Source organism: Ptychodera flava, chromosome 5 (assembly GCF_041260155.1).
Source record: "Ptychodera flava strain L36383 chromosome 5, AS_Pfla_20210202, whole genome shotgun sequence".
NCBI lineage: Eukaryota > Metazoa > Hemichordata > Enteropneusta > Ptychoderidae > Ptychodera > Ptychodera flava.
This window is the reverse complement of record NC_091932.1, coordinates 37,065,882-37,137,970: the sequence shown is the minus strand read 5'-3', so window position 1 is coordinate 37,137,970 and position 72,089 is coordinate 37,065,882. Positions and strand designations below refer to the sequence as shown.

General features: G+C 37.2%; 3 protein-coding genes and 3 long non-coding RNA genes across 8 annotated transcripts; 3 read left to right on the top strand and 3 right to left on the bottom strand.

Annotated features, from left to right (window-relative positions):
- The first annotated feature begins 15,013 nt into the window (after nt 1-15,013).
- Nucleotides 15,014-20,037, top strand: LOC139133827 (uncharacterized). Of its 2 annotated transcripts, none has more exons than XM_070700591.1 (3): nt 15,014-15,771; nt 16,168-16,307; nt 17,511-20,037. In XM_070700591.1, exon 3 carries the CDS (start codon nt 17,601-17,603, stop codon nt 19,920-19,922), a length of 2,322 nt encoding a protein of 773 aa, XP_070556692.1. In that variant the 5' UTR covers nt 15,014-15,771; nt 16,168-16,307; nt 17,511-17,600; the 3' UTR covers nt 19,923-20,037. The 2 variants fall into 2 exon arrangements, with proteins under 2 accessions (XP_070556692.1, XP_070556691.1); XM_070700590.1 differs by having other exon boundaries at nt 15,027-15,771; nt 16,168-16,302.
- A 16,590-nt stretch (nt 20,038-36,627) lies between these two features.
- On the bottom strand, nt 36,628-43,327 carry LOC139133825 (uncharacterized). The gene is made up of 4 exons (XR_011552653.1): nt 43,118-43,327; nt 41,452-41,522; nt 39,194-39,277; nt 36,628-38,124 (listed from the first exon to the last, which is right to left on the bottom strand). It is a non-coding gene; the product is annotated as an uncharacterized lncRNA (long non-coding RNA).
- On the top strand, nt 39,486-46,292 carry LOC139133826 (uncharacterized). The gene is made up of 6 exons (XR_011552654.1): nt 39,486-39,539; nt 39,985-40,065; nt 41,486-41,601; nt 43,099-43,325; nt 44,535-44,865; nt 45,542-46,292. It is a non-coding gene; the product is annotated as an uncharacterized lncRNA (long non-coding RNA).
- On the bottom strand, nt 44,708-48,894 carry LOC139133824 (uncharacterized). Of its 2 annotated transcripts, XR_011552651.1 has the most exons (5): nt 48,811-48,854; nt 48,476-48,593; nt 47,373-47,445; nt 45,386-45,477; nt 44,708-44,843 (listed from the first exon to the last, which is right to left on the bottom strand). It is a non-coding gene; the product is annotated as an uncharacterized lncRNA (long non-coding RNA). The 2 variants fall into 2 exon arrangements; XR_011552652.1 differs by lacking the exon at nt 48,476-48,593 and having other exon boundaries at nt 48,811-48,894.
- A 6,132-nt stretch (nt 48,895-55,026) lies between these two features.
- LOC139133694 (uncharacterized) lies at nt 55,027-58,341 on the top strand. Its single transcript, XM_070700454.1, has one exon. It carries the CDS (start codon nt 55,027-55,029, stop codon nt 58,339-58,341), a length of 3,315 nt encoding a protein of 1,104 aa, XP_070556555.1.
- A 5,528-nt stretch (nt 58,342-63,869) lies between these two features.
- On the bottom strand, nt 63,870-66,449 carry LOC139132606 (histamine N-methyltransferase-like). Its single transcript, XM_070698887.1, has 3 exons — nt 66,254-66,449; nt 65,012-65,347; nt 63,870-64,584 (listed from the first exon to the last, which is right to left on the bottom strand). Exons 1-3 carry the CDS (start codon nt 66,444-66,446, stop codon nt 64,322-64,324), a joined length of 792 nt encoding a protein of 263 aa, XP_070554988.1. The 5' UTR covers nt 66,447-66,449; the 3' UTR covers nt 63,870-64,321.
- Between the last annotated feature and the right edge of the window lie 5,640 nt (nt 66,450-72,089).

Here is a 72,089-nt window from a genome sequence, read left to right as displayed (position 1 = left end):
TTTCATATCCGTCCTATTCTTTAGGGTACACATCGATTTGTATTTCGGTTCAATAGTTTTGAAATTCGCCCATCTCACTTGTATGACGTCGGTGAGGGATTGACCGATCATTAGACACTAGGTTTTCGACTGACCTGATTAAGTGTATCTCCTCCGTTACACTTACTGTATTTTCTTCCCTAGGTTGATAGCAATGCTGGTAGATAAAATGCGCCCGGCGTCTTTCGCCCAGTCACCCAGTCAACCGATGTATTCAGCGCCCTAACAGAGTATGTGTGCGATGTGTAATAGCGAGTAGCTATAGTGTGCACGTCATGAACTTTACGGCATGTGGAGGGGTCAAGTCAGAAAATTGTCACAACTTAGCTCGTTTATTGAATTTCTCCTTTAGGGTGGAGATTTGGACGAGCGGCTTTGACTGTGATGTCTTCGTTAGTGACTAGGTGCGTAAGTTGAAAGTTTGAATCCGATCGAAAATTTATAGTGTGTCTCTTTAAATAATAATAAATAATAATAATAATTTATTTATAAAGCGTCAGTATCCACAAAAATTGTGATCAAGGACGCTGAAAAATAAAAAAATACATTACAAAAAATAGTTAAAAAGCAAAGTTACACCACAAAAAGTTGTTAAAAATAGTTAAAAAGCAGTTTTAAAAAGTAAAGTTTTCACATTTGATTTAAAAACAGATAGGTTAGGTGACTGGCGGATGCTAAACGGGAGATTATTCCAGAGAATAGGAGCTGCAACACTAAAAGCACGATCACCATAGCTCTTAGTACGTGATCGAACAGGACAGAGTTTAAACTGATCAGCTGACCTCAAGTTGCGATTTGGAACATACAATGTGGTCATATCAGAAAGATAAATTGGTCCAAGCCTATGAATGGATTTAAAAATAAGAACTAAAATCTTAAAAACAATGCGTTCTGAAACAGGTAACCAATGCAACTGATACAAAATTGGAGTGATGTGAGAGGTGGTTTTGGAACGAGTTACAATTCTGGCGGCAATATTTTGAACCCGTTGAATACGGTTGATTTGGTACTTAGGGAGCCCAGTAAAAGTGAATTACACGAATCTATTCGAGATGTAATAAATGCATGAACCAATTGCTCTGTAGCGGGTTGAGATAAATATTTACGGACAAGTGCAATACGACGCAAATGAAAAGTGGCTGAACGGCAGATCTGTCCGATATGCGGTTTCATTGTCAGACAAGAGTCAAGGAGGACTCCAGGCTCTTAGCCTGACAATGGACGGGAATCAGAGCATCGCCAACACGAATTTCTGTAATCCCTCTGGCAGACAGATCACCCGAAGTAGCAGAAAAAATAACAAATTCAGTTTTATCATCATTTAAAAACACAAGAAATTTGCAGACATCCAAGACCTGACATCAGAAATACAAAGTTCAAGATTTGAAAGCATCCTCAGCAGCATTATCTTTGGTAAAAGACAGATACAATGAAGAGTCGTCTGCGTAAAAACTATACAGACATCCATGGCTAGAAACTAATTCGCCTAATGGAGAAGTGTACATATTAAAAAGTATAGGTCCAAGAACCGATCCCTGTGGTACCCCAGTGTCAAGCGGATAAAATGGTGACTGGTGGAATTCACAAGTACACACTGGGTGCGATTGGAAAGATATGACTGAAACCACATGAGGACAGTATCCGAAAGACCAAACCGGTCTCTTAAACGATTAAGTAGAATAGTATGATTCACAGTGTCAAATGCTGCAGAAAGATCCAGCAATACAAGAAAAACATCCTTTTTCTCATCAAGAGCAAGCAAAATATCATTTGTTACTTTTAGGAGAGCAGTCTCTGTGCTATGTCCTGGCTTGTATGCAGATTGCAATGGCTCATCCAGTGAATGGTTAACAATGTGGGAAGTAAGCCTCTTGGCAACAATGCGTTCTAGGATCTTCGACAAAAATGGCAAGTTAGAAACAGGACGGAAATTTTTAAGAACATCATGATCAAGAGACGGCTTTTTAAGGAGAGGTTTAACGACGGCTTCCTTGAAATGAGCGGGTACAACACCATACTGTAGAGAACTATTGAATATATCAGTGATGTGAGGTAACAATACTTGTGTAATATCAGGGTGTTTGAAGATCTTGGTTGGAATCGGGTCAAGGCAGCAGGTTGATGAAGGTGATGAACGAATCAACTTGTCAATTTCATCAACAGTTGTAGGTTTAAAGGCGCTTAGGCGACATATTGGTTTCAATACAGTCACAGGCTGTGGATGATGGTAATTAGAATTTCCAGACACAGTACCAAGGTTCAAAGTTAGTGACTTAACGCGATTTAAGAAGAATTTAGCAAAACGATTTGCTAATTCCGAAGAGTCATCATGTTTTGGTAGAACAGCGGAAGTATTATTATGACCAAGGAGGCCCTTTACGACCTGAAATAACTGTTTTTGGTTACCTGCGCAATCGTCGACAAGTCCCACGTAATGGCTCTTTTTGGCAGCTTCAACAAGACGAACGACGTCAGTCCGACACGCTCTGTAAATCTGGCGATGTACTTCCAATCTCGTTTTTCTCCATACTCTTTCTGCCTTCATTCTTCTCAACCGTGCATCAATTATTGACTGATTAATCCATGGAACTGGTCTCCTATTTGGGACCAGTCTCTCACGCGTTGGTGCATGGCGATCAAAAGTATCGCGGACTGTGTTATTGAGCAGCCCCCAATTAGCAGTTATGTCGGTGTCTGATTGGAGGTGGATGGATGCAGATAAATCTGCAGCGAACTCTTTAGCCGAGAATGATTTCATGTTTCTTGAAGTAACGGATTTACGAGTGGTTCTGACTTGAGAGAAATTGTTTATGGAGAATAGCACTGGGAAATGGTCAGAGATTGCATAAATCGGTTCGACTCGAACATCAGCGATGGTACTGTCATCGGCACGAGTGATGATATGGTCAATAGTATGACCAGCACGATGTGTAGCACAAGTTACCAATTGACGCATAGAAAATGATTCCAGGATGTCATAATATTTCCGGACATTCGAGCACATCGGATTATCAGTATGAAGGTTGAAATCGCCAGCGATAATAAGCGGCGAGTTATCAGTAAGATGACCAGACAAAAAATCGGTGAAGTCATTGACGAAGTCATCGACGGTGAAACCATTTGATTTATTTGGTGGAGGGCGATAAACCGTAGCTAGAGTAATATGCGACGATGGAGTCTTTATACGAACTTCCATTAATTCAACTGATTTGATTGAAGTAGGGACTGGATGTTGGGACACTGACAATGATGAGTTGTAGATTGTTGCGATGCCTCCCCCACGACCTTTACGCGGGACACTGATAATGTTATAACCTGACGGAAGGACTTCTGTGATGAGGGATGAATCACTTTCATCGTCACGTAGCCATGTCTCAGCAAGCATTAAGACATCTAAGTGGCGATCTTGCAGGAATTCGTTGATGGCTGTGGACTTATTACAAAGTGATCGGCAATTCATGAAGGAGCAACGTAGGGTATTTCTGTGATGCTGGTTATTGATTTGAGACGATTCAGTTCTGCTTTTTGAATGTTCGATGAGAGGAATCTTGATCAGATTGCCATAAGCAGCACGGGAAATCTGATTGGTTGTTCCACAAGAGTTAAACAGGTGGTGCGGCGTTATTTGTGTTTGAATGCGACGTTGCTTTTGTCTGCCTGCAAAGCAGCCTCTCTTGGTATTCTGAGTTTTACATATATTCGCATCTTTGAGTCTGTTCCATAAGGTGGTGGTTACCCTTGACAATAGGCGGTCATTCATGACATTCTTGCCGATACGAATCAAGGTGGCAGCTGTGTACACTGATGGAGGCATGGCTTGAAAAAATGGTGACTGTGGAAATGTCACGGCCAACAAGACAAACTAAAACCAATGTAGTTCCAAAATCAGGAAGGCACGGCTGTCAGTAACAGTTGTGGAGTAAAGTCCAGTCATTCATAAACAAACTTGAGGAAGATCAAAACGACGAAAGACACTTAAAACGCTTTAAAACGACATGAACTGGAGAGACTAAAACAACGAGTGCAGCACGTAGCGCGACTCAAAAGTTACTCAGAGGCCGAACTGAAGGCCGAACTGGCCAACTAGGTCAATACCTTGTCGACAATCGAATGACAGCGGTATGAAACACAGTACAGTGTAAATATTTAACATGACCAGTAGTACGGTCACGTTCTCGTTAGCATGCCTGTTGACGGCTTCATGTTGTAGCTCTCCGAACATTACAAGTTCACAGAATATCATAAAGACACCTACTCATAAAGACGTCTTTCTGTCTAACTGTTGACGTGATAACTCAAGAACGGCTAATTAGATCTGAATCAAACAGTATATAGATTAAGTTTGCAAATGGTCGATTAGTTTTTGAAGTATGTGGCTTGCATACTTTTGCTGATTTTCATGATTAATAATTTTAGAAAAAGAGGATATGCATGCAGAATGGCTGCACACAATTTGATGAGATTTCTACAAATGTTGATCACACTGGGATATATTAACTGTGAAAGATATTAGGGGTGACATGAAAGTTAATTGCTTATTTACATTGTTGATGATATTTCCTTGATTATGATATATATCTGGATCGACTCGACTAAAATTGACGAAAGTTGCCATTGACACCTTCGTTACTGTGATCTTCCACTATGAAATTTGGTTTCAATTACTGTTTGTGAGGGCAGATCAAATTGGCTTGCGCAGTCTCAGAAATGGTTCTGTACCTAACATTTGTTGAGGGGACGTATTTTAGGAAAGATTATTAATTATAGTAGGTATGGCAGAATATCACTATACAAAGGATATATATTATTGCGCACAACTGATGTAGTGAGTTACCTTCCCTTCGGACGTCTTTAGGTTCAAACGCTCGCTCTGCAATTTAAAGTGAAGTCTGGTCTTCATGCGAAAATGATTTACGCTACCAGGCGTGGCATGTGACAACTAATTGTAAGTGAATGTCGTTCATTCAGCTAGTTGCAATCTTCAGTATATCGTTACAGCTTCACATCTGGGTGCTCTAACGTGAAATACACATATCTCTAGAAACATTTACAGCCAAGAGGAGGTAAAAGTGCAAAGGTTATGGTAACTATTAGAGCAAGTCCACATTCTGCGTTACCTTAGCTTTCGTTGATAGCAGATAGGACTTGTTGACTATTTTTCACACCTTATGTCCATGTTGTCTATAATAGTGGGCTGCAAATTTGGAAACGTTTTTGTAGTTTGAATGATCCACGAGCAAAATACCGCAACAAAAAAGAGAGTTGAACGGACAATATTGTGTAATCAGTGATCAAAATGAATGTCTTTACACAACTGTGATCAAATTTTAATACTCGATTTTACTGAGAAAATAGATCCGTCTGATTATGACCGTGGCGTTCATATTGTTTTTCTTTGCATTTTTGTAATGTTTTCTGTAATGGCTGTAAATGAGGAATGCTACAACCACAACTATATGTACTACTCCGCCGGATAAACGGCAGAACCAACGGTGCATAAACGCAAACAGTTGTTTAAAAGGACTAAGATTTCAAAAAATGTAAAAAATACAGAAGATAAAAGGGTTGTGGGTTTATTATTGCAGCCGCTTTATAGGGGTTCAAGTATGATAACTATTTAATTTCAAAAATTGCATTTTAGTCAAGTTTGTTAGCTGAGAATTTTTATCCTCGTTGCTCCGTACTAACAGTATAAGTTGTCTAGACCTGTTTGTACGCCGTATTATTATGTTTTATATATAATTTTCTCAAAAATGATGACTTGGTACTTGATCTTTTTGATACTATTCTATACTGTTAATTGTTGTAGTTTCCGTGCGCGTTATACTGGAAAGGTCTTACGTCATCAAAGCATTTCAGGGAAATTTAGCCATACTAATATACGACACACAAAAGACATATAGTTGCTGACATACATGAAAGTAAGGTCATCCGAGGTTACCAACGTTTTGAGAAATAAAAAAATATCGTCTCATACTGGTTCGGTTGTCTTTCAGCTAAAAAGCAGAGTATGTTATAGTTGTTAATACTCGCGAAAAAGGTCAAAGGTCATACAACATTTTGGAGAAAAAAGTTTCAGTGTCTCATGCTAGTCATTATCAAAAACCCGCCAAACTATTATTCTAATGGTTGCTGAGATATATGAAAGCACGTCATACGTCATCTAACATCATCTTTGGAGAAAAAAAAATTGTCTTATACTGGTCATCGGCCAACAAAACCAGGACTGTAGCCCTTGAAATTGCATAGACATATAAAAGTAGTCCAGGGTCTTCAGAGGTCATCCAAACATTTCCGAAAAAATTGATTAATTGTCAATATGATAGACAAAATCAATTTCTAAGATAAAAAAAAGTAAGTCAGAGGTCATTTTAGATCATACTATATGTGGAGGAAACACATTGGTCCTATACTGTATATGAAAGAGTTATATGAAAGTTTAAAAATTTTATGAATGAAGGTCATCGAAGTCAACCCAAAAAAAATTCGGAAAGAAATTTTGGACCCATTTGTCTTTTGGTTCTGATTTAGCTAATATTACTTTATCGTTATCTTCGGTTTTTTCGTAAATGTCAATAAAGCTGCCAAAGTGTTAGACCTATTTAAACGCCTTTACAAACTTGCTAGCACTCCTGCAGATAATGATCGGAGCAAACGTTCAATTCAAACGATCCACAGGTTCTCAAGGAGAAACAGACTTTTATAGATTTAAGTGAAAGTTATCATAAATTCAATATGGCGGCCAAGGTAACGTGACTTCTCGCAAGTTGCTTTCCAAATTTTAGCCGATCAAGAGGAACCATTCTACACAAGCAACATGATTTTGAATTGCCTTGTATTTTTGAGAATATGCCAATTTTAGATTTTTTTGTTAAATCCAATTTGGCTGTCGAGTTAAGTGGTAAATTTAAGTCTAAATGTATCATGCTCTAATCCTCTCTGCCATCTCTTACCACTGAAGTTTCGTCATAATATACGAAAAGTCAAATTTGTCAAATACTTTACCTGGGTGGTCACAGTTGACAAAGTACCACATTTTACCACATTTGCCAAGTTACCTAGGTAAGGCCAAAAAAAATAAAAGAAATGTTTCTGGTCAGCGCGCGCGTCACTTGGACAACAGCGCGTCACCTTTTTTTTCCTGTTTTGTGGCCGGCGACCGCGGCAAGCTACTATACCCTAGGAGATAGGTGGCTTTAATCAGAATTTTAGGTGAGGAAGGTTTGAAAAGTCCATTCTATGTAAAAAACGGCGCTGATTCCAAAAAAAGCAGTCTTATTGACCCCACTCAAGACAAAATTGCCATTTTGGCCACTTTTTCCTCAAAAAATGGTCATTTTTGGTCAAAAACTGAAAATCACTTGTTTTTTTTTCACATTTGGAGATCAAATGATGTATGAAAAGTTCATTCCATGTAAAAATGGGTGCTGATTTCAAAAAAAGCAGTCTTATTCACCAAACTCCAGACAAATTGCCATTTGGCCACTTTTACCTCAAAAAATAGTCATTTTTAGACAAAAATAACTTAAAACGATTCGTTTTCTTCGCAATAATAGATAAAACGATGTGTGGAAAGTTCATTCCATATAAAAATGGTGCTAATTTCACAAAAAGTAGTCTTATTCACCAAACTCAAGACAAAATTGCCATTTTGGCCGATTTTCCCTCAAAAAATGGTCATTTTTGGACAAAAACGGAAAACCTATTGTTTTCTTCACATTTGGAGATCAAATGATGTATGGAACATCATTCATATGTAAACATTGGTGTTGATTGAAAAAAAAACAGTCTTATTTGCTCCACTCAAGACAAAATTACCATTTTCGCCACTTTTTCTTCAAAAAACTTGTCATTTTTAGAAAAAAACTGAAAAAAAATGTTTATTCAAATTTCGTGAGCAGATGATGTATGGAAATTCCATTCAATGTAAAAGATAGTGCTGATTCAAAAAAGCAGTCTTATTACTTGCCATTTTTACCAATTCTTTGTTAAAAAAGATCATTTTAGAAGAAATTAAGGAAAAAAATTATTTTTTTTACAATTGGAGATCTATTGATGCATATTAAATCGTGTGTTTGACCACTATCATTTCTGTCATGGTGGACTAAAAAGCTCCCCGATGTTTGGCGTAAACCCACAGTTTCTGGTTTTGTATGATTGTTTTGTGCTTTCTGTTCGTGTGTGTTGCGTAAGTGCGAATTATCCCCTTGCGTAAATAGACTCTCATATGGATAGCAACATCTCTAACAGTGCGCCACTGAGTTCACTTTGGTTACGTCAGTGAGGCGTACTAGGTTTGTCTACGTGCGACTATTTGCGAGGCGAATTTGTGCCGAAAATCAGTGTCGGATCAAGACCGGTCGGTGACCGATATTAATTAAAAAAGTAATATATCACATCAGATAGGTTATATTTAGAACATAGAATGACGTTGTTCGCCAAATGTTAGCAGTTTTTGTGATGAAAGATTGATTTCTTTGCCATGTGGTTCGGATTTTGGTGTTGTTTCATTATTCCTAAAAAGTAAAGAAAGGTATAGCAACATTCACATTATACGAAAAATTACAAGTACATTTGAATGCTAATAAGGTTCAAGAGATTTTTACGAGATATTCATGTTCTTCTCGTTTAAGTTACTCGTGTTGGCTTTGATGAAGCAGAGCTGAGAGAAAAGCTTTCATCATCTGTGCTGATATAATAGGCGTATTGTACACTTGTGCTTCCATAAAAGTTTAATTACAGATAATTTCTCTAAAATCCTGTATCAGAACAATCTACAGCTATTAAATGAAGTAACAAGTTACTAGTAACTCTTTGTGGCTCCGAGATACAAAAAAATCTTCAGAGTATACAGTACAATTGTTAACTGATTGAATTGAAAAACAAAATACAGTGGATCGATATTTGAGTACCTTTGTAAAAAGAAATCAAGTAGGTGTCTACTTTCAAGTCTATCCCTCCATACTATATTCTCTTTATTAAACAGCCTTCCTGTCTTTTAATAAGATGAATGATAATCTAGAGTTGCCTTTGCAGTGTGTGCTGCATGTGCCTGGTGATAGAGAACATTTACATGAGGCAGTAACTCATTTTACAAAACAGACATGGGAGACAGCAGGCGAGATAGCTCAATTACGGAAAGCATATCAGAAGAGATCAAAGTACCTTGTTTTATGTGATTCTATTAACTTTGAAGTTGAACCATTGCCACATTATGGTTTTCACAGTAGTTGTTACAGTAACTTTACATCATATCAGTACATTCAAAGAAAGAAAAACTTTTTCTGATGTTGTGGAAACTAGATCTAGGGTGGAGAAATCAACAGTGGGAACTACTACAACTACCGGAGTGCTTCAAAGCAAGTGTATTTTCTGCAATGGCCTAGATCGCAAGCATTTTCCCGGTGGTTTTGAAACACTATCTGAATGTGTGACTAACCAGGACAAGACAGCATTTTAAATGCAGCGAGGCAACTAAAAGATGAGCCTTTCCTCCGTAAATTTGGAAATATTGATTTCATAGCTAAAGAAGTCAAATATCACAATACATGCAGAAGAAGGTATATTTCAAAAGCAACTAAATTAGAAGAAAACGAGATGGGCACAACAATTACAAATAGACGGGAAAATGCTTTTCTAAAGTTATTGTCATATATAAACTGTGAAATTTTTTTGAAAGACTCGCGAATGAAATTGGTTAATGTCAATGAAACCTACATTGAATTCCTCAAAGAAGAAGGATTAGTTGAGCCTAACCCAGAACCATACCATCTTTTGTCCAAAATTAAAGAATTCTATGGAAGCAAGCTTCGACTTGATCAAGAAAGTAAGAAGCAGGGTACATATCTCTCTTTTGCAAAGGATGCTGTGGAAAATGAAATACAAAATGTTGCTTTGTTCCTCAGAGAAAAGATCCAGAAACTCTGTGAGAATGAACTCCCAAATCCCATTACAGTGGAAGCAATTCACAATGGCCAGTGTACAGATATACCTGCTGAACTATTGCAGTTTTATAGGATTCTGTACACTGGCTCAAAAGACGAAGCCGGTCAGAGAGTTGAGAGTATATTGAATCATCAGCTGAAGATGATATTTACAAAGTAACTCGTGGAACAGTGAAACCAGCTAAACACATACTTCTGGGCATGGGCTTGAGAAGTATTACTGGTTCCAAAAAGGTGCAAGAAATTGTTAATCACTTTGGCCACTGTATAGGATATCATACTGCAGAAGAATATGAGACTCAGATTGCAGCAACAATTATTGAGAAGAATTGTATTCTTCCTGACGGCTTAGAAGCAAAAAGGGGCTAAGCACAATAACAGCATGGGACAACTACGACCAATCAACGTATCATGACACACATGGCATCTGTATCCAAAATAAAGTTCCCGTTGTTTTGCCACCATCCAATACAACAACCACAACCTCCATCACTAACTCACCACCATCATCAGGTCATTCATCGACACCTTCAAATGCACCAATGGATACAGTTCCTTCTGTGAGCAGGAAAAGTAAAAGAAGCCTTGACATTCCAAATACATTGCTCGAACCAGTAAGAAAAAAAATTATGATATCACACTTTCAGTTTGGTATAGTTACAGTGGACAGGCCTGTAAACTACCATTCCTGTTTTTCAAGAGATGTTGCATGGATAATATCTTGCAAAACAAACAAAAAAGTACCAATGTGGTCTGGCTGGAACTCTACAATAACCAAAGATGATCTACCAACTCAAAAAATAGGCTATTTGGCAAATATCGGAGCCCCGCCTACAAGGCATGACGTTGTGAATGAAACTATGCAAAGAAATGTAACCGTTGCAGAAGAGTGTAAGGAAGATTACATTGCAACAACATATGACTTAGCTATCGCCAAACCTGCTTCACAATTGCAGGACAGCATGAGACCTAAGTATGACAATATTTTTGTCTGTTTTGGGGCATTTCATATAATGCTTCGCTATCTGTCAGCAGTGGGGTACCTGATGGATGGGTCAGGTGCAGCCCACATTTTAATCGAGAGTGGTGCCCTTACAAAGGGTTCTCTGAATGCATTTCAATCAGGAAAGCACTATAATCAGACAAGAAGAATGCATGTTCTCCTTTCAAATGCGATGGCGAGCAAGCATCTAGATTTGTTTTTACAACTGGAAGAAGCAAATGATAGTTATGGGCAGTTGGTTGAAGGTCTAAAGGTTGTTCAATCGTCACCATCCCCTGAGAAAATGAAAGGTTTGGAGGAAACAGATGAGTACATAGCATTCATGAGGAGGTATGACAGATTCTGTGATGCTACCAGAGCTGGAAAACATGGTGTTAATGCTCAGTTTTGGAGAAATTATATTGATATGGTTGATATCTACATGTTGTTCAGTAGAGCTGTACGAACAAATGATGTTGATCTTTTCTGCTTCATGCTTGGGGAAATGATTGACATTTTCTTCGCAGCAAATCGCCATAACTATGCACGCTATATGTGTTTGTACTATCTAAGGCTCTTGAATATGGATACCACACACCCTGGCATTAGAGAACAACTTGAAAGGGGTGGTTTATCTGTGAGGTTGTCATCCAATTCATTTGCAAGACAACCAGTGGATCAAGTGCTAGAGAGCACGATAAATGCTGATGCAGCATCACGACAGACTGGAATCTCTGCATTCCATCAAAGTCAAGGAGCAACCATACGATGGACAGTTACTAGATCGGCCAGAAGTACCATTGTAGGATATCTTTTTGAAAAAGCTGCCATAAAGAAAGATTTTAGTCCCTCCCATGAAACACGGAAGTCAAAAGTGAGTAAATTCCACAAAGATTTGGAATGTATTTCAAAAATGATCGAGACAACTATGAATCCTTTTGTTGAGTCCTTGATTGAAGACAGCAATCTGTATTGTTTGGCAGATGGCAAAAGATGCCAGATTATGTAAAAGATGACATGTTAAATCTCTTTGTGTTTGGGAAAAAGTGGAAAGAAGATTTTCTTCAAGGATGCTTAAAAGATCCTTCAAGATTTGAGAGACCACTGCCAAGACAGAAAGTGAGAAACTTTGCAAGTGCGGCTGCCAAGAGTAACGTACGAGGTAAAGATGAAAAGGTTGTAGAATTGAAGACAACACGGGATTTGCTTGGCAGGTTGGTTTACCTTGCTTGTACAAGTAAGATTGAGCTTGAGAAAGTATTTCCTTTTCCACTAACCCCAGTTCCTCTCTCTTTGGCCAGCATTTATGGCACAATGAAGAAGACACCAAAGTATAAACTTTCCAAACATCTTGAAGGTATGATTCGACACACACAGCCAACAAGAGTTGACACGATTCTCTATGACGCAATGTTTATAATCCAGTCATTACCTTCTGATCTGCCATTGAATTTTGGAAAAGTGGCTGAGCTGGTCCTGCGGATCATATGCAGTGTACAAGCAGGTGAAGTTCACTTTGTCTGTGACAGTTATGTGAAAAGTATAAAGAATGCTGAGCAAAATATGAGAGGTGCAAATGATGCATCATTTCACATCACTGGTGCAGATCAGTTACGTCCGAAAGATTTCAGATACGCACTGAGATCAGCAAATTTTAAAACTGCTCTTCTCAAGTTCTTCATTGAAGAATGGAAGAATAACAGTTATGCATCTATCATAAAGCAAAAGAGAGTTATCGTTGCACATGAGGGACACTGCATCCAATATACAGCTACTTTGACAGATATTGTTGAACAAACTGAAGCACCTGAATATATATGTTCACATGTGGAGGCCGATACCCGCCTAGTGTACCATCTCAACATATTATCGAGAGCAATACCAGGACAGAATGTTGTCGTCCGGGCAACAGACACTGATATTATGGTCAACCTGCTGTTCCATGCCAGACAACTCAATGCCAATCTGTGGATGGACCTTGGACATTCAAGTGATAACACTAGAAGGTATGTCAATATTACAGCACTGGGAAATCACATTGGCCCAGTTCTTTGCAAGGCTTTACCGGGCTACCATGCTCTGACAGGATGTGACTACACATCACCCTTCTTCAGGCAGGGAAAGGTGAACCCATGGAAGAAAGCAGCAAAGAATCCTCTCTGTCTTGAAGGACTCGGCATTCTTGGAGAGAATATAAACTTTGCCGATGACGATAACCTGATAGAGCGATATGTATGTTCACTCTATGGTCAGGGAACATTATCATCTGTGAATGAGGCGAGATTGAAAATCTTTCTCATGAAATATAAACCAACCAATCCAGAAAGTCCACTGGGGAAAATAAGGGAATTGATGCAAGTATGCTGCCACCATGCAAAGATGTTCTTGAACAAAAATAAAACGATGCAATTATGTGGCATATCTATGGAAGCATGCACATCTACGAGATCCTCTTGAAAACATTGAGCCTACAGATCATGGCTGGAAAGAGGTTGATGGAGTTTTTCTACCAGTCTGGTTTACTGGTAATCAAATGCCAACCATTCTTGCTCAGATCATTCAACCACAAGATATCACTAATGAAGATGACGATGACGACAGCAATGACAACGACAATGATGACCACAGCAACAACAACGATGATGATGATGATGATGATGATGATGATGATGATGATGATGATGATGAGTGATCATATTAACAATGAGAAAAATGAAGATGACAGACAGATAATGTAACGGGAAAGGAGAAGTTTTAATTTCTGGTGACGATTGCTTGCCATTTATTTTGAAAGGAACGAAACTAACAGTCACAAATACAGATCATGAAGATGTGGCTATTTTTTTTTACTAAAAAGGGCGTTTTTGACGGGAAAGTACCCAAAATGGCAATTTTTTATTGAGTGGGGTCAATAAGACCGCCTTCTTTGAAATCAGCACCAATTTTTACATGGAAGGGACTTTCCATGCATCATTTTATTTCCAAATGTGAAAAAACGAAATCATGTAAAGTTATTTTTGTCTAAAATTGACCATTTTTGAGGGAAAAGTGGCCAAAATGGCAATTTTGTCTTAAGTGAGGTCGATAAGACTGTCTGTTTTGAAATCAGCACCGATTTTACATGGAACAGAGTTTCCAGACATGGTTTTATCTCCAAACGTGAAGAAAACGAATCGTTTTTAGTTTTTTTGTCTAAAAATAACTATTTTTTGAGGGAAAAGTGGCCAAAATGGCGATTTTGTCTTGAGTTAGGTAAATAAGACTACTTTTTGTGAAATCAGCACCCATTTTTACATGGAATGAACTTTTCATACATCATTTGATCTCCGAATGTGAAGAAAACAATAGGTTTTCCGTTTTTGTCTAAAAATGACCGTTTTTTGAGGGAAAATCGGCCAAAATCGCAATTTTGTCTTGAGTTTGGTAAATAAGACTACTTTTTGTGAAATTAGCACCCATTTTTACATGGAATGAACTTTCCACACATCGTTTTATATATTATTGCGAAGAAAACGAATCGTTTTAAGTTATTTTTGTCTAAAAATGACTATTTTTGAGGTAAAAGTGGCCAAAATGGCAATTTTGTCTGGAGTTTGGTGAATAAGACTGCTTTTTTTGAAATCAGCACCCATTTTTACATGGAATGAACTTTTCATACATCATTTGATCTCCAAATGTGAAAAAAAACAAGTGATTTTCAGTTTTGACCAAAATGACCATTTTTTGAGGAAAAAGTGGCCAAAATGGCAATTTTGTCTTGAGTGGGGTCAATAAGACTGCTTTTTTTGGAATCAGCGCCGTTTTTTACATAGAATGGACTTTTCAAACCTTCCTCACCTAAAATTCTGATTAAAGCCACCTATCTCCTAGGGTACTACTGCTTCAGCAGCCAGCTATAAATCAAGTTTAAGAGTCACTCGACACTGGTGGCGGGCTTCATACATCTACCTCATGCATGTACCTCTTTCTCCAAATATTTACCCACAAGTCAACGTCCATATATTAGTATCCACACACATTGCGAAAGGATGCTTGGGAAGGATAGTTTAAGGTATAAGGTTCACCCAGCATGGCCGTCTTCTCAGTAATCCGTCAACAAGGAGCACGTACGTTACTATTGACATCTTAATCTCAGTTCAAATTACGTTCGGGTCAAAGATCCTAAGACCCTTTGGCCTTGTCGATGTATCCGCAGAGACGACGTTACTAAGACTCTTCCATGATTTGAGCAGGGGTTTTTGAATACTGGCGATAGATTTGTCCTGGAGCCGGAATATTCTGATTTTCCCGTAGAGAGTAGCGTGAGTACTTCAATGATGGGCAACTTTCAGTCAATACCAATGTCAGTGACAATTTCAGCACTCGTCGAGTTTGGAAAATATGTCACATTTAATTTAACTGGTGGTGAGCTGCAGAAAGAGTCGAGACAAGTACCAGTGCAGAATGCCTTTCAGTTGTTGATGGGCGGTGCAAGAAAAAAAACGTGGCCGAAACAGCGACAGCTTGACAGACCTAACGCTCGTTACAAGCTGCACAATGACATTGTACAGTGGCTGCAAGGGCAGAATCTAGGATGGGACTACGGCAGCAGATCTCTTGGTGACCAATTTGTGAACGTTTTAGGGGATGCTCTGTGGCTTATTGACCCTCATCGCTCAAAATTATCCTTACAACAGTGTGTGATTCCAGAGTGTTATAACATTCAAAGGCTACAACTATCCATCAGGCCATCGACATGTTTGTAAACCACTGAAGGCAGACGAACTACAAAATTCATCACAACTTTTGTTCAACATTCTTGAACAGGTATGTTTCATGTAATTTTGTCCTGCTGTCAGTGTTAAAACTATTGAACGGGTATGAAGTGTTTATTAAAAAAATACTGGAAGAAAATAATCTGTGGTGCCACTTTGAATACATATTATTTTGAAATACCACAATGTATATGTATACTGTGTGTATGTATGTAGGTATGTATGTATGCATGCATGTGTATATATGTATGTAGGTATGTGTGTATGTATGTATGTATGTATGTATGTATGTATGTATGTATGTATGTATGTATGTATGTATGTATGTATGTATGCATGCATGCATGGTGTGTGTGTGTGTAAGGAGGAAGTCTGAGAAAAAAAATATTCACAATGTATTTCGTCTGAGTATCTCTCACTTTAAATGTATTGCAAATTTCTCATTCAGTCTTGGATCTGTAAAAAAGAATGGTCAGTCATCAGAGAAGCTACTGAATCCCTTGCATCAGTCTTCAATAAATATGCATCTTATCTGAAGAAGCAACTAGACATGACAACTACCCATCATAAATCTCAACAACTGGTAAGGTATGTTTTCTATTTATTATTTAAACTTCATGAAAGGAACTTTATATGCATAGCAAAACCAATTGTATTTCAAGGAAATCACTGAAATTATATTTAACTCGAAGCATCCTCCTCAGGGCTCGAAATTAACTTTTTAACCCTGGTAGTCCACTTGGGCTACCATTTTCTGAAGTTGGTAGCCCAGTGACAATGGCTGGTAGTCCATGAATATTTTAGTTTAGGGATACTGCACTCGTCCGAGTATAGGCCCGGTTCAGAAACACAAAATAGCAGTAAAACTAGGGACTTCAACTCAAGAAACCCCATATTAGGTGTCACGAACGCTTAATTTATGCTATGCTAATTTATGTACATTTTAATACTTTCGATCACTTTCAAAATCGGCTTACACATCCAAAGAAATTGTAACTTGAGTAAAGAAAAACAGAAAAAAATATTCTCATGATCATTATGAACTGGTATGCCTTGTTACCCCCAGTCTCTCTATACAGAACGTAATACATTGATACTGATCGACAACCATAGATACACTGTAGATAAAAGACAGCGAGACTCAACCAAGCTTAAGTGACACAGTGTTTTATATTACTATTTCAAATCAAACTGATTACACAATGTCTTGGCAGTTTTGTGAAATTTCAGCATCAAAACCCAAAAACTTGACACAAGTACATCTTGTATGCTGCCGACCAACAGCATAGTGTGAACTGGCATGCAAAGACTACACACGGAAAAGCAATTCAACATTCTGGTATCAAACGCTCGGTATCTTGTGAAAACAACAACAAAACAATGGAAATTTTAATAGTTACCAGAAAAAAAAAAACTCTTCACAGATGAAATGATAATGGCTTCAAGCAAATGAAACTGCATGTTGACTGCATTTAGCTCGTCCCAAAGTGACGGACATCGCACGCCAAGTATTTCATGTCCCAGCTTTGGTAGTCCGTGTGGGCTACCATTTCATTGACTTTGGTAGCCCCAGGGAAAAGTTGGTAGTCTGTGGACGCGGGACTACCGCTAATTTCGAGCCCTGCTCCTCATATCACATGATGAAGCCATGATTTTTAAAAGTAATGATTTGAAAAATTTCTTGGAGTAAATGTACATATATCATGTTGCAATTCCAGGACTGTCCTGTACCGGTATTTGTAAATCAAAGTATACACTGCTACTATTGTTTTTCTGTTCTATTCCATGCAGGTCAGACAGTTGGAAGATAGCATTGGTATTTTTAACCTCCCAACATCAACTGCAACCTCACTGAAAACACTGGATCTTGTTGAACCAATCATGACAGCTCTCAATGCCAAGGAAGCTTTCCAGTTCATATGTGTGAATGAAATGTTACCACTTGACAGGAAGAAGCGGTATGAATCTATCAGGACTTTGAAACTCAATGGACTGCCTACTAGAGCCGTGCTTTACACATACTCACCTGGTGGAAATATATCCAATCAGCATTTCATATGGAAAGAACCTGCAGACACTCCTAGTGAAACAGTCAAGTCTAAAACTGCACAGCTTACCATTGAAATAGAGAAAGAAGCACCAAAGTATCACACACGACAGATGAGGAGAGAGTTTTCTGACAAAGTAAGCACTCTAGCCAAAGTAAAACCAATGCATCTCAGAGAGCTGTATCGTCTTTTGACAAATGATTCTGCTGCCCCCTCCACACAACAGGAAGCAGAAAGAGACCAGAGAGTGCAGATGATGGTTGAACTTGGTGATCCCAAGATTTTCTGTGACTTGCGTACTCATAATCCAGGCCGCCCTCCAATGTATGAGAAATTTTGGGAGGTTACAGCTCAGTACATAAACAATGTGGCAGAGACTGCAGTGCATGAGCGGAGACATGAGTCAGTCACTTACATGGCAGCTGCTATGAGTGTTCGACATCTTCGTGATGAAGTAACCAAAAGGTGCCCTGAAAACACACCTGCTCCATCAAAACAATGGTTGCGCCTCCAATTCTGGCCAAAAAATCCATATACCAGATCAGCTGTACAACATACTGGTAAACTTGAAGTGAAATATATGGTCCAACAGCGGCAACTGCGAAAACCACACATTGACAGCCACTATGCATCGGCCTATTTCCATTACTTAAAAGAAATGGCCATTAAGTTCAGGGACTATGTTTCCTTTCTGTGTCTTGATGACAAACACAAAGTTAAAGTTGGGGAGCCAGGAGTACCTGTGGCGGCAGTAGAAAGGGGAAAGCAAGTCTTAGTTGGTCTTAACACAAGTTTTGAAGTAGCTGACCATGACTTCACAAAGATGACACTGACGCCTAGTGTTGCATTGATGGTTGATGTTCCAAGATTCATCACTGATAGCTTTTATCGTGGCAGAGTGTTTGTTGGCATCAAGTGCAGCACCTTTGAAGCATCTTCACCCCAGCGACATGCCACTGAACTCAACAAAGTGCTCCGTACACTTGATGATGATGCTCCCATGAAACTGATGTATAGTGATGGTGGGCCTGACCACAGAGTTACATATTCAAGTGTACAACTCTCCTTGATCTCAATGTTCCTTAAGGATGACCTTGATGCTATCATAGCAGTTCGTACACCACCAGGCCACTCTTGGAAGAATCCTGCTGAGCGGATTATGTCAATTCTAAACCTCGGCCTTCAGGCAGTTGGTGTAATGCGGAAAGAAATGAGTGATGAGTCTGAAAAGCTCTTGCAGAAGTGTAACTCCATGAAAGATGTGAGGGAAATGGCAAAGAAAAATCCACAGCTGAAGGAAGACATAAAGGATAGTATTCAGCAACCAGTATCATTGATCTCATCTATTGTACAGAACTTGCAACTCAAAGAAGAAAAGTTCAGTGTCTTCACAAGTGCCAGTGATGAAGAAATTGATCAACTGTTGGACCAACTTCACCAAATAGATGACAGCTTATCAATCAAAATGACCAAGAAGCAAGTGCTTCAAAGTGAGAACATGAAGGAATTTTATGACAAGCATGTCATGGAGAGACATTATGTGTTCAGTGTGATGAAATGTTCTGACAGTGACTGTAAGTTCCACAAAGCCCCAAGACTGCCAAATGATGTTTTCACTGGACTTCACCATTTGCCAGACCCAGTTCTGGATGACTCTGGTATGCACTATAAACCATTTGCTGAAGTGTACGGTACAGTGACGACTGAGAAAGATAGGCCATCTTTACAGTCAAACACATCTACCACCAAAGGCCATGGTCTTCCATTCAGTCCAAGTGCCCAAACTGCCTGCCGGGTTAAGCGTACAGTGATGTGTCACGAATGTGACAAACCGAGAGTGCTGCATGGCACAAACAAACTTAAACAGCATGAACTTAACCAATTAGATGCTGCAATGGAAGAAGTAGACTTCACATGTGGAACAGATATCCACAATTTCATTCCTGAAGGACAACCAGGTCACATCATCAGCAAAGTCTATGTTCGGCATGATCTGCAATGCACATCTCCAGTTGAGATACCATACTTTTCATCATCTGTGTTTCCTGCACTTTGCAGTCATTGTGGTAGTGGTGAAGATTTACTGTCTGGAGAGAGAGCAGCTGACATATACCCAACATGTACTGATTGCTATGACACCAACCAAAGCGGCTGAAGAGAAAGAGAAAATTCTTTAGTGCGCGTCATCAGTGACTTCATGAACAGAATACATGTGACTATATTGATAACGCTATAAAACTGACCCTCCTCCCTCCCTTGAGGGAAAAAAAAAAAAAAAAAAAAAAAAAATTCGCGTCACCGCACCATTTTATAAAGAAAGGCCTGACCAGAAACATTTCTTTCTTTTTTTTGGCCTAAACTTGGTACAAAAGTAGTACTTTGTCAACTGTGACAAACAGGAAAAGCATATGACAAATTTGACTTTTCGTACTTTGATAGGAGCGGGAGTTTCTGGGATTAGCAGTACAGACAAAAAATTACGGCAGAAGAATAAAGAAGGGCAAGAAAAAGTAGAATTCGAGCAAAACCAAAAGCTATGGCCCACGATCAGTGTATTTGAGACCCTAACAAGTATTTAATCTCCCGGTACTGCAGACTGAAGTGATGTATGTGCATCCCCCACGCAGTTGTATTACTTTTGGCTGGCAACGCCAATCTATTGACGGCCCCGCGACACAGATGGACGTCATACGCATAATAATAGTTTAGATTGTACAAATAAATTGCTTTTGCAAGTGACAGCTACTACATTAGAGGGCGACAGAGAGTTCGTTCACCTTAGTATGAGGCTGTGTTCTACAGTACCCCTTAACATTATGACCTCGTGCATTAGCCTCGTTATTGTGAAGGATATCACATGTAAACATTATATTTATACATAATACTGATAAAGAGGGCAGGTCAACATGGTTTTCTCAGCCAATGCGGGTGTTTTTTACTTGAAAAATGTTTGTGGAATACTGACCGCCTTGTTTCAGAGGTAAAATCATTGAAAGTACAAATGGCAAATTATCACTTTAGATCATAAATTCTTGCAACTTATAACGTTTTTTTTCTCTCAGCTCTAATGCTCGCTACAATTATATGTTCTTGTCAAGGTCAGCATGGCGCAAGACGTAGAGGCTGTGTTTCATTTTCCGAGACAGTACTTTGATGGGATCGCGACAATATTTCGTTATGGTCTTATAAATTCTGTTCAGCAACGTGAAAGAGATGTTAAAGATACATTTGAAAGTTTCGAGTTTTGTGGAGATGCAGATACTGAACTGCGAGTTCTTGCGATAGGATCTTCTGACGGTAAGGATGCTGACTGGTAATGCCCCTCTCTCTACTCTCGCTTGCACCAAAAGGTCATACGATAGAGGACAAGTCAGTAGAAGTCATTACAAATGAGCATGGTGATTTCCGAAAGAATACAATTGGCGTAAACTTATGGTGTATACTCGTCGGTCGAAGATATCAAATGCTACAAAATTACATTTATTAGTCGTTAAAACGTCACTCAGTCTGTCAGTTCCGTTGGCGTCTCTAATTAATTTTTGTTTAGCGTATTTTGTCTATGGCTACAGGAAATATCAAAGCATACAACTCAAACACTAAGTTCCACTTATCCTTTCACAGGAACCTGTGACATTCCAATAATTGACACATTGGTCAGCAAATTCAGCAAGACTAATTACATAGTCGTTGATCGGTCAGAACGCATGGTGAAAAAATTTAAAGACTTGGTAAAATCGAAACAGGAACTTGGAATATGGAGGAACACACAGTTCGAGTTCCATCCGATAACTATAGAAGAGTATCTAAGGAAGACTAAAGGTAGAAAAGCGCCTACTGGTTTTGACATCATACATCTTCAACACAGCGCCTATTACTTGGTTGACCCAGGAAACATTCTACTAGAGCTGTACGCGAATTAATGCTGGAGGAATGCTATTTACTATTCTGTGTGTTGGTATGATTCGTTCTTAATATGATATATTTTTTACATCACGGGTCTTAAACTGGCTGTAAAGCTAATAGGATCGTTAGCAAAATAACTAGTTTGGAGTTATTTCAAATAAGGAAGTGGTTTAGCGATTTCGCCACGTAGGAACTTACCTTTGTGATTGTTTTTCTCTCGTTTAATTTTAGCTTTTTGAATGGTCGGAATTTCCATTATAAAGTGAAGTCGGAAAACGACTATACGATTTTGTGTTAAGAGGAGGTATCTGCCTGGTATCATTTTAAGTATAAGAATTTTTCTTAGAAGGAGTGTTACAGTATTAAATCTCACCAAGGCCATTATCCGTTCCAAGATATCTGTAATTTTGTCAAAGTACGAAATTATGCAAATAAGAATCCTATTCTAAGTCGCAACTTCATCCACATCGGCTAATGTGATGATTGAAGAAGTATCATACAAAATATATTACTTTTCGACCTACTTCAACATTTTTTATGCTGGGAAAAACGATTGGCGATACCCCATTTTGTGTTCTTTAGGTTGTAAAAGAGTAATCAATTCTTTTTATGTCTTCACCACTGAAATAGAATCATGAATTTGCCACTTTATGATAAACTTAAATCAAAGTATCATATTGTTAATTGGGTAGTTTCACTGTTTGCATTTCCAGGTGCGTGGGAAGAGATACACTCCCGAACAGCGAACATCATCCCTGATCCCCTGTTACCGGGGGCAGCTTCTCTTCGTGAAATGCTCAAACGCTGTATTCCGGACGTGAAGATACAGACTCGGTACAGAAAGAGGAAATTCAAGGCTAATGAACTTTTCAAAGAAGAATCGAAAGACGGAAATATGATGTTGAACTTTGTTTTCCAAAATACACAACTTTAGACAATCAGTTCCGCCAGAGGTTGTCAGTGATTTTATGAAGTTTTTCAGAGGATGCTGTAATGATGTCAATGGTAATTTGTATTTCCCCGGGCCGGCAGATGTCGAAGACATCGTTGTTATAAAAGAATGTTGATAATATTTATTTGATTAATTGTGATGTAATGCAGCTTTTTACAATGATATGGTTTCGAAGGTCAACATTCTATATCTTCAAACACAATTTTTATCATCACTTGAATTAGAGAACCAGTTTCCGTAGATTTACCACTGACATAATTCGTGCCCTAGAATGGGGTGCATGACGAGTTCGTCAATACTATGTGGCCCATATTGTTCGCTATTCCTGAAATAACTATGTGGATGTCATAGTTAAATGTCTCCAAGATTTCTTTTCTGTGTAATAGTAATAAGTAACGTATATGATTACACAGAATTACTAAATACGTAGGTATCAATCAAACAATAATGTAGATGCATTTGTAATTTCAGAAATAAGCCAAGAAAATCTTTGAATTCTGATTTCTCATCAGTTCATTCTCCGTTTAAGGGTAATCATTGACAGACTTAATTAGCATAAATAGTACATGTACAACCTAGTGTCTGCAGACATTTTACTTTAACTGTCCTCGCATTTCCTCTGTAACTACAACATTATCAGAAAAAAATTTACTACAAAAACTAATTGGTATTTTAGGAATTTGTGGACTATAATCATAGCCAGTCATGTTTGAAATGAAGGCAAATTTCATCATCAAAACGCGATGACCAAATTTGGATCAGTTTATAAAATGCTGTAACGCTGTAAGCAAAGCATTTTCAATCACTGTATTCTAATTACGTATTTTAGTCTATTTTACTTGCGAGGACAGTTAAGTAAAAGTCAGGCAAAAAGTCTTTGAGTTATCCTGGATTCTGGTCTTGCGATGTACCCTCATGTCAACAATATCTGCCGCTCAGCTATATTTCACCTACGACGCATTGCAAATATTCGCAAATATCTTTCTTAGATCAGACACGGAACAGTTGATTCACGCTTTTGTGACATCACGCATTGATTCATGTAATTCTCTTCATTATGGTCCTTCGAAATACTCAATTAATCGCCTTCAACGTATCCAGAATATATCTGCTAGAATTGTAACTCGCTCAAGAGTCACTGAGCATATCACCCCGATTTTGTTTCAGTTGCATTGACTGCCTTTTTTTCAACGTATTGTTTTTAAGATTCTTATCTTCACCTATAAATGTATCCACTCACTCGGTCCAACTTATCTTTCTAGCATAGTTAATTTGTACATCCCTACCCGTAATCAAAGGTCCGCTGACCAATTAAACTGTGTCAAAGCAGGTCGCGCACACAGAAATATGGGGACCGTGCGTTCAGTATTGCCGCCACCTTTTTATAGAACAATCTTCCAATTGAGGTTCGTCGCTCCCAAAGCCTGCCAAGTTTTAAATCAAGTCTTAAAACATTTCTTTTAATTCTGCTTTTAATTGAACTCATTCATTGTATTTTTTTTTTTAATTCTTGTAACCTTTTTAAAACTGATTGTATTTTACCCAGCGTCTCTGATCACACTATTTGTATGGATTTAGGGACTGGTCAGTTTCTTCAGCCTGGGGGGGGGGGGGCGGTGGATTCATGGAGGGGGTCACCCTGGTGATAGGGGGGTCACCATGTTTTTGAAATACCCAATAGGGGAGGTCAGTGTGTTTTTGAATTTTGACACAGGCTAATCATCGCCTAAAATGCTAGTGTCAGCCACTAATTTCATCATTCAGTTGTATTTTTCGGCGCGCCCTTCGGGCGCGTAACTTTAATAATCAGTCATATTTTTCGGCACGCCAAACTTTAACATATCAAGCATACATACATCAGAGATATCTGTATGTTCAATATTTTTCAGCATGCTCTTCAAGCTCATTACTTTAGTATATCAGACATTTTTCAGCATGCCCTTCAGGTGCATGACTTTAATATACAAGGCATATCAGAGATATCAGGATGTTTCATATTTTTCGGCGCGCCCTTCGGGCGCCATACTTTAATAAATCAGAGATATCTTGATGTTTGCTAAGTGAAAGTGTACCATTATGAAATCTGCATTTCATATAAAAAGGATGACAAATTCCTGATACTTTTCTGTTCTCTCTATGAGAATTCAGTATGAGAAAGCAACATGCACAAATATTTCACAATAGGCCTATATATTTGATACAGTGACTTATTTTAGAGATAGAAAAATGACAAGATATCTTTCCTTCTCATTGATGCAATTATTTTCCTTTGTGTCACAGGTTTTCTGTAGAAAGATGCTTTTTTATGAACAAAATAACAGTTAAAAAGGCAGTTTTTGTCATTATTAGCTGTGCTTTTATGGTTTCAATTTTACAAGAAAAGGTCCTCTCAGACACTGTACACATCAGATTTGGCTAAAAAAGCTCTCTATGGCTCCTCAGGAGATTTAATTGGATGGTTGGCAAGTCTTAACACCCATCAAAGTTTTTGATTCACTGCTTTTTCCTCTTTGATATTAATGATTGACATCCATTTCTGTACAACAGTTCAGGACATCTGGTTAAGCATAGAAAGTGTGAAATACATTCACAGCTCATTCAAAATGTACTGTATTCAAACTTTAAGATTGACACTTTGAAATTCCTATCTTACAACTGACATGTTAACAATTTCATTAAAACATAGAATGACTATTTAAAATATAAATATATATGTAAAATGTAAAATATAATATATATATATATATATATATATATATATATATATATATATATATATATATATATATATATATATATATATATATATAATATATAATTTATGTCCACCTTTTGTTTTACCTATGTCGCGCGCCGGGGGGTGTCACCCTGTTTTCGAAATTTGGAATAGGGGGGTCACCCTGTTTTCAAAATTTGGAATAGGGGGGTCAGTCACTTTTTGACGTCGGCAAAAAATAATCCACCGCCCCCCCCCCCCCCCAGGCCGAAGAAACTGACCAGTCCCTTAGTCGCTTTATAAATGAATAAATTATTATTATTATTATTATTATTATTATTATTATTATTATTATTATTACAAGTTTAGGGGCTATAAGTATTATATAGAAATCTAATAATAGTTCATTGAGGCTGTGTAGGAATTCTGATAAAGAGGTGTTGTATAATTTAATTTTGTCAATAGGGGTGACTTCCCATTGAAAGTCACGACTATGAAAAAGATTTCCAATATAAATTAACTCTCTCTCTCTCTCTCTCTCTCTCTCTCTCTCTCCTCTCTCTCTCTCTATCTCTCTCTCTCCCCTATGAAAAAGATTTCCAATATAAATTAACTGTCTGTCTGTCTGTCTGTCTGTCTGTCTGTCTCTCTCTCTCTCTCTCTCTCTCTCTCTCTCTGCAGTGAAATTGCTATGCTGCGACCACCGAACGAATATTTTCCATACATTAGGGGTATTATTAAAAGTTCATTATATAAATCTAACCAGTGTAGTCTGGCACACAGGTTATCTTAACGTTGCTTAGATAGTCATTGGAGGCGGGCGGCCGCAGGTCGCCGTTTACTTGGGTCTTTTTTTTCCAAGTAAACGGCGACCTGCGGCCGCCCGCCTCGAACGACTATCCAAGCAACGTTACGATAACCTGTGGTCTGGCAGAGACCCTGCGATTCGCGTTCTTCTCTGTTGGAACACGCGCGCGCCTTCAGAGGCGCGACGTGATTCCCAGAGCGTGCGCAATTGAGAGTGCGTGCGCGTGACAATATCGTCTCCGATCTCGTGCTATCGTGTCGTTAGCTTTAAAAATGATGGAATGTCAACAGAAACTGGAATTACTGCAGAGAATACTTTTCAGGATATCACATGTGAGTGTCTAAGGTACCAAGTAGGACGTTTAGGAAATCCTTTCAGAAACTTCACGCCGCCTGTTACCAATTTGTGGAGTATAAGCTTATAGGCTTACGTAACTGCAGCGTAAACAGTATTTCTACTGTACATACTGCCGGAACATATGCGATGGAAATGTTCGCGTTTCACGTCGTTCAATTATTCAGATGAAAATGCCGCCCTCTACTCCAAACTTTGAAAAAAACAGGGTGACAGACTTTGGAATGCTAACTCTTGTATAACAATGACGTAATTTAATGGGAAGACATTTGTATTCGAGCACGGCTACAGTACAGTTTTTGATTCGAGAACTCTCACCATGTCGGATTCACTGAAACAGTCAGTTGTATGCTCAACAATCCAGAGGGTGAGTCGAACTTTTTCCTATGTGCATGTAGAACTTGTGCAAAAATAAGCGAATCCACAGGCCTTTGGCGAATCAATAAATGCGTTTTTCACCAAGCTGAAAGGTGGAAAGATTAATTATTTTGTAGCACGTCAGTAGTTTGATATGACTAACGCCTTTCACAATAATACTGGCTATTCCATTGAGCATCGTGCTACAGCCTACAGGTCAAAATCTTATTCCACAGGTTGATATACATATAAGTAGAGATTTTTATAGAAACTATTCCATAGCTATTTACATTTCTTTATTACTTTTTGCGGTTTTGCGGTTTCCTGATTTTTGTTAGCCGATTAGCCGGCACACGCCAAAACGACTACACACGGGATTGTGCAGTACCTTTGGCGAAGCTTAGCCCAATCTTAGAACAAGCTTGGCAACTCAGCTTGGGCGAATGGTTTGCGTGCCAACCTTAGTCAAAGCTTAGGAGTACTGACCTTTGCTGAAGGGTTGTTTCCAATCTTTGACGAAGCTTGTTTTAATTAAGTCGATTCTAAGCTTAGTAGATTACGGATTCGAGACAGGTCGGGTCATGACCTTTAGTTGACCCTTTTCCTGGTGAGCTTTGATTGGTTACTAGCCCTGAAGCTTCCTCATTTTCGTATTCATATTTGTTTTCATGTTGAAGTCGTTGTTTTGATATTTGTAGCACTGGTTTCAGACAAAAGTAATTTTTGAAAGGGTTTGAAAGTGTACATAGATCTTTAATTTTTCCAAATTCGTATATATGCAGAATTCCATTAATTTGAGACTTTGTCTTTTGTTACTTTCTGTATTAGAAAATATTTGCCTCTTTTGGTCAATTGGTGGAGATGACCCCATAACAAATATTTAAATCTTTTTATCCTGGTAGAGGATAATTTTTTTTTCTACACTTGTACGCCTAAAAATACATACATGTTCTTAGTTATGGAATTTTCAACATATATACGCATTTGAATACATAGAAGATGGATGTACAATTTAAAACTCTGAAAAATTACAGGATATATTTGACTGAATTCTGTGCTATAAATATCAATGATAGCAGCGACATCCTTACAAAAACTAATGTGAATGCAAAAATGAGGAAAACTTCATCAGTTTTTAATCAGGTTTCGTATCGACAAGCCACATGTATGAAAAAAGACATAAGGTAGGTGTGATAATTGCCCAGTTTAGGGGTCAATTCTACTGTCACTTTTAATGTAAAAAAAGTTATATAGTCAAATTGACCCCTGCACTTCTGCTTTTAGTCAGGAATCTTCATGTTTTTTCTATTCGTATATGTCTGCATCCTGAAGCCTGGAGCAACAATGGGAATTCCTCTGAATGAACAAATGTTAAATTTCAAATCATGTTTGATGTTGGCACAAACAGGTAAGTGTTGTCAATTTGACAGATGAACATATTCATCATTGTTTTTTTTTTAATTTTGAATAATTTTCCTGCAGACATTAATGTTGGTGAAATAGAAAAATCAAAGCAGAAGTACATTAATAAACTGAGCTTACCTTTGTGGGTATGCTGATCTAAAGACACACAGCCATGAACTGTATTTTAAATATTTTAATAAATTCTTTTTTTCAAAACCTGCAAAGATAACAAGTAAAAATAATTTCTATTTGCAAATAGTAAATATATAATTTAAAGAACAACAAACATATACTTCCCAATTCAACGTATTTTTTTACTCTTCCCCCAAAAACGCTAGTCTTCTCCTCTCATCTCTCTGGAACCAAGTTTCCCATTTACCCTCTCTCCCATCCTCTATACATCTTTGAAAGAACGAATCAAAGTTGGCCCAAAAGTTGTTCCCAGCCTGGTCTTGTCTTGATCCTATTCGACCAAATAGGTCCTTTGAGTGAGCAAATGCTCGCTGTAATAAAGATATATGTAAATGTACCGGTAAGTATGATATTGAATTTGAAATTTTTCCTAATGTTTGCCAATTGTTAAATAGCACACCCAGCGATGGTATACCACAAGATTTTGACCAGTTCACAACATATTCATGAGCGATAGTGATTGTATATATGAAGTGAACTTGTCAAAGTTGAGTGGTGTACCGTTGCTGGGTGTGCTTTATTGGTATTATATAATAACAGTATATTGAATTTCTGGCGTGGAAAGACAACATATTTATTTTTCTCTTGCAGAGAGCTTGCGCGTGTGCCATCCTTGCTATATCGCCAATATACCAAGGTTCTTTTCTCGTCTTGACCGATCAGATCGCTTCATTGGAGCCATCAATATACTGGTATGATATAATATTATTATGTCATACCAGTATATTGATGGAGAAAATACAGCAATCTTATTGGTCGAGATGTGAAAAGAACCTTGGTATATTGGCGATATACTACAGCTGGCATATGCGAGCAAAACTCAGTTTATGTTGTCCCACACCAGAATTTCAATATACTGTTATGATATAATAGAAATAAATCACACCCAACGACGGTATATCACTTGATTTTGACCACTTCACTTTATTTATGCATTCGCTATCGCTCGTGCATATATGTCATGAACTGGTCAAATTCTTGTGGTATACCATCGTTGGGTGTGCTCTATTGCTTAATTAGAGGATACTTATGAATAGAAATATTGATTCAGGTAAGATAATTAACCTCAAAATTTCATGTGCTCCATTTTTCATTTCAGACTTTAATGGATATATTGTGTTGTACATGCATTATTTATCTGGACCCATGAGCATGTAGAACATAAAGGCAAAAAACGTTAAGGCACGTCAACCCAGCTGATGAAAAATATGACTTTAGCCTCTGAAGGAACCTTATTTTTTGTTGACATTACTATTAAGAACATCAACAAATATTTGGTTCATATTGAGGTTTTCAGTTACATACATCAATTAGAAGAAGCAGATGGGATAAATTACCTGGCATACCTTTCATTATTTTAACAAGTTTATATCTGTGTCTCAAACCATAATGTTACTTATAGTCATTATCATCTATGAAATGTATTTAAAGAGGACACAACTAAATTTTAACACATCAGTAGTGTATTTTATTGTAGTGGAAATATTGATTATTCATTTAGTTATTATTTTCTCAATATTGAGTATATCCACGTTATACTTTTTGTCTTACATAAATATATCTGCATTTGCAATTATCATCTCGAAGTTTATATATGCCCAATGTAATAGTGCGCCATCATTTATCAAATATCATAAATCATTTTCTCAAATACAAGCCAATTTAGAAATACAAATAGGCTACTCACCATCATCAATGACTTCTTGAGAGTGATTTCAAGGTTTATACTTTCAATGGGAAAGTATGGCTTCCACAACATTTTGTTAAGCTCTTTAATTTCCAAGCCCCGGTTGGATTGGCTCCTTAGTAGCTGCATGATAGTGAAATATAAAATTGAGATAAATTGCGTTGAATTAAATAAGGTGCCCTGTGCATCATCAATTTAAATGGTAATTGCAGCCATGTGACTGCCAACTTATACTCGTCTTCAATCATTTCAATGTGTGTCATCCTAATACACACATGCATTCATTGCAAACTCCACTTAAAAGATAAAGTGATTAATTTACTCTTAATACATGGATGCTGTTTGAGGATTGATGTATGAATGGATGGGATGGATGGATCAATAGATGGACAGACGTATGGATGGAAAGTGAAAAATGTTTTTTATACAGACACCTCTCTTATTGTTACACCATATTATTAATGTAAGATTTCTAAACCAAATAACACTGTGATTAGAATTTTACCTGTCTACCAAGGACACTTCTATAGGATACTTTTTCAAATTCAGAATGTGTCTGTTATAGACAATTGTTTCAATGTATGTATGTATGTATGTATGTATGTATGTATGTATGTATGTATGTATGTATGTATGTATATGTGTGTGTATGTGTGTGTGTGTATGTGTGTGTGCATGTATGTGTGTGTATGTATTTATGTATGTTTGTATGTATGTGTGTATGTATGTATGTATGTGTGTGTATGTGTGTGCATGTATGTGTAGGTAAGTATGTATGTTTGTATATATGTATGTGTATGTATGTGTGTGTGTATGTATGTATGTATGTATGTATGTATGTATGTATGTATGTATGTATGTATGTGTGTATGTTATGTATTTGTGTATGTATGTATGTATGTGTGTGTATGTGTGTGTGTATGTATGTATATGTACCGTATGTATGTATTTAAGTCTGTATGTTTGTATGTAGGTTTGTATATATATATATATCTTTATATATATATGTCTGTATGTATTTATATGTGTGTATGTACCTATGTATTTGTAAAAAAAGTGCATGTGTATTCTTTTGTGTGTATATGATTGTATTTATGTGAAACCTATTAAATTGCATACCTTAGTCCTGATATCACCTCTCCAATCGCTGAATTTCTTGAGTGCATAGCAGACCATTTTTTGTAGATTTGACGAGCTTGTATTTCCCAGTTCAATGGTTAATAGAGACTTCACTTTTTCCTTATGAAAGAAATTATATAAATATGACAATGTCAAATTGGAAATGAATCATATTTTTTAATCATATAGGGTATGCATGTTCATTTTAGTTCCAAGATATGGTATGATAGTTTTTTAAACGACAACTTCTATAACTGCTATAAATTTCATTATCACGATGACAAAAAGTCTTCATGTGATAGCTGGAAAATCATACAGTGGTACTTTCAGCATGGTTTGTGTGTTTTGTAAAGTCCTTGACTTGTTGGCAGATGTGTTGAGAAATATGACATTTGACCTGTGCTCCATGCAGTAAATGATGAAATGTTAATTGCATGCTGCATGAATATCATAAAAAATCAATCTAATAAATAGAAACACTTTGATGATTCCGTTTGTTCGGTGAAACAGTCTGTATTTTATGCTTCTCTTTGTCAATTCATGAAATGAACAGGTGTATTTCTAATGTCCACAGTTTCAGCTGGTGTTTTACTACTTAATGTAATATACTAGAGTGACTATGTTATGTCCATGCCGTTAATATGTGTTTACTATTTCTTATTGGTAGTTACTGTACGTAACCATTGAAGTAAAATAATTAGGTACTCACAACGAACTCCCGGGGAAGGTCATCATAATATAAATAATGATGTCTTGTGAAGTATGACTTCAAGTAGCACAGATATTCATGCTGAAAAAAAATTGTGTGGGTTAGTATTATTTTACATCATTTCTTATCTAGAGTTTACCTTAAAATTATTTTATTGTCATCTATATATCTGTATTTTTTATGTAAAGTTGGAAAACAAAAACAAGTATTATAAATCAAAATATTTTGTCTGAACAATAAAAATTTTAAAATAAGATTATTTTGATAGACTTGTTTTATTTCTTTGTGTGTTTGTTTATTCCTTGATTAGGCAGCACCGTTCAGGAAAATCTCATGAGAGCCAAAAAAGATTATCATTTTGGCTGCCTGGTTAAGGATTTTGAAATGTAAAGCATAATGATAAAAATAATTTACACTATAGAGTTTGAACTTTCCTTACAAAAATCTATTGCCTTGGTTACATTATACCTTGCATTTTGCTCTCTCCACTTTCCATTCCATTTGGCTTCTTTCTTCTAATTTATCAACTCTTCGTTTCAGTAATTTCAGTTCTTTCAAAATTTCCTTTAACATAGTGTTGTTTTCTTTTGTCAACTGACCTATTTTTAAAAAAAAATATGACTGTTTTTTATTTTTACCAAATATAAAAAGGTAATTAAAAGGAGATTAAAAGGAGATACTTAATTCTATCAAATTTTACTTTACAGTCTAAACAATGGATAGTTAAGTAAAATAAACTGTGTGTTTTATATATATATATATATATATATATATATATATGTATGTATATATATATATATATATATGTATGTGTGTGTGTATATAAATAATATAAATTGTGTGTATTTTGTATGTATATATATATATATATATATACATATGTATATATATATATATATATATATATATATATATATATATATATATATATATATATATATATATATATATATATATATATATATATATATATATATTGTTATGTAGGTCATTTCCCCCCACACTCATCTCTGCCCTTAATGACCTCACAACCTTGAATTCAATTAGTCATGTTTGGAATGTTCTGGAAAGTTAATTAGTTGTGTAAGAGAGATAATTTTAGAACAGTAATTAGCATGTCAATAAAAGTTCTAGATTGTTCTTATATGCCCTTATGTAAACACATGTGTATAAAAGGGACGTGCACAGCTTCCAGTCAGACTTTTGGGATCGTGTCTCTTGTGTGTTACTAAACTCCAGCCGTAGTAATTTTCAAGACTTCTCAAGACCTTCACTGCCAACGCTGGATTTACTCTGTGGACTTTGTGCAACTTCAAGCCTGCAAGCCAAAGGACTGTTCATTCATCCGACAGACTGTTACAACTCTGAGACTGGAGCTTTGCCGTCCCAGCTGAGATAAGTAGTCTGTACACTTTTAAAGCTTGTACTCTATCCCTGACTTAGCAATTACATTTATTTTCGTAATAAATTTTGTTTAAACGTTAACTGCTGAGTTCACCCTTTTGTTCGTTTTCTCTGCACGTAACAATATATATATATATATATATATATATATATATATATATATATATATATATATATATATATATATATATATATATATATATGGCAACTCTGTTTATAAAATGGAGTATATGTATTTTCACTATGTAGGTAAATGTTTGTTGGTTACAAACCTATATCAGTATCATCATCACGGTTTATTTCTTCACTGTGGTCTTCAATACTTTCTTGAGAATCCTGATAATAAAAAGAAAATACCAGAAAACAGTCTATTGAAAACAAGAGATAAACATGACCCATGCAGCTGAGGGTGGATATATACATATTCATTAGTTTATCCAACCTCAATCCACGCAAAGTGGTTCAGCTCACTTCGTTCATTGTTTATTTATTTCTTAAATTTCAATCGTATTAGATTGAAATCATGATTAGAATAATGAAATTGATTATTGTATTTACTTTATGTGGTGTATTGGGTATTTCAATACAGATAAACCGATACGCTCAGATCGTGTTTGCGATCGAGGCTCATCAGCACACTGTACATAATTTTGTTAACCTCCATTCACATGTAAATGACTATTCATGAACGGTTCATTCATAAAAAAGATATCAACATTGCAGCAAAACGGAGTTCATGAGCTTGTCTAATCGTGTAATATCTTCTTCATAGGTTATAATCATCAAATGTCAGAAATTTAACGCTTCTTCAAATCTCATAAAGCATGGCTTCACGGTTCCTTTACTCGAGAACCGTGCATACTCACGTAAAATAAATCGTTGTTGCTTTCTGATGTCATCGTCGGATCACGATTCCTCTGAAAGAATTACTGCAACGCCAAATACATAATCAAAACAATGGTGATTAGGTAAAAAGTACAGCGAACTATACAGTTTAACAATCTGTACTACAAGTGTGTTGACGAAATCAATTGATCTAGAGTTTACGAGTCTGAATCTTTGAAGTATATATTGTGCTGAGTTTGTTTACATTGCAGCGCGGAGAGACTTACACACACCTGTCCCGTCCGCGCGCGCGGGCCGAGTGTTTTTCATCAAAGTTGAGATTTTATCAAACCTTATTTTCTGCAGAGTAACAAAAGACGTTATTAAAAGACTAAAGTTCGATATACTGTAATTTATAAACAAAAACTTAATAAAATAACAACATTTTTGAAATATCCTACCTTGTAGAGAATAGCTGCTGTGTACGTGCGTAAGTTTCGTTACCGGTGATTAACTGTGTATGATTACGTCATCATAATTTGTCGTCTGCAGTATTTTCATTCGTCAATATTGGATGATTACGTATTGAAGATATTAATCGCTGGTTGGTTAATACTCAGAGCAGACGAAATGGCGGATACTTGGAGTCAAAATCGCGAACGTGGCTGTCGATGTTGTGGATATGAATCATTCAAAGAGTCTAACTTTAATAGGCATCTTCAAAGTAAGAAACATCGAACGCTCAGTAAGTTGGTGAACCACACAGCGACACCAACGGCCATTCGTCCTGACCCTCTTTTTTTTGATGCTGATAACGATGATGATGATGGCTTGCCTGATGATTATATTTCTCCCACACACGAAGAGACACATATGTATGACCATGACGTGACTGACGAAACCACATCTGAAGGAAATGAAGATGAATTTATGGATAATCCCTTTTTTCCCTTCCCAAACAAGACCTTTTTTTTATTATATACGTTGTGTCATTCTGGACCCAGACCAATGGTAAGCTCAACATTGATATCATATGTGAGCCAATTTTGTGAATATGTACTTTTGATCTATTTTTTTCTCATTATAAACTACGTTTGATATGCCAGATATATTTTCTGTCAACATTACGTTATATCATCAGATCCTGAATCATTGTTCTTAGTGAGCATGTTTGTCTGCGTAATGTTTTTGTTTTTGTTATATTTAACCTTAAAAGAGTTTAAGTGTAGAGGCCTTGCCAATTTATGATCTGAAAAAGTAAATAAGCAGTTGAGTACCCTACAATACCCAGTCTTGTATCATATACTTAAGTGATACCTTGTTGACGTATTCAAAAAATACAATTTTTGTTCACTTCATTTATGATAAAGTTCAACCACTTTAAGACTTCTGACACAAGATAGTTTCCAGGAGTATTCAATTATTGCTTTCGGTTTACAAATAACTAATCGGCAAAGTTCATGTTACTTTTACATTTTTTAGCTAAAAAGTAAGAAAAGCCAATTTGTGAGAAAAACAAACATATACCCAGTGATAATTGTCACTATTTTTATTAATATCTATGTTGTTTACAGTCTCGTGAAACAAGGAAATTTGTCTGGTACATTCTTGAAGAACTGAACGTTCCAGATTTACCTTCGATGGAGTCTGTTGTGAACTTCAACGTACCCGGGTTTAATACAGAACTGGTTGGCCAGGTATATAATCAACTCAAATTACTTTTTCGTTGTGCAAACACTTGTACCATGGTACAAATTATGATATCTTAACACTACATACAACTGATATCCAACTGTGATCTATGAAAAACTAACATGCTGTCTGACAATTTATCATGACAAATCTACAGGTGGCAAATAGGCACTCTGAGGATACTGTACATTTCTTATAGAAGTCTCATGTGTGTAAAAAGTAAGTTCAATTTTTCTGTTATTTCTAGGCAACAACATCTGATGGGATCCCTTTCTCCTTCATCAGACCGACTGTTTTAATGAAATTACTGTTGGGAAACCCCAGAATTGCATCATGTGTCAATAGGTAAGAAATTACATCATTTTCATATTGATATTCAGTTAGAATCGCCTTCGGATGTTTTCTTTTTCAGCATCATCAAGTATTTGACATTGATTTCTGTTGTATTATGCAGATTTCCAGTGTTGACCAACGAGATATATGAACAATGCGATGGTGAGAAATGGGCAGCAGACATCCCGGCGCCATACTGGAAAGGAATGTTTGCAGGGGACTCTGTTTTGTTATTGAGTGGAGAGACTGTTATTATCAAATCCTTCAAAAAGAAGGTATATATATTTCATACTTTTCTTCTTTTGCCTAATTGATATTCTCAACTACTATGTTCAAATGAAGATTAACTCCAAAGATTACAACAAATGGGTAATTTTTTAAAACATTTTGAATTACATACTGGTAAATAATAAATGAAAAATAACATAGCTAACATACAAAATGCTTAAGGATTTTCTTTTTCATAAATAGATTATATATGTACAAATCATATATAAACTACTTCTTTTTGATAGGTTATTCAAAATGAATCAGAAAGGCATACTCAAATGCATGCCATGGTACAGAGTGCATTACCTCCGGATGATGAGCGCCTCCGCCTATTCCTGGATCAGATACATGAAAGGTATTGTTTGGGGCACGTCTCATATTTTCGAAACTTTGTTAAATCCATAATTTGTTTTACAAGATTTCACATCTGTTTATAATTTGTTTCACTTACGTAACGACAAGGTTTAAAATATTGTTTGCTTTTTGTACTCAATGACTGAAAAAATGATGAATGTCATGTAGAAAATATACATACTTATCAGGTATTGAAATCCACATTGGTCTTTGGTCAAATGAGTAACAATTATCATGTTCTACCTATCCAGTTGACAGGACTACTTGTGCAAGAAAAAGACAAGCTTTTGAAAATTCATTTCATTTCCACATCAAACATCATACAACCAAACAATATATTCAGACCCTTAAGTGATGAACTCAAGTCATGCAAAATATTGTTTGTTTTTGTATTGGCTGACTAACTGAGTAAGTGATGAATATCATGTTCAACAACAGTATAAAATATGCAATCTTATCCTGTGTATATATGAAATCCACACAGGTCTATAGTTCCAATTCGGAATAGCTGTAAGCTTGTAGACACGTATGAAATAATTGGTGCAAGTAACCATGAGGACTGTATTGTTACTCATATAATGAACATTGAAAATGATCAGTGTAATCTTGAACAAGCTACAACACAGGTAAGAAAGAAAAAGTAGATACAGAGTGACAAAGTATGCAACAAAATTGTAAAAAGTACAGCTCGAACTTACTCTATACTGATTTATTTAATCATTTGTCATTTGATGATTGCTCCTATATTACATCTTTCTTAAATTTTCTTTGAAACTAAACGGTAGTTGTTACGACATGCTTCAAGGAGTAGAACATGAATTTGAAATAAACACAAATACAGGTGGTGAAAATTATCTTCATTAGTATTAGTTAATAACCCTTTGATTATTTATGTATGACACTACAAGCACACATGCACACATGTTTTCAATGACTCACTTGTTGTCTATATATATTAATTATGTTTACAAAAATGTGACCTATATAAATAATAACGGTTGTGTCAACTTCATAAGAAAACTGCAGCTGAATCACAGATCCAAACCACTGAAATAAATACATGTCACACAAAGTGTTACAGATAATGTCTTTGCAAATTTTAATCGTCTACACTTTATCTGCAAACCTCATTACAGGAAAAAATGGAATTTTCAAAGAACGTCCAAAGACTTCCAGTATACACCTTGCCATTCAACTTGTTTGCCGACGATACTAGTGGCAACAAATCCAAACAATGGAACAGCTATCATGTCCTGTCTATTCAGTTGTCAGGATTACCTGTGCAAGAAAAAGACAAACTGAAGAATATTCATTTCATTTCAACATCAAACATCATACAACCAAATGATCTACTAAGACCCATAATTAATGAACTCAAGTCATGCAATGAAGGTGTGAAACTTCTGGATGCATCTACTGGAGAAGACGTCATCGTCAGGCCACAAGTTAGCATTGGCATTTTGATAGTGTAATGGCGTCGAAAATGTCAAACCATCTGGGGCAACTGCTAACCGCCCGTGCAGAGTGTGTAATGTAAGTATTCATTGCAAACTCTGAGCATAGCTATGAATGATTCAAGAAGTAAAATATGAATATCAATAAATATTGTGAATATAGATGTATATACGAACAATATACAGATTTAGCAGGTTTAATGTAAATGATAAGTCACAATAGCAGCTGACACTGCTCCACTGAAATATTTCACGTGATGGGTGATTATGACTTTGTTATCATCATGATAACTGGAGAAAGAGGCATGGAGATCAGAGCCAAGACCACTGACCATGCAGGCTGCAACACATTCACTCACTCTATCACTCACTATATCTATCCTAGATGTAACACAACCCTCGCCTGCTCCCTTCCCTCATTCAGTGCTATCTAATCCACTGATATACAATAGAATTATCATTATAATTTACTGAAGTTATTATTATATTGATTTTAAATGTATAGATTGACAAGACATCCATGAATCAGATAGGTGAACTGCGGACAAAGGATAACGTAAAGGAGATAATAAAACAAATCAATCTGATGGAGACCGAAACGGAAAGAAAAAAACTGCGAACAGAAACTGGAATAAAAGAAAAGAATAACTGTCTTCTCGATGTTGACACATTTTGTCCATACAGCTTTGTATATTTGCTTTGCCTGTCAAAAAAAATGATTATTAATTGGTTGAACTGTCTTATGACTGACCACAAGTACAAAACAATGACTGCTTGCCATATTAGCATATTGAAATGGATTGAACTAGAAAGTGCTATCAATGTAGAAAATCATGTTATACATTATAAAATGAGATGTCTGTAAGTTACATCTCCTGTGTAATATAACTTACCACAGTTTATTTTTTTTGCGATCTCACTAGTTCGTCCAAATGTTTACTTTCATTCGGCCCAATATTCACCTCAATCTTTCATAACTGAAAAAAAGAAAGACAAATTTACAGGATATTAAACATATCTATTTCATTTTTAGTGACACACCTCAAGACAGACTGCACACAGTCCTACTCAACCCGAACAAAAACCTGTTAACAGAAATAATGAGGATCATTGATGAAAATGATAGACAAATTCTACAATTGTCAATGGATGAATTTGATTGGTCGTCTTTTGAAGGAAATGACTCCAAAGTCAATCAAACAACATAATAGTTTCATTGGGAGACATTGTAAAATCTGGGTAAGTGTAATCATTATCATGAATACAAATAAATAGCATATGCTAATAAATTAAAATAGTTCCCGTTGCAAGTATATGATATACCACTGACCCTGAAACTCACACCCTTATCGTTAAATGATATGTAACATAGCAAGATCTTTTAGAAATTTTGATATGTAAAGGAATGTTAGCAAGCATAAAGTGGATTAGGGGATGTTAAAGAACTAGCTATATTTGGTGCCAATGAACATCATTTCAAATTGTACTTTCTATTTTCTGTTAACATTACTGTGTGACTTTATTTAGCATACTATATGATGAATTTTGATGGTTTGAGATATGTTTTACACTTGTGGAAATGATTTTGGTTCGAAAGTTGCAAACTCTGTCAGCTAGTGTTGAACTTTGTTTTATTTATGTTGTACAAGGATAGTTATAACATGTATACCAAACTTCAACACAGGTACAAGTTGCCCCATTCCATTTGGCGAGATGCAAATCACTACCTATCGGTTACATAAAGGCATACTGTCTATTATCCGAGGTTAGTCTCAATTTTTGTGTACGTCATTTGCACCAATGCACAGCTCATTGATACCTTTCCCTTTTCCTTTACCCGTTTCCCTTTTCCTGCCAAGTCCATATTTCACCATCAGGTCAAGATGATTAAAATTAATGAAACATAGCATATTCCATATAATGTATTTTAACATATTATTGAACATTTGAAGGCTGTTGAAAACATAGATACTGTAAACTTGATTTTTATGGACTAAAGATACAATAACAAACCAAGCCAAGCCAAGCCGGTGAAAATACGTAATGTTTTGGCTCAATATCGCTTTTTACTGACTTGGCTGATGGGGAAGTTATACTATCTGACAGAAAAAAGGTTAAAAAGACAAAGTCGCCCATTTTACATTAAGTTTGATTTATACAAGATACTACTTATATTGTTTGATATGTTGAAAGATACTGAATGAATGGGTGACAATGCATATGTTCAACCTCGGTTTTAGACACATTAAATGAAACCAGTTTTTTCACAATGGTTTCATGTATTGTGTCTAAAACCGGGGTAAATTATATGCATGGTCACCCATTCATTCAGTATCTTTCAACATATTAAACAATATAAGTGGTTTCTTGTATCCAAGAAAAATTCATGAAAAACGGGCGACTTTGTCCCTTTAATACATGCATGTGATGATAATTACAAACTGGCAAGTCATTATGAGTTGTTTTTTAGCATGAAAATTCATCTGTAGTTGTAGCTGATCAATGTCAATTTTACATAGAAGTAACAGATTGATCTCTAAAAGCTACCATCGTCTTAGTTAAAAGATATCTTTGGTTTCCCCATTTATCCACACTGAATCACCAGACGACTTTGTGGATTAGGAAAATGTACAAATTCTTAATAGGGATCCCTGATACCTTGGAAGGGGTGTCAAGGAGGCTATATGTATCTGTGTTAAAGGGATACAGTCATTGCTGCTCTGATGATTTGGTGCATCTAGGTTTCTTTAAACAAGCATTGTTTTAACAAAAAACTTACACAGGTACATTTCCGATAATGGTTTCCCTATAACACGCCATCTCTTAATAGAGACATTGGAAGGTATAAATTGCAAAAAGTATATGACCCGATTTTGATGTCAGGTGTCCAAAAGGTTATGAAATTGAGATCAGGTTATTATGCTGACGAACGTTGTAGTACCGAAACCGAAAATTTCAGTGACTAAATTCCATCGTGTTACGGATCAAAAATTCAATTGGTAGTTATTATGATTTGTTGTTTCAGTGCTGTATGACATGGACCCATTCGTAGTTGGACACATGACCACAATCGGTTGAATAATCAATATGAATTTGAAGATAGAGTAACACCACATGGAAATAAGCAACATTCTATATACATTATACTTACCAATACTGACCAATGTATCATACTCAAATTCCAGATAACACACATGATATACAGACAAGGGCCGTACACATCTGAAGATTTAAGAGCAATGGAATCAAGCATACGTCAGTTTATATCACAGTTGAAAAAACTCGGAAGCACACTTATAAAGTGAGTTTGTTACATGTTCGAACCTTTTTTTATGAGAATCGGAGATTTCCCATTAAAATCATAATCAGTTAAAGCTCCATAAGCTGTATCTTTTTGCTATTTTTTCAGAACTTTTGTTTTGTGCTTTCACTACACTTTCTGCATTGATTCCCTAAACTGTATTTTAAAGCCCCAATAGCTTCTAATTTTATGCATTATTTTCATGATTTTATTTACAAACCAGAGTTGGTTCGTTTAAATGTACTTGCTGAAGGACGTGTATTGAAGTAACTGCTCGCTGATTTGGACCATACCTACTCGTTTTAACAGGTTTAATAATAAATTGGTGCCGCACCCATATAATGGCGCCCCCACGGGAAAATACAAACAACATTATTTTCCTACACATATACATACAAGTATGATGCCACTTGCTTGAATGCATCACACGATGGCTAACATTTTGTTGTTGTAATCTTTATTTTCTCTGTCGTATGACAAGTTTTTGAAAATGGCGGGAAATCTAAAATGACGTTAAAACCTTTGCATTTACATGCCACTCATGACACTCATGGCAGCGTTATACACTTTTCAGTTTCTAGTGGGTCTTATTCAAAGAAATCTCTTGGGAAACTAAGGATATTTTGAGATCGGTTTATTAAACATTTGCAGCTATTTGGGCTTTAGTATTTGGCATATCAAAACAACCTATATAAGTATAATCTCCATTGTTGTTATTGAAAATCGTATTCAAGTCCAGACTAGAATTCACTTGTAAACAATAAACAATGACCACAACACACATACAAGCTGTGTTGATGATAAGAATACTCAAGATTTCAGAATGACAAACTGATTAGAGTCAGACACAGTAGATGATATACATAAGCAGAATATTGAAAAACTTGCCACAAGATACAGCTTATCTCACTTTAAAATTTTATTGACTAATAACGATATTAGCTATTGGATGTCAGCTATGTGGTTTAAAAATGCACTAGTCACAAAAATTTAGATTTGTAAACAACATTAAAATTATACAAGACTTTTTAAACAACTCTTGTACTCCTCATGTATATTGACTGACTTAGACATACTAGGATTAAAACCAGATCTTTCAACTCATCACACTAGGAAAAGTGTATGTATCACCTTGTCTAGCACATGAAACATGAATACTTCAGTGACCCACAACCAGGGTATATTGTTAACAATTTAGCAGCAAATACCACTACACCCTGGTTGCGCACTCCATAGACATGTTCAAACATGCAGAGATGAAGACACTCAACCAAAATATAAATCTCAGTTTCAGTGACACTTGGTTCAGGTTGGGTACAATGTGACAGGCAAGAGTGAGTGTACATATGATGTCTAATAACTTCTACGGGCTTTGACATGTAATAATCTCAATCAATGTTAGAAAAATTTAGACACAATTGGTTGTTCTATGCGGTAACTACAATCTTATACCCTCCCAAACCACAATTTTTTTCTAATCTGCACATTTATAAACAGAAAACAAACAACACACTACCTGCTTCATATTCCTTAGGATATAAGGAAACATGGCCACAGCCAAGGCTTTCAAGCTGAGAAGTTTGAAGAAGAAAATGGCAGAATAAGGATGGTGCAGTCTTTCACAAATAGGCACAATCCTAGTGCCGATACAGTCGTCCATATGGTAAAGCAAGAAGTACTGCGTTTCGAGATGGAGGCAAATGGAGAGACAAAGATGAAGCAATGTAAGTATATCAGTTTGTCAACAAAATAATGCAAACAATTTTCATTCATTCTTTGACCCATACACTCAATCATTCAATATTGCTACTTTTTTTAAAAATATACTATTTCAATTTTAGAAAAATACCGCAATTATACGGTGTCGCTCAAATTTGATCAGAATTGGTACATACCAGTATGGGTACCAAAGATCAACAATAAATGTTGTTTCTATCTGTTCAGTGCAGGAAAATTCTGCGTTGATGTTATGACAATTATTTCTGCACAGTACAACCAGAAAAACAACAAGAAATATTTAAACCAGAAAAACAAGAATGACAAAAGTAATTAAGGTCTGAAACTTTAGGTACCGGAGGTCAACTTTAGCAACATAGAGAGTAGAAAGGCAGCTAGCCCCCTTACTGCCTTAGTTTGACCATAAACGGTCTTCCTCCCCTCTACTGTCTATGGTTTGAGCAGGTCTGTCAATATGTAACATTTCAATGACAATGACAGGAAATGACTCAAGTCAGTGGAGTAAGCCTGTATCAAGCCTGTTTCAGAATTTTGCTTTTTCTTACCTCATTTGCACATTTTGACACTGATGTGTTCATTTGAACAAATTCACATCTCAACCCCTACACCTACCTGTACACCAAATACTGAGACGGTAGCTTTTGCGGTATGGGAGCCTTTGTGTGTGACGGACATACATCCGCACATACCCACAAATATACAGACATTTAGACTCATCATATAAGCTCTTTTTGGTATTTATATATAAAACCAAATATGAGCTAAAAAAAAGTAGAAAAAGGTCATGCATACATACATAAAGATTGCATTGCACTTTCTATCATACGAATCATGTTATGGACATCAAACTAAGAAATTGTGAAAGAAATAAATTTCAGGTCATTGACCCTTTAAGAAAGCACCGCATGTTACCTGTATGACATTGTTTAAAATGATATACTTCATCAAAGATTCGTGAGCTTATCAGAAATCATACATTTTCATTTAGCTTAATATCTGAAATATACAATCAAGTCTAAGGCTTTCACGTCCTGTCTTTTTTTTTAACAAGGGTTTTCTGCGGCAATATGTATCATAATAAGTCAATGAAATAAATTTGAAAATGTGAAATTAAACCACCCTGGAATGTAAAGTTTAGCACCACCTTATATTATAAAAAACCAAATCAACTACAAGTACCCCGTTAATTATTGCAGATGTCAAGGTGGAATTGCAATGAGGACACTTGGTCAGTCTGCTTCAATACAGAACTATATATATGGACGGGAGACACAAGCAATCAAGGCAGCCGGGGTACTCACCAACCCAGTCCGGGATAACAACCGTCACATAGTTAAAAAAAAAATCACAGACTTAACAATAACAAACACTGCCATCACGACCTACCTTCATCGACTGCTTGGTGACAGAGTGATCACAAGTGACACAACACAAGGAGTGTTCATCCCCTACAGGTCAATGACAGCCAGGTCATTGGAAACCGTGGTTGAGGGGTCATCAGTGCTCTATCAAGACGATGAGAATAAAGTGAGTGGCATACAATGTACACGGGAAAAGAATGACAAACAAAAATATTTTCATTACTTCATTTGATCCATACTCCAACAAGGGCCAATGCAAATTACTGTGAACATGAGACAAATTAGGCTATATCCTATCAAGATCAAAGGATGATTTTAATTTCTTTCAGAATTTTGTCTTGGCAAGAAAATTATGTTGCTTTTTACAAGTGTTGTGACAGAATTTATGTTTTTTGTGTTAATCCTTTGAGTGCCATAATCAATTTTTTGTGGCCTTTATAAAATATATCCTTTTTTTTCCCTGATATTCACCAAAATTTTGATAAAAAATGCAGCCAATGAAATTTCATTTCCATTTGGTCAAAAATTATCAAACAAATTACAGAAAATTCATAAAATTGGTAAAATGTTGCACTAAAGTTTTGGTTGGAAAAAAATTACAGCGCTCAAAGGGTTAATACTGTTCTTCATTCTCCATTCATTTTGAGTAGTTAATAAGTATTATAATTGGAATATTAAGAACTTACCTGTTAACGTTGTTGTTTTGTGGCACCTTTGCATGCCATAATATTCATCAGTCAAACATTAATGGGAAAAATGTCTTCTTAATTTTTTTTAACTGTATAAAAGAAGGAAAGGGAAAGTGTAGAATAATACATTTATATATATTACCATTCACACAGATACAGACTGGATTGATAAAGTGTCTCATCAATGTTAAACTACACATGCTACCATCAGTAGATGTGGTTGAGATCCAAGAATATCAAGCAGATCTGATAGCAGGACAAAGACCACTGACAGATGAATTGTTTGGCTGCCCAGTGATACATAAAACAGAACAACATACATTTATTAAGCCCCAAAACATCATTCGATTAGTCAGTGTTATCCATGATTGTGAGGGAGGTAAATGCAACCTTAAACTGGTAAATAAACGATATAAAATTGAAAGAAGTGAGGTCAGAAAAATAACAAGTGTTTTTAAGTGCAACAACCACCACAATACATTCTTTATAAACCGTTTTAGATTTACCCACAATTGAAAATACGTTGATATATAGCAAGATTGGCACAGACAGCAAACAATACCAACAAAGACTAACAGATTTGTGTAAACATTGGTAGATCATCACGTGTTGACACAAGCGATCCATCCAACCTAGCATCCATACATGTACACTTCTATAATTGTCTTTGAGATTAGAGAGAAATTCCATGTGTTTTCTGAAGGTTTTACATTATAACATATGATTTATGTTTAAATAGAAAGTGATGATATAAATATTAAATGTTAGTTAAGTATTAAAAGATTCCATCAAATATGACAAATAAAATGATAAATATTTACCATTACTTAGATATTTTACTTCAAATTGTTCCACATTGGATTTATTTACTCTGTTCGAAATTATAGTCTCAGATAGCAAAAAATGAAACATTGTTTAAAATGATATACTTAATCAAAGATTCGTGAGCTTATCAGAAATCATACATTTTCATTTAGCTTAATATCTGAAATATACAATCAAGTCTAAGGCTTTCACGTCCTGTCTTTTTTTTAACAAGGGTTTTCTGCGAGTTTGTGATGTCATCCGAGATCATAAGCCCGTGTGCAGCTCATCGATGGCAGCCATATTTGCATGGCTCTCAAGCCGTAACGTTAGCCAAGGTGCTCCATAGGGACCATGCATTAGGTAACCGACTTAGCTGAGTAAACATGCCAAGGAGCTTGAGCAGAGTACACTCAAGTTTTATAGGTTACAATTTCGCTCGTGTATTCATTCCCGAAGCAAAACGACCTATTTTTAGGTTCGGCCGGACGTGTTTCACTCACTATCAGGCTGAGAACACGCGAGTGAGTGTTATGGTAATAATTTGACATGGATGAATAAATGTATGTCTGTCGCTATGTTTTCATTTACAAAAAATGTTATCTTCATTGAAATCAGTGAACTTAGAATAAAACTTATGGAACACTGTCTCAGATTTCTTTTCCTTTGAGTTTTTTATACGCAGCTATCTGTTGGCAGGGTAGCGTGCGTCACTCTGCGGGTCATCAAAAGGTTTATCCCACCACGAATAGCAGGGGCCAACTGGGAGCGAAATTGGGTCTATTACGACGACACAACTTGTGTCATGACATTGAACGGTAAAATAAACCAAAGTGAATGTAATTCAATAAAATGACCTATACCTACCTGAACTCTGATTATTGCTCATTCCCTAACTTCTTTTGTGAACAAAATATCTGGTTTGTTTACGTAGTTCGGTTGATTTTCCAAGGAGTACTCGAGATTTTCTCTCTGACCAGCTGCCACGTTATTCACGTTCAAACGCAAGACATCCTTATTAGCATATCAATAGAAGACAAAGTACGCTGCTGGAGTGAAAATCTTGAGTAGTCCTTGGAAAATTAACTGAATTACATAATTAAACCAGAGATTTTCTTCAGAAAAAGAGTTAGGGAATGAGCAGATTGTACATTCTTTAAGAAAATTAAATATATACTACCTGGCTTTATTTCAGTGGCTGTCATATATATGGCTGTCATATACTAGTTGTATCAACCAGTCTCACATCTTTCCTGTAATATAAAAAGAACAAGTAATATTTAATATCGTTATTATTCTCACCAACGGGGATCACAGACATAGTTGCAGCACTGTAGCTATATGTTTTTATCCGAGTATTTGGGACGGCCCATCAGACTTAAAGACCATAAATACTCTGACAAAACCTCAAGGTACAATGCTGTGACTATTAGGCACAACAAGCAAAATCAACCATGGCTGTAGGTGCTTTATACTGAGATTTTGCCTGGGTATTCATTTAGATTGTACGGCAAACCTGAAGCTTATCCCATCCAACAAAAAATACCCATGCAAAACTTCAAGCTACAGTACTGCAGCACCCCTATCTGCACCATTTTACGAGCGGTATAGCCACAAACTGATGATGTCAAATCGCCGTACACAATACACAGTGCCATATTTACAAGCCGTTTGTGTTTTGTGTACAGCGATTTGAAGACATCAATTTATGGCTATACCACTTGTGAAATGGTGCCCCCTATTACAATATATACCTCTGATTAGGAAAAGTTGTATAACTCAGCTAATGCATAAGCTACTGCAAATGTACCAGTTGAATAGTATGCCTGTTTCTAGGGATCGTCCTACTCTTGGTTCAAGTCGGTGAATATCTAAAAAACGAAAGTCATTTATACTTGTTTCTTTTGTGTCTCTCCTATTTCATACAAACCTATTTGGAATTTGGCAGCCTAGGCTAGGTTTTCCTAGCGATTGAACACGTTACCTTTGAGTCTGCCCAGTTGTAATGGGCCGTTCACAGTTTACGTCACTGTTCTCTCATTAATGCAAAAATAAATATTTGTCCGCATTTTTAGATTACGCTTTTGAAAATTACGCATGCAAGAACGACGAAAATACATCTCAGTGGGCGACTGCTAGTGTAACAGTGAATACTAAAAAACATATTCATGACTCAGAGTACAAGCTGCAAAAACAGCCACGCATGCAACATTGATAAAATTTGTCCGCATTTCAAGCTGCGTGTCCGATGTCGCGCGCGTACAGCTATATTTAGTAACAAACCTGTAACCGTGAACAGCGCTATTGCGAGAGAGTTCACCCCATCGCGTTCACCACTCAAACAATCACAAACTCGAACCAAGTCCACATAGGATCGTCATAATGTAGCATTTGTCATTCACTAAATAAAATAATGAAGGAAACACAGTATCGTCAGTAAGCTTACAAGCACGCAGTCACAAACACCATCAGCTAAAATATACGAAAATTGAGTCCATGTGCTGAATCAATGATGTGCATGCACACTTCAACGTGTCGTCTCCTTTAACATGAAGGGATTCATAGAATATCGAACCGCTTACACGCATTACAAATAGACATACATTAGAACTTATTACCTCATCATCCAACCATGGTACGTGGGTCGTCCGCGTCCACCCCCCTCCCCCCCCCCCTCTTCCCTGACCCACGTCCCACCTACTCGGACACTGAAGCGCCAGCAAGCATGCTACAAGCACGTGACTCGCGCTAAACAGTCTGGGTAACAGGTAACGGAGACCTTCAAGTAAGTACACATGCATTTATCTAAAGAGGAAAAATACTATTGATCATTTTTGACAGTTAAATTTAATTTTGTACTCTTTGAATTTCAATATGTATAATGTAATTACTCCGTATGAATAACAAGAGAGGGTATTTGGTCGTACATAGTGACCCCAATACTGACCCTACGAAAACCTGAAACACGGTCCTGGAGGGACCGTGCCTGAAACATACGACCCAACGTTCATAAATTGACAAAAGATTAAAGGGAAATTTTAAAAAATCTAAGTTAAAGATACATTGGTAACTTTAAAAATAACAAGGAAATGTGAAATAGTAGAAAAATTCTTGGCAAGCAAAGACATAATGACAAAAACAAGCGCGTTATGTGGTCCGCAAAAACGCTTATTATCCCTAAGCCAACGGAAATTAACACCGAGTTGTGAAAAACGTCAGATGTTTTGTACGTATAAATATCGCAAGGTCTATCAAAGCTTTGAAACAAAGCTTCATTGAAGCTTAGTGATTGGTAAGCTTACTTAAAGATTTGACCGTAACCTTTCCCCAAGCTTTGCTCCATAACCTTGGCACAAGATTTGTAAGTAAGCTTGGAGTAACCTTATCTATAGATAAGCTTGGCCAAACCTACAGACGAGTACCTTTGCACAAGCTTATAGTACTGCCAAGCTTGGACTAAGGTTCTGCACAATCGCGTGTGTAGTGTTTGCGGTTTTCTATAATTTTGAGTTGGCACGCGCCAAAACGATTAGTCTATTGCGCTAGTATTTCTGGGCACGTTTAGTCTCACTGTTTACCTCCGGTTGGTTAGCAAACGCAGTTTAATTGACAGCCGATTCTTTATATTTAGGGTAAATTGTTGCAATAAGTGTTTCCTACGACGTTCGCACAAGTGAGAGCCCTATACTATGTCAAGTAGGGAAGTATTAAACGTGATATCTTGTAATATTCCCCCCTTGTCTTGGCCTGCTGGGTTTTTAAAAGTGTTTAAAGGTATACAGGCACCATGTTCAAATTAAGCCGTTGCAACCATGGAAAGGGATCTAGCTAGTCATAGAGTTTATGGGGTCACGCCAGGTCACACTAAAATAATGCACCACTACATGGTCATAATTTTACTATAGTTAAACAATTAGAAATAATTTGTCTTCATTATTCTTCCTTGAATGAGACAAAGAATATTGTCAATCCATAAAATAAATAAGTACCAGTGAATCTTGGGTGCTAAGGGGAATTGGGTTCACAAAATTAATTTGACATACTAGTAGAATTAATTTTATCACATAAAATTAATTTGAAGGCATAAACTTTATTCGATGAATGCGAAGTTAGTAATATACTACATAGCACTTATTTGAGATGACTGCATGGAACAAAATTAAAAATGCTTGAAAAATTATTTCTGGTCTATATAAAATTAATTCTAACACACTAAAATTAACGGAAAAAATAATTTTGACCAGAATGGCCCCAATATACATTATCTTCATTATTATACACCTGCATCTGCAATCTTTGCAGTTTTCTTCGTACAGTAAATTTTAGTGTCAGAGGACGCAGAGTCCAATAACTTTGCCGCGGAGTACAAGAACTTTTGGTGTTATAGGACGCTATTTGACCTTTGACCTCAAAACACCATTACGTCAATGCGGAGAAATACTTCTAAACATTGGGTAATTGACAACGTTAGTAGTGGTGAATCAAAAGCCTGTGAATTCGGGTGAAATTATGCTGCCGGCCTACAATTTCTCACACGTACACTGCGCTGCGTGGGTTTGAAATTTCGTTCTGTGCGCTTAGCGGACGCGCTTAACGCGTTCTCAGTTTGCTCGCGATCGCTCAGTGCAGTGCGGGACGGTCATCCTCAAAAAAGCTTTAATTTTGATTTTTTCGAGGTAAAATTGGATTAAAAAAGGTGTATAATAATGAGGTTATTCCCAAAATACCGGGATTATGTCCCAGTACATTTTTAATAGAAATAAGGGAAAAAGGAACATTTTCAATGCCAAAATAGTTACCATGGCAACTTGAAACATTAAAATAAGTCTGGTTTTTGTGTTCCCTGACCCGAATTCCCCCACTAGGTAATTTTCATATCAATCAAAGTAACTTTTCATGGGATATTAGAAAAATGATATTTTCAACCCCTAAAATGGTTACCATGGAAACATGGGGCAGTGAAATCGATATCATATTTGGTCTTTTCGACCCAAAATACCCAAACTGTGACATTTTCACGGAAATTGAACCTATTATTATTCACGTTATTATTTATTCACGTTATTATTTCTATATAATACTTATATTAATTATTACTTGTTAGACCTACTGGTATCAACCTCAGATCATAAACTGCCTATGCTATTTAATCGACCAGCCACGCCTTCGACTTTAGTTGTCAAGAGGACTTCAAATATGACTTCAAAGTCATCTTATCTTTGCCACACAGGAAATAGTCCTGCCTGTTTTCAGCTAGAGGACAAAACTACCTACAAATAAATATAAATACGTGTTCTGTATGCGAGAAAAACAGCAACCCGACCAATAAATGACCTACCGTCTGAAGGTCACATACATCCGAAGTCTGCATCAATCTCATGCTTTCATAAGATTAATATCGGTTATTCATATGCTCTTTATTCTAAGGACATGTACTTGATAATGGTTGTAAATATTAGCATAGCGTCGATGTTTTTGTGTTATGTAAATGCACATGATTCTCCTATAAATCACTTGATATCTATATTATTAATAGGCACACTTTCAAAACTCACCATTTAATCAGACTAAGACACAGAGAGACCACACAGACATGTATACACATAGACATACAAACATACAGACAAGCAAAGAGACAGACAGAGACAGACACACGGAAACACTCTCACACAGACCCATACATCTAAATGTATATTCTTTTGCCGTTCGTATTTTCGTGGGACAACTTTAAGGGGCCATGGATACTATAACACGCGCATGGTGAACGCAATGTCTACGTTTATGGGAGGAGCTTTGGCCGTACTTCGATTACAGTGCGCTAAAATCGCACTAGATGTCTTTATATCGCAACATCTCGCTACACGTTTCTTTTTGTATCGCAAAATAACGCGTACATTGTTTTGCGTCCAGATAGGTTGTGTGGAACTGGCGCTACACCATCGTTTTTGACATTCATGTAGTTCAGTGCAAGTGTAAAATAACGTATCAATCATTTTGATACACAGTTTCAAAACATTTCATTCTATTGGTTGCGTCGAGTTGGCGCTGGACATAGATTGATTTCAGGGGTATGCCGAGGGTGGTTCAGTGGTCAGCGCATACGTGGTTTCATAGCGACATAATAGAATGCGGCTTGGTTGGCTTTTTGCACTTTCGTCTAGAAGGGAGGGGTTAAGGCACGCAATTAGTTTACCGTGCGCATATTATAATTATCGACGGCCCCTAAGTTTTACACTTAGATTTATTCTCAGGACTTGAAGTAAAATGATCGGATTCAAAGTTCTCGAGTTATGGAGGATTGATATTCATCGATTAAACGAGAAGTGAACCATTACGTTTTTGAATAAATTAAGTTTGCATGTTTGTTTGTTTGTATTTCTGTGGTGTGTGCTCTTTCGTTTTATTTTTTCCGGGACCTGCGTCTGCTTTCGTCTTTGTTTGTTTTTGAGTATGTGTGCGTGGAATTTTATTTGAGTGGATGATGTCCACTTTTATTTAAAGTCATCATGGTAGATATTTTAACTCTTGATTTTCTCTCCTTTTTACAGTCAAACCAGATGGTGGTTCATGTCATGAATTGTTTATAATATTTGTTATGACAGGTATCTTTTTTTTCACTTTTTTAATTATTTTAATAATTTTTTTATGCAAGGCATTTTTAGTCTGTTCATTTCTGTCACTTGATTTTTTCTCTTTTTTCACAGTCAAATCGAATGTGGTTCACATTTAACTTTTTTGTCATATTTTTTTTCCGATTTAGATGGTACTGGTGCTCTTTAATGATTTTCTTGTTGTTTTTTGTGTACCATGTATTGTTTTTAACGTTATTTTTCACTTATTTGTAAAATCAACACTCACCGCACTTTTTGCACGAACTAGTAACATTGTATGTACATCACTAGGTATAGGTGTATACCTTTTTCAAATCGTTGCAAACTGTTTATTTCCTCATTAAGGTTTAAACGATATTTTTTTCGTTTTATATTTATATATTTCCTTCCTGAATTCCATAGAATTTAATTTCAATCGATAAACAGTTGCGCGCTATCTTTAATTATTTTACCATGCCCTGTCCATTGCTTTTAATTTGTCGAGCTGGACCACGTGACTGCCCACAAATACACAGTAATGGTTTGTTTTCATGCCCGTGAATATGAACAATATCGTAACATAATAACTTTACTGCTAAAACGAAAATAGTGATTTTTTACAAAGATCATAATCAACCACAAATAAAATGGAGCATTTGTCAGCCAAGTTTAGACGCCTTTTTAAAAAGATCTTTCAGAAAAAATCTCCGGATTTGCTTATTTTTAGCAGCACGCGCACTACTCTCTAACAGGTTCTGGGGCGCCGTTTGTCGTTCGCACGGGAAATTATCGCAAAGTCTGACGGGTTTTAGGGGGTTCGCTGATAATATTGTTAACAAATTTTATGTTTCTATTCATAAAACCATTCTTATGTATGAACATTTCATGCTAGTGTTCATGAGAGGTCATTCGTGTGTTCAAAGAACCAATGTTCAAAGAAATTATATCCATTTCCTCCTGTTAACACTAGTTGGCGCCTTCATTACTTGGCATTTGATTTTTGCTTGAACGAGGATGTCTTTTATGTTGTTGTTTACCTTTATGTGTATAAAATTTTCTGGAAATATTGTCGCCAGTGTTTGACTGAACTACTTCTGAAATATTCTGGAAAAAATTCCTGCTGACCTATCTACACTTTTATTGAAAACAATGTTATCGGAACAGCGCAATTTATTTTTTTTATTTTTTTTATTTTTATTTTTTGTTTTTGGCTTTAGCGGCATGGAGGCAGCGATAGCGACAACTGTATGTTGTACTCTTAATGGCTCTTAAACTATCAATGTACCATTGCAGAATTTTTTTTTACGCCGAGCAACACTCTTCGACTAATTTCCAGGTGCAGTTAGATCAGGAATAATGTACCCCTCCATATCAATAATGGATAAAGCAAACTTTGCACGACATAATGTACTCGGCTTCCCTCGCACATCATGGAGTGCAAAGGTTGCTTTCATCAATTATGACCGGGAGGGGGTACATTATTCCTGTTATTTTATAGTTTGGGCAACGCCAGTTAATTTGTAGATATAGAAAACGAATAAAAATGAAATTTAACTGGGATTTTTTTATTGAGCATCGTCCGGCATGATCAGCCCTGAATCTCTATACTGTATCCATACGCACTCCTCACTGCAATGAACAAGCACGTTGAACACAAAAAATAAGCAATACTTCACGGTGGATTTTCGAAGGACATTGGACGCAGTGTTGTCCTTATATTTAAAAGTAGCCAGGTAATTCCAGAAAGTAGACGGGTGGACTGAGAGGGAGCGAAGCGACCTAGCGGCGAGTGAGCTTATAGCGAACGAGAGGGGGAGGAGGCGCGAGAGGGGGTGTCCCCTTTCTCGCAAGGCGAAAAATGAAATTTTGGAGTGGATGTCGGAGAACAAATGACACATCATTTGAACATTATTAATAGGACTAAGCACAGCCTATGTGTTATCCGTCTACCAATCAGACTCTTTGGTAACTTTCATCCAATGACCGTGGACTATAATCTCCCGCCAAAAAAATGTTTATCCTTTGGTGTTCTATTACATTCGGTGCATGCGCTTTGGTGCCTTTACATGTAATTGCTACAGTTGTGTTCCGGTTGGCGCTTTTTTATCTCACGGCGTGTTCAGTAATAAAGCTTGTGTTCTTAGCATGAACTGGTGTCGTTCGCAGTTCTGTATATAAGTCAGACAAGAACCTTGATCATAAAACCCCATCACGACATTTTTTGGTGCCGAGACCAGGATTAGGATGTCTGACGAGGAGCAGCAACCAACTCAAGCCGAGCAAATGGCAACGAAATTGGCCAAGTTGAAACTCAAGCGCAGGGGACAACGTGCCCAAATGACGAGGCTGTTCAACCGTGCAGAACAACTCACATCAACGTTCGCTGCAGCTGAGAACAAGACTGAAGCTTACAGGATACTCACAGCATTGAACACTCAACTGACTCAGAAATACGAATCTTTAACTAAGATCGAAGAAGATATCTTAGATAATACGGATGAAGCAAGCTACGATGCTGCGAGCCAAGAATCTGGCGACTACATGTCCGAGATATTCGAGAGAAACGACAAGATCACTGATTTCATCAAAAACAACAAACCGAACAATGTGACTGGCCCATCGGCGAACTCCGACACCGCTACTCAAGACACATCGAAGAAAACGGTCGCATTACCGAAACTACAGCTGAAAACTTTCTCAGGAAACGTACTCGAGTGGGTGAGTTTCTACGACACTTTCAAATCGTCCATCCATAATGATAAGAACCTCGAGAACATTCAAAAGTTCACATACTTACGCAGCGTTTTAACTGATGAAGCTGCCCGTACGATTAGCGGTCTCGCCTTGACAAACTCCAACTACGACCATGCTTTAGAGCTACTCATCGAACGCTACGGACAGAATCATTTGATCATCGATGCGCACATGACTGCACTGTGGCAGATTCCTCAACCTACGAGTGACATTAACAGTCTGAGATTGTTTTATGACACATTAGAAAGTCATATTCGCGGTTTACAATCACTTGGCAAAGAAGAGAACGCTTATGGAGAACTTCTCATTCCCATGATTCGAGATAAACTACCTAACAATATTCGGAAACAAATCGCAAGAGATCACGGAAACAAGGCTTGGACTTTACCTGAGTTGCGCAAAGCCATCCTACGGGAAATCGACGCCATTCAAGCCGGAGTTCCACTCGATGAGTTATCGGTTGCGGACACAGCAACACAGTCTAATATGACCGCTTCATTTCATACTAAGGCCGCATCTACGCGCACAACAAAGCCTTTGAGAATCAAAACATGCGTGTTTTGTAAGGGAAATCACTACACAAGTGATTGCCAAGTTGTCACCGACCCGAAACGTCGCTTAGACATTGTCAAACGCGATCGTCTCTGTTACAATTGCCTTGGAAAGCATCGCGTGAGCGATTGCAAGTCTCGTTACACTTGCAAGATCTGCAAGCGTAAACATCACTCTACCCTTCATCATGACACCAAATCAGCTACAACGTCTGAGAAAAAGGGAACTTCTGAAGTTCATGTGGCATTGGCGAAGACAGACGACACAAAGGGGAAATCTACACCCAACGGATCGGTTCTCCTCAAGACGGCAGTCATTCCTATGTCGGTCGGCGATAGGAAACCTATCAACGCTACCGTGCTGTTTGACGATGGGTCCAACAGAACTTTTATCACGCAGCGATTTGCTGACAAACTCAACTTGAAATCGGACACTCATGAGAACGTGAGCCTGTCAACATTCGGGGACAATTCGAAACAAATTCATTCCATGAAAAGTGCAATGGTAACTTTGCACGAACAGAATGGACATACCAGTACTGTCAACGCCCTGATAATTCCCGAGATTTCGTCCAACCTATTCAACCACGTGTCAGCAGAAATACTCAACTCAGACCATCTACGGGGATTAAAGCTTGCCCACCCAGTTTCCAATGTTAAAACTATGGAAATTGATGTACTCATCGGAGCTGATCAATATTGGAACTTTGTTGGAAACCATATCGTGCGCGGGGCAGGTCCAACTGCAATATCATCTAAGTTCGGCTACTTGTTGTCCGGTCCTACTGGAAAGCGTGGGAAATTGGACTCTGACATTAATATTCATCACGTGAACGTAGAAACACACACCGACGATGACATACGAAACTGGTGGAATTTAGAGCTCATCGGAGTGAAGGCAGACTCGCAAAATGATGAAAATACCGACTTCGAAACATATCGGGACACTCATCTACGTGTTGAAAATGGTAAATACATAGCCCGTTTACCATGGAAAACTGATCATCCGCCACTGCCTTCAAACTATGCGGCAACTGAAAATCGCACGCGCGCTATGGTTCGCCGTTTGGCCCCTGACTTAACGAAGAGATATGACGATATCATCACCGATCAACTGCGCCGAGACTTCGTCGAGAAGATTCAAGATGACAACAAAACTGAAGGACATTATTTGCCGCATCGAGCTGTCAAGAAGGACTCAGTTACCACTCCAATACGTATTGTATACGACTGCAGTAGCAAACAAAATGCTGACTCGGCAAGTCTAAACGACTGTCTTCAAACTGGGCCGTCATTAATCAATGATTTACCTGCCATTTTGCTACGATTTCGCGCTAACCGAATCGCTTTCGTCAGTGACATTGAAAAGGCATTCTTAAACATACGTCTAGAGGAAGACGAGCGTCAATACACCAAATTTCTTTGGTTATCGGACATTCGTGATCCCGAAAGTCCATTTGATGTTTATCAATTCAAGTCTGTTCTGTTTGGGGCGGCTTGTTCCCCATTCATGCTCAACGCTGTAATCAAGACCCACTTGGAAAGTAATGCCTCCATACCGACTGCTGATGACCTCAAACATAATATTTATGTTGACAATGTGATAGACGGTGCCAAGTCTGATGAAAAGGCCGTGTCATATTACAACGACGCAAACCACCTCATGCAGTCGTGTGGGTTCAAGCTACGCTCATGGACGTCCAACAGTGAACGACTATGTGAACTCGCAAAACAGGACGATATCTACGAACCCTCTCGTGATGTACCAGTACTCGGCCTGCGTTGGGAACCAGAAAGCGACACGATGACCTACTCAGAAAATAATAGCGAGCCTATTCCAAATGAATTGATAACGAAACGAGATGTTCTCAGTTCCTCCGCTACACTGTACGACCCACTGGGCTTCGTAGCTCCAGTTCACATCAGAGCTAAACTCTTTGTACAGTCACTATGGAAACGCGGGCTCCCTTGGGACGAACCGCTCGATGCTGAATTGAACTCTCAATGGATACAGATCGCAGCGGACTTGAATGCTACACGCAAGACGACAATAAACCGCCCTATACACAAGTTATACCCTCTTGAGGTAGCCTCTCAAGAATTATCATCATCTGAAGACAAAGATATGAACGAGCGGGAAGACACCCATCGGCAAGAAATTTCTACTGAGAAAACCAATGACCCGCCAGAGTCGGGCAGACCGTCCAGAGATGCAGCCATTGCAGCCAGGATGAGAATATCCGAACTTTCATAAATTGTTGTAACTGTTGAGACTCTTTGAAATTTCTAAGTTTTTTGTTCAAACGAATCATTTATTGATAATTCATATTGAAAGTGTTCAAGATTATCTTTCGTCGCCGGGAGAATGTCGGAGAACAAATGACACATCATTTGAACATTATTAATAGGACTAAGCACAGCCTATGTGTTATCCGTCTACCAATCAGACTCTTTGGTAACTTTCATCCAATGACCGTGGACTATAATCTCCCGCCAAAAAAATGTTTATCCTTTGGTGTTCTATTACATTCGGTGCATGCGCTTTGGTGCCTTTACATGTAATTGCTACAGTTGTGTTCCGGTTGGCGCCTTTTTTATCTCACGGCGTGTTCAGTAATAAAGCTTGTGTTCTTAGCATGAACTGGTGTCGTTCGCAGTTCTGTATATAAGTCAGACAAGAACCTTGATCATAAAACCCCATCACGACAGTGGAAATGGTGTTCTCTGGTGGCATCTGAGGTGACATTTAACATAAGAGGAGGGATCAGGCCGTTTAGTGCTTGATAGAACTTCGTCATCAAATGTTTGAGAGAAATGTACAAATAACTATATCAGAACCCCGGACTCACTCATAAATGCTAAAATTATAATCAGAAAGAATAAATGATAAGTATAATCTACGTTAAATAAATACTAGTAAGTATTCACCATCTGGTCTACCTATATAACTGTTTATATTGTTTTCATAATGATATTTAAAAATATTCTTTTCAATCGATCAGAAGAGTTAATTAATTTAGGGACCACGTGAAAAGATGGATGTCGGATAAAAAACTTAGTTCCTTTATGTTTTGCCCCACTCCTTGAAACTTAATTGATGAATATTTATCAGATGTTCCCATTATTTCTTTACTGTGATAATTGCAATAATACTTAAAACACAATAAGAATGGAAAATTGAAAATAACGGTAGTATTCTAATGAAAAACACAATTTTACTTTTGTTACAAAATACTTATCGGTAAGATAATTCACTGTAATGTAAACACGTGCACCAATATAAAAATGTCTATTTCAGACAACTAGAAGAAAAAGAAGTTTTCCAGTTGCAATTATGGCAATGTAGGGAGCAAACATATGTAATTAAATCATAATTTTTTTAAGAATTTTCAACCAAATCAAACTAGAATATCGTTTTTGTCGGATGAAAAACTTTTTAAAGAATTTGGATTTTTATCCGACATCGATCTTTTGACGTGGTCCTTTAAGCTTAGTAACATACTCTATCGATGAACCTTATTGTCTAAAAATGACACCCAATGAAATGAAATATCCTGACATACCCTTAATTTTAACAGTACGTATACACGCAGACAGGTATACCGTATCAGTAGGTAGACGAAGCTGTCAGAGAGAATAGCGAAAAACGGTCGGAAACATAACAGCCAGCGACTGTCTAACAGCACTGATCGCAAATGACGTCATGTTCTTCTTTTTCTCTCATTAATATGCATAAATAAATATTTGTCCGCATTTTCCGCATAAACGACGACAATAGAACCTGCTAGTGTTATAATGGCGACTAAAAGTCACACTTATTCGTATGAATTTATGGATTGGACTACAAGCTGTCCGAATTCCAGGCAGTGTTGCCCGAAAGTCGCACACGTGCAGCTATATTTAGTAACAAACCTGAAATCGCGATCGGCGCTTTTAACGATCGGCAACACACATGGCCCTGGATTCTAGTACATAATAATGATCAATGAAAATGATCAAATAAACAGTTGGTTCTAAAACAATTTCAGTTCTAGCTCATTTTTTTTAAATCTAGAAAATTCGTCGGTATTGCTCCAAGAATAAGTTGATTCGTGGAGAAGACTATCATACTCGTAGTGACGACTGACGTTGCCAGCCAGCGCGGGGGCGGAAAACTAGCTTGCCAGTCTCGTGAACTTCGAATTGTCGATCAAATCACATCTGCAAAATTGAAGTTTTTCATACATAAACTAAATGTATTGTTGGCATTAAGTATACTTTTTGAACGGGTTTTCTTCGGGAAAAAATATTCCATCGGCAAGGTGCCAGTGGCCGTCGCCACATTTCTTTTTGACGCCATCGTTAAAGATGACCTAAGAATACTAATCAAACCAATCATGCTGCTCGTAACAAAGGCAACACCATGAGTGCGTCCTTCAGCCAATCACACTATTTAACAAGTACAAGATTGGGCTCAAAAAGTCACAAATGGGTATTTAGAAACTGTTTTATGTTTGTGCAGTTCCAAGTGGGGAAAGAGGTTGCGAAATTGCTAATCGTACGTGTGCCGTCTAACGGCTGCCAGTGCGATCTCGAAATTAATAGGTCTATAAAAAAAATAATCTAATTACGTTAAAAGTAGCCGGGGAAATGCAAAACAGGCGCGTTATTTACCCGGCACCCGGCTTCTAAGGACAACACTGTGGACGCCCCATCCAGCCGGCGGGGGCCTGCCGCCCATGTCATACATAACCCATACACATACAGCAATTTTATCGAGTGCTGCTCAGCAGAAAGGAAGCTCAATCCTGACGAAACACTAACTAGGTAACGTGATTTCTATATTTCATAATTACGAATTATTATTTTTAATAATTATGAAAAAATATCATATTTGAGACTATTATTTCCAGTTTGCCGGTGTATGTCTTACATGCTATCGATAAACAGTGAGCGCTTGTGTGCCGTGGAGAAGACAGAAATTTGATAGTTCGACAAATTGCGTTTGCCGTATCTTACTCTTTAAATTCCCGTAAAAATCTTGAAAGCGTTATTTGCATTGAATATTAAGAAGAATTTCACGCTCAAAATGTGCCAAGATCTTTTCGTTTGACTATTTATGGCTTATGTAAAGTTGCGACGTTTTGGGAGCGATCGCGAGCAGAATTCGAGCTCTCCGTCGCGTCGCTCCTCTGAGGTCATCCTTGATAAACAAGTAAACAATAGTTTAGCCAATCTAAATAGAGGGTGTGGCGGCGTTGACCAATAAAATGTGAAAGCCGATTCGTTGTCTCATTACAGTGATGTCAATGTTATATAACTCCGCAGGGTCGAGCTGAAGCTTAATGAAGTCGCGTTAAAGGATTTGACAGACAAGTAGTTCCCACGACTGATCGTCGATTCTCTCGCTGAATGATGCAAATAAAAGATATGTAATAATAACAGAACCCCATGACCTGTGAGTGCAAACGCGCCGTACTAGCGGTATTTGCACTCGTTATGCTGTGTATTCGGTTGTCCTTTCACTCGCTTCGCTCGTGACACAGGCATAATATTCAAGAATGAAAAAATGCTTTTATGAATATACTAAAAATAAAATTTATAAACAGAAAGAAAATGCAATACATTTTTACATTTTATTACATACATTACATACATTTTTTTAATTAAGCATTAGGGAGTCTCCAGTAATTACAATGGGGGTGGGCAGGGGGAGTTTAGCGCACACCTGTACCGTAAAATGTGACCCTCCCCCTATCCTCCTGTCTAAAATGTCACCCTCCCCCTTGTCCGACATTTTAAAACTTGACCATCCCAGACCCAACAACTGCGGTATTCTCCCCAGGAATAACTGAAACATTTTCAGCTAATATACATAACAATTTGTTCAATTGTTATGTTAGGGACAAATTACAGAGGGGGGACAGGTGTTTTTGGAAGGACAGTCGCAATTTATCACGCAAGAATTTTAAAGAGATATGGTATTTTTTATACATTTGAGGGAGGGTCACCATATTTTGCGCAACTATAAAATGGCAAGATGTGGCTCTTGGTTAAGTGGATTTAGTGCTTCATCCAAAATATCAAATAATAATACATGGAGTCTACCAGGCAACTATTGACAATTTTCCGCCACAAAACATACTATATCTGTATATTATATATGTTTCATAATGTATTTAAATGCACTTTGCTTGAAATTGGCACAATAGATAGTTTAATACAGCTTTCTCATCGGCTAACAAACTGACTGCACTGATCCAGGTGCATATCAATTTGCCACGTGGTATGATGCATGTGCATGTCACTGTGCATCGGCCACGCCACCAGTATGGACGCATACTTGTATATCTCCGACACAATGTAATCAAGCGAAGTTGAACGGTTTTGCTCGCTGTTTGATAACGCTATACCACTGGATGACAGAGAGGATTTACCTAACGGCTAACATGAAAGTGAAAGATTTCCTGCTCTCGTGAACAGTGCACAATTAACTGAAATACAAGGATCTCGCGTACTTCAAAATACACGCAAGTCTACCGGATCAGGCGTGTCAGTGTCGGATGCATGGGGACGTACCCGAAACGAGAAACTTAAAACAGCTCCAGTTAAAAGCAGCGAAATATCATAAAACGTCAGTTGAAATTAATGAAATAGATTAAATTTGCCCGGTTAATGTATAGCAGAATTGTACAAATATTGCTTAAATTCGACTGGCAAAATCTCCACTCTTCAAGCCAAAATTTTCACGATATCCATAATGTTATGGTCCTTACTTTACTGTTTGTGGGTTGACGTACCGGTTTGACATCATAATGCTTTCAGTAAATGACGTTGACACACCAGATTATCGATTGTAAGTTCCATTTTAGTCTTTATTACTAAACATCAATGGTGAAACGAAGTCGGAACTCATCCAGAAAGTGTACAACATAACAAGATCCAAACCTATATATTGCATTATATTATTAACTAATGACTCAACAAACTGCTTTACTTGAAAATAGATCAGTCGAGAAAAACTAAAGGACATGAAACGTTTAGAGAGGATAAGATGATCTTTCAACTTGAGGCTTCCAGTCAACGTCAAACTCCTGCTGATGTGCAGCTTGCTGGGAAGGTTATATCTCATTGGTCGAGTGTCACTATTCATAGCAACTTGGGGAGTCTATTTTGTAAGTCAACTATAACGATAAGGTTCAGCCGACCAATCGGGTAACAGCTTCCGAGATGCAGCACAGTAGCCCTCAAACTGCGGTCATTGCTTCAAGGTGAGGAGTCTGGTTATTGTCATAACAATATTAATGATTCCGGGGTGAAGAGGTTGTAATTTTTCTCGGTCGTTTCAATGAGTCAATCTTTGCACCGTTTTAACGGGATCCGAGGGGTAAGTAGATCTTCTGTCTGTACATCAGAGACCGTTACTCGACTTGTAATTATCTTTCGGCACTGTCATCAATGAAAGAGATTGCGATGTGTTTTATTGTACATATTTCTTAAATCTACACAGAATGAAAGAGTTGTAACAAATTAGCCGATTATTGAACCACGCGACTTGATGCCGTATGTTGTGTGTTCGAACCCGATTGAAAACTAGACGTATTGTCTTCTAATGAATTATTTCACCGATATGTGAAGAAAGGTTAATCAATTATAACACATACGTTACAATAACTGAATATGGTTTCATAAATTGTAAAAATTCAATGACAGGGTCCATTGTAAGAGCTATATTCAAACTCAATATGGGAACATCGATGATTGTATTCACAATCGCACCTCAACATAATGTGTTAAGCCGATAAATCCACACACTTTATGGCTACGCATAATGAAGTAATTCTGCAATGGTTTCCTTGATATCCAGACCCGTCAATCAAGAAGACGGGCATGTCGGAACATTGTTTGCCGCCAATTGCAAAATTAATCTTCTTGGGTATAAAAATGTGCATAACTTTGTTACAAGACATAAACATCTATGGCCTTTAGCCAAAAGAGTGTTATCACTGACATACTTGCTCATCTTAATTTCAAGTTTGAGATAAAATACCTAAGGCTACTTATTCAATATTAAAACCCTCCTAGTTGGTATGAGGCAAACGAAAATACCTGCAGCTATCTACACAATATAAAAAAACTAAGTTCAAATCAGGTAAAAGAAGCTTATAACTACTCTTTGATAATAATGATATCTTCGTCGTCTGCTGGGAAATACAAATCATTGTTGAGCTCATAGCAACTTTCGCGTAGAAACTTCATGACGTCACCAACAACTTGGGTGGCGCTGTCTTCTTAAAGTCGTGCACTTGGACAAGAAAATCGACCATCAATTTTCCATCTCTCGATTCCTCGTTGAAACACTCTCCAGCCTTGAAATTCATCTTTCTGTACTGAGTATGAATTTTCACATCCGGCATCCGATGTTTCAACAATTTTTGGAGAGTTGCTGACCCGATTCTAGTTATGTTTGGATCGGAAATGACATTTCCAACTCGTATATTAACTTCTTCCCAGGGTCCTGACAGAAATGATGAAGGAATGAAATTTACTTTCCCGACTGAAACTAAAACAACGGATTGAGAAGATCTTGGGCTCTAACTTAAGACTCACGCTAGCCTTGAGGTCAATATGGCACTTAAACTAAATACAGAGACGAGCGAGATTTCAAAGATCAAACTTAGCTACGCAATCAATTTTAAAGCATGTACCTTTTTCTTCTGTCGGAGATTGGTCAAAGAAATCGATTTCATCGATCTACAGCGAGGAACTTGACAACATCGCATCTTAACATCACAGGCGCAATGAATAGAATGGAACCTACTGAATTTTAATGGCAATATCCCGTCACTGACGATTGTTATCACCTCTTAATTCGTACATAATTGATTGAAAAGATGGCCAATGTTGCAGCTTACTCATCAATTGAGAAAAGAACTTTAACCTACCGACGCCAATCTGACAATACAGCATTCCTCCTCTATTGAGTTGTCCGTATAGCTCTGCGAAGACGTTTGCAGGATCCATAATATGATAAACACTATGTAGAAGAAGTATGATATCAAACCTGCCAAGGGCGGCCCCTCTTTCTATTTCTTTCAGGTAAGCTTCTATAGTTTTCTGATGAAACTCGAATTTCACGGTCGTCCACAGATTCTGTTCGTTCCTCGATTTCACCAGATCTTCAAATTTTTGTATTTGATTGTTTTCGGGTTCAATCACAACGTAGGTGATCTTGCCGAACCTTTTGATCAGGTAGTCAATGACTGGAATGTCGAAAAACCCTGACAATGTAAGACAAAGTTCAAGAATATTTCTGTCAACTATTTTGTTCACAATTTGAAATGTACACTGCAATTTGCAAAAGTTGAACATAAGAACGATACTAGTGGCACTGAGCCCTTTCCAATCGTCTATTTTTGATGCCTTAAATAATATCTGAATAACAAAAATTGAATTATTCTTGCGACCAGTCCTTGCAGAAGTGTCCAGAGATAAGTGCACAAAAACGTGAAGAAAGAAGACCCTCCATATAGTTTCTGAAGTATATAACCTATCACTTTCAATCTTATATGTATTATTAATCTTTGCTAGCTGATAACACAAATCACGGTAGAGCGACTTGTTATAACGTCATATAATTTTGGGTGAAGAGAAAAAGCTGCTCGCGACAATTTCTTAAAAGGACGTGCACTTGAGTGCAATGAAATAGCTTTTCCACTTTTGACCCATTCAATACCTTACATTCCCTCTCAACTTTGCTTCGCTCATTTCGGTATTTAGCATCGATGACATCAAGTAATTTCATAACAACAATGTCCAGGACAGTATACAATGCAGTAAAATCGTAGTGGACAACCTTGTACTATCTATTGTTTCACAGTGATGTGCAATTAATACAAACGTGAGTGCCGCCATGAGAGAGACAGGGACAGACAGACAGACAGAGACAGACAGACAGACAGACAGACAGACAGACGGAGAAACACTGAGAGACAGAGAGGCAGAGAGAGAAGGGAAGGGGAGTGCGATAGAAACCGTTGACAGATAGCAAGACGAACAGACAGAGCGAGAGTGTCAGGTGGACAAAGCGAGAGGTAGATTAACAAAATGGGAGAGACAAACTGGCAGACCAAGGCAGTGATTGGAAAAACTTTTACATGTATTGAAAAATCAAAACCTATATATACCGTCAGCTGGTCCTATGGAAAGTAATCGCAGCATATCTTCCTTGTTATGGCGAGACACAAATCTGTCACAGGCATTCATTACATCTTGTTCACGTTCACTGGAGAAATTCGCCACTCCGTTCTGATAAATCTTTGAGAGTCCCTCAAAGTATTCATTTGGAAAATGAATCAGGGCCTTTATTTCTTGTGTCATTTTGAGCCTAAATTATAGATACACAGAAAATGCAAGGCGTAAGTATATTGTTCAAAGTTAGAGGGGGAAAGAGAAGAAACTTTGTAGGTCTCCAGTGTTAGAATATTTTAAGAAAGGGATATGCAATGTGTTAGCTGTTTGTATCCATGTGTTCATGTAAATGAAAATATAGACACGCTTGCCTGACTTTTTGAACGTTTTCAGTGCCGATTTTGTACACAAACGTTACCGCTGATGATTTCTCGTGATGACCATACTTGGTATAATTAGTGCTAGAGAAAGTTAATTGTCAAGAAAGGATTACCTAATGAAACTTATAAAGAGAATCCAGTTAGCTTATTACCAACAGCTGCCGTATCTCAAGAACAGACAAATACGATAAACCAAACCTGGGTGAAATCCAGACATTACTAAAAATATGGAGAGGTCTACATTATCTCATAAACACGCATTTCGGATGATTTTCATTCAAAATATGAGTGTTGTTCATTTTTTTAGGCTGCTGTGAGCTGATAAATTGCAAAATATGTCTTGTTTCAATCATATACAATACAATGCAAGATCCGAGGTACATGAATATTCCACATTGATTAAGGGTCATTAGCATAGAATTTTAATACCGAAACAATGCTCATTAATGTAATCTGCATATTTGAATATCATTATACCTCGCATCTTGCACTAATAGTTCAATCATATTGCTATCGTTACAAATATCGTTATGTGAATGACCGCCATAGAAGAAGGACATCCATGGATATTGCTGTACTGACTAGGTATTGTGTACAGTGCCGAACTTTACGCTTGACCTTGTTATGAATGAGTAAGCTTATAGGGTTATTATATTATAACTTTGTCAATACGAGTGAATTTTGTGATATCGTACGCTCAGATTAATTCTATAAATTAATAACATTTTTCCTGACACTTAGAGTAAATTTACCATTTTGTCGCATTTCATTACTTTTATCTCGAAAAAATCTAAAAATATATCAATTTTAGTAAAAAGCCCCCAAAACGAGGCCTAGTAACGGCACAGAAGCTGTAAGCTTAACTGTTGATAATTATTTTCTTTATTCCTGTGTAGTGTATCAAATACAGTTTCTTGCTGTCTCCCTACATGCTGAAACACACAATAATTCAGTATGTCGACAAGAAATATTATTGAGTGATAATTGAATTAGAGTCCAGACTGGAAGTCGTTTGTCGGTGATACTAATGCACGGGACACATACACAGGCTGTGTTACCAAGTTGGATATGGACAGTTCAGCATGCTGTAGGGAGTATAACAAGAACGCAGTTGTATAAAGTGAACAAAAATATTGTTAAAATTATCAAAGCTAGTACAGCTTCTGCCCTGCTACTACGTACGGGCAGTGTTACTGTCACTGCATTCCGGCAGTGACAGATATAGCTCTCACTATGAAGTCTTTCGAGAAGAGTTTGGGTCATATGATGCTTATGACAGTGAAATATATATCAAGTCATGACTGAATTAAGTGGTCTAACATTATGTTGACATGAGTAATATCATGCTATGATGTGAATTCAACATACCGTTTAAAGCATTTACAATGTTGTCCATATGACATTGTCCTGGGAATGCATGTTGCCCTTGACATTAAGCATGTTGCCCTATGCATTTAATATGTTGTCCTGAGCATTCAATGTTGTCCTAGGCATTCATCATATTGCAATATACATTTAATATGTTGTTCTAGGCATTCAATAGGTTGGCTTAGGCATTCATCATGTTGCAATATACAATATGTGTTCTAGGCATTCAATAGGTTGGCTTAGGCATTAAGCATGTTGTAATTTACATTTAATATGTTGTTCTAGGCATTCAATAAGTTGGCTTCGGCATTAAGCATGTTGCAATATACATTTAATATGTTGTTCTAGGCATTCAGTAGGTTGGCTTAGGCATTTAGCATGTTGTCCTAGGCATTCAATATAATGTTGAAGGCATTCAGCATAATGTCCTTGGCATTTGATATGTTGTCTTAAGTATTTGTAATATTGTCTTTGACATTTACAATGTTGTTCTAGGCATTTACAATGTGGTTCTAGGCACTCAACATATTATGCTGCGTATTCACAACGTTGTCCTGGGCATTTGAAATGCCTTCTAAGGCACTCAGCACATTGTGCTTGGCGTTTACAATATTGTTCTTGGCATTCAATCTGTTGTTCTAGGCATTCAGCATGTTGTCCTAGGCTTTTAAGAGACCGGTCATGTCAGCTTCTTCATCCGGGGGTGGATAAATTTTTGCAAAAATCAGCAAGTGGTTAAACCACCATTCGAATTTTCTGACAAAGGGTTACCTCATACACAAAAGTAATACAAAATGTGGCATATATATAGTTACATTTTGAACATTCAGTCATTCTGTTTTGGTTAAGTTTATTACATGTCAGTAGTGGTATAGATTGTTCAATTTTCAATTTGAAGTTGTAAGTACAGTATTGCGAATGAGCTGTTAATTTATTTCACACTTTCAATGCAAAATTAGATGTCCAAAACTGTTGTTAATAAATTGATGACAATAAAAAATATCAGAGAAAAAATAGCAGTAAACCAAAACATTCAGTTTAATTAGAATGGTTCCAGTCATAATGTTAAGTGCTTAAAAGCCCGTGGTTTGCTCGGTGAAAGTATGTTTTTCCTCATTTGTGGGTAAAACTTAACATATTTAAGGGACAATTAGCCAGAGCATATGACAATTTTTCATGATTTTATACTTAATATCAACGACAGAAATGCACAGACTTCAGTTTATCAACATAGACATAGCGCTATAATAATCGGTAACATGAATGCGTAGGACAATATTTTGAACCCAATAACAACATATTGAAATGCTGGGACAATATACTGAATGCCTATGACAACATATTAAATACATTGAACAACGTGTTTAATGCCGAGGATAATGTAATGAATGCTTAGGACAACATTGTAGGTTCCTAGGACAACGTTTTGAATGTTTTAAACGATATGTTAATGCACATTACAACATGATAATACTCATAACAACATAATGTTAGACCACTTAAGACAGTCGTGGCTTTCCAGAGTGAAACATAGTTGTACACAAGATCAGGCCAGAGAACAACTATGGAGGACCAGGAAACTTGACAGTCATCAGGAATTTTGACATTCCCATCTAAATATAACACTTAAGTCAATTTTTGAACTTACAGTAAAGACTCTAATTTAAATGAAACAATATGTGACTTAATGGAATTATTTACTTTTACCAAACTGGCATTGATTACACCTATGATATATGAGTCATTAACGTCTTGTACTTTTGAAGACAATATTTTTGGTAGGTCACTGTGCTACGTTTTCCACAATTTGGCAAAATGTAGCCAGGAATTAACATTTTGAATACTCTCTCAAGATCGTCATTTTGTGTGCTCTGGCCATAGTAGTCGGATTAACTCAAGTCGGCCCAGACTGATGATCCAAAAGTCCATTGACGAGTTTAAAAGTTGCCGAGGGAGTATCACTACAAACTGCTAATAACAGGCAGTGTCAAACATCTGCGAGCAGAACTGTCCAAATAAATATGCGGCTATATGATAATTGGGGAGTGGGTCTTGAAAAATGTTGTTCATATAGATGGGGGGACTTGACATTTTGATCATTGCAGTCATTTTGTCGTCTAGCTTGTTGTATTTTCGTTGTTCAAGAGTTAGGGATGCTTTCTTGGCTTGCCTCAATTTCACAGTTTGGCTTGCACTTGAATGAAGCCATATATTCATACTTATCTCTATTTCTCCCATCAATACCTGCGGTAACTGGTCTACAGAACAAAGAAAAGGATGTGAATGGGAATTTTCATATGCTCCTCAAAGTTGTATTCAGACATTCTGCCCATTTGTGGATGCTTCAGAATAGTTCTGACAGTTATATTGTCAAAAACATGTAAACAACCCTTAAGCTTACCAGTTGCAATGGAGCGAAACGCATTCAATGATTGTCGTTTCGGTCCTTAACAATCTTCTAAACCGCTCGACGATAATAATAATACTTTCACGACAGAAAACTGAACACTAAAAATCTTAAATCTGAGCTTTAAATGACAGTTCTGTAGAATAAACGATCGGAAATAGCGAAGTATCTTGGTACGACGTCTAAGCTATAACGCTATGGGTCGAGCGACATCTTGCCCCTCTTCAACAGCACTGTTGTCGTCTCATAATGCCGTGTGATTTAAAAGATGGCGGTTAGCATAGCTTTGACCTATTGAGGGGTTTCTGAAAAAATTAAGTTTTCAATCCGGATTCACCCCCTCCGCCGAGTCAACAGCCTTTATTAGCGACACCGATGGGTGTTTCAGTAAACTACCGATAAAGCCTATGGATCGGCTCGCAGCGATGACCTCCCCTTGAGCCGGGCGATCGATACGCCCATATTGCACTATTCACTGTTATGCATCTTATAACTACGAGTGCGGGGCCGACTCGCAGCGATTTCGAAGCTGTTATCCAATTGGTTGGCAGAATCGTACCGTTATAATGAAATAATACAAATAAACTCCCTAAGTTGCTGTGAATAGTGACAATCGACCAATCAGATATAACCTTGCAAACACGCTGCGAGTCAGCCGCGAGTGCGATGTAGAATGTGGTTTGATACTATTGTTCCGAAACAGTATGAGATGTTTTAAAGGTCGAAGTCCAAATCCCAATACACAGATAAAGTAAGATTTGTAACTGACCTCTTGGTCAAAATTTGTTCAGTTCGATGATGAAATGGATATATGAAGCAGCACATTTGAATGCCATGTACACAAATCATTTCACCGAGGCAACACTGTGCACTTTGCTTGATTCTGCAGGAGTCGAAATGCGACATATAATGTACTTCACCACTCATAAAAGTGACGCTAGTTCTCGTCCATACAAAAATAAGTTGCCGCTTACTCAGAATAAAGGAATGTAGATATTTTCCCAAGTTTTGGCTATAACGGACCTGCGCCAGGTGTTCCGACGATGTAGACCAAGAAGTTAAAAGTAACAATGCGATGACTCCTGCAACTGCGACGACAGTCAAATCGTAGGCAACGAGCTCTGTAGCAAAAAATACGTAGCAAAAGACTGCTACGATTATTTTGCGTTGAACTATAGGCCTATTTACTTTTCGGTAGCAGGTCGTTTTTTAACAAGTTGGTGTTTGCGTTGTCATATGAATAAAATTCAGTATCAACACAGGGCGTGGCTAGAATTATTAGTGTAGAAGTTATGAATATGATCAATAAATGTCTGGTATTAAACAGTTTTTTTCATTATACAAGCCTTACCTGTGTCTAGTGTGTGCCTATTACTTTACGCTAGCTATCTCTGTATAGTTTTTCAAAGAAAACAGTCTATATATGTTAATTGCCCTCCCTAATCCCCTTCATTAATTTGTTCTGCCGATCACTGACGCGGGGGCTTATCGCCCTGACCCCCGTGGGTGGAGGGACGGTGCCCTGACCAAATACATCGTTAGCAGCTCATAAGGTAGTCCGTCTACTACCTTATGAGCTGCTAACGAGGTATTTCTCCCAGTACAACCCATTGCCTACTGTATGGTGTATAAGTATTACTCCAAAAGGTCAACTGAAATTAGAAAAATAGATGAAAT

Excerpts from the sequence above, each read along its gene's own strand:
- LOC139133827 (XM_070700590.1), top strand. The coding sequence starts at position 16,270 with ATGACAACTACCCATCATAAATCTCAACAACTG. Across the intron at positions 16,303-17,510 it reads ATCATAAATCTCAACAACTG|GTCAGACAGTTGGAAGATAG; the intron begins GTAAGGTATGTT and ends TATTCCATGCAG.
- LOC139133694 (XM_070700454.1), top strand. The coding sequence starts at position 55,027 with ATGTCTGACGAGGAGCAGCAACCAACTCAAGCCGAGCAAATGGCAACG.
- LOC139132606 (XM_070698887.1), bottom strand. The coding sequence starts at position 66,446 with ATGACACAAGAAATAAAGGCCCTGATTCATTTTCCAAATGAATACTTT. Across the intron at positions 65,348-66,253 it reads TTCCATAGGACCAGCTGACG|GGTTTTTCGACATTCCAGTC; the intron begins GTATATATAGGT and ends TTACATTGTCAG. Across the intron at positions 64,585-65,011 it reads GTATTGTCAGATTGGCGTCG|GACCCTGGGAAGAAGTTAAT; the intron begins GTAGGTTAAAGT and ends CATTTCTGTCAG.